Genomic DNA, 72089 nt, shown 5'->3' on the forward strand with positions numbered 1-72089 from the left:
CGTCACGGAGGACGGTCGTGCGATCAGCTACGTACTCCCTCACCATCCTTTTACAGTGCTCCCGCCGACTCAGCCTTGACTGGGGAGCGGTGACACAGTCTTGGTGGGGAGCCATAAAGCTGTCCAGGCCCTTAAAGACTGTTGCACTGCCTGGGATGTACATGCTGCTCGATCTCCGCACCTCCCCTGCTACCTTGCCCTCGGTACTGCGCCTTCTGCCACTAGCGCTGTCGGCTTGGAATTTTACCATCAGCTTGTCCGCAAGGGTCCTGTGGTATAGCAACACTCTCAAACCCCTTTCCTCTTCGGGAATGAGAGTGGGCAGGTTCTCCTTATAGCGTGGGTCGAGCAGTGTGTACACCCAGTAATCCGTTGTGGCCAGAATGCGTGCAACGCGAGGGTCACGAGAAAGGCATCCTAACATGAAGTCAGCCATGTGTGCCAGGGTACCTGTACGGAACACATGGCTGTCTTCACTAGGAAGATCACTGCCAGGATCCTCCTCCTCCTCCTCCTCAGGCCATACACGCTGAAAGGATGACAGGCAATCAGCCGGTGTACCGTCAGCAGCGGGCCAAGCTGTCTCTTCCCCCTCCTCCTCATCCTCCTCATGCTCCTCCTCCTCCTCCTGTACGCGCTGAGAAATAGACAGGACTGTGCCCTGACTATCCAGCGGCATACTGTCTTCCACCGCCCCCGTTTCCGAGCGCAAAGCAGCTGCCTTTATGGTTTGCAGGGAATTTCTCAAGATGCATAGCAGAGGAATGGTGACGCTAATGATTGTAGCATCGCCGCTCACCACCTGGGTAGACTCCTCAAAATTACCAAGGACATGGCAGATGTCTGCCAACCAGGCCCACTCTTCTGAAAGGAATTGAGGAGGCTGACTCCCACTGCGCCGCCCATGTTGGAGTTGGTATTCGACTATAGCTCTACGCTGTTCATAGAGCCTCGCCAACATGTGGAGCGTAGAGTTCCACCGTGTGGGCACGTCGCACAGCAGTCGGTGCACTGGCAGCTTAAAGTGATGTTGCAGGGTGCGCAGGGTGGCAGCGTCCGTGTGGGACTTGCGGAAATGTGCGCAGAGCCGGCGCGCCTTTACGAGCAGGTCTGACAAGCGTGAGTAGCTTTTTAGAAAGCGCTGGACCACCAAATTAAAGACGTGGGCCAGGCATGGCACGTGCGTGAGGCTGCCGAGCTGCAGAGCCGCCACCAGGTTACGGCCGTTGTCACACACGACCATGCCCGGTTGGAGGCTCAGCGGCGCAAGCCAGCGGTCGGTCTGCTGTGTCAGACCCTGCAGCAGTTCGTGGGCCGTGTGCCTCTTATCGCCTAAGCTGAGTAGTTTCAGCACGGCCTGCTGACGCTTGCCCACCGCTGTGCTGCCACACCGCGCGACACCGACTGCTGGCGACATGCTGCTGCTAACACATCTTGATTGCGAGACAGAGGAGGAGGAGGAGGAAGGTGCTTTAGTGGAGGAAGCATACACCGCCGCAGATACCACCACCGAGCTGGGGCCCGCAATTCTGGGGGTGGGTAGGACGTGAGCGGTCCCAGGCTCTGACTCTGTCCCAGCCTCCACTAAATTCACCCAATGTGCCGTCAGGGAGATGTAGTGGCCCTGCCCGCCTGTGCTTGTCCACGTGTCCGTTGTTAAGTGGACCGTGGCAGTAACCGCGTTGGTGAGGGCGCGTACAATGTTGCGGGAGACGTGGTCGTGCAGGGCTGGGACGGCACATCGGGAAAAGTAGTGGCGACTGGGAACTGAGTAGCGCGGGGCCGCCGCCTCCATGATACTTTTGAAGGACTCAGTTTCCACAACCCTATACGGCAGCATCTCAAGGCTGTTGAATTTTGCTATGCGGACGGTTAACGTTTGAGCGTGCGGGTGCGTGGCGGCGTACTTGCGCTTGCGCTCCAACAGTTGCGCAAGCGACGGCTGGACGGTGCGCTGAACTACACTGCTGGATGGGGCCGAGGACAGCGGAGATGAGGGTGTGGGTGCAGGCCATGAGGCGGTAGTGCCTGTGTCCTGAGAGGGGGGTTGCATCTCAGTGGCAGGTTGGGGCACAGGGGGAGAGGCAGGGGTGCAAACCGGAGGCGCTGAACGGCCTTCGTCCCACCTTGTGGGGTGCTTGGCCATCATATGTCTGCGCATGGTGGTGGTGGTGAGGCTGTTGGTGTTGGCTCCCCGGCTGAGCTTTGCGCGACAAAGGTTGCACACCACTGTTCGTCGGTCGTCAGGCGTCTCTGTGAAAAACTGCCAGACCTTAGAGCACCTCGGCCTCTGCAGGGTGGCATGGCGCGAGGGGGCGCTTTGGGAAACAGTTGGTGGATTATTCGGTCTGGCCCTGCCTCTACCCCTGGCCACCGCACTGCCTCTTGCAACCTGCCCTGCTGATGCCCTTGACTCCCCCTCTGAAGACCTGTCCTCCTGAGTAAGCGTTGCACACCAGGTGGGGTCAGTCACCTCATCGTCCTGCTGCTCTTCCTCCGAATCCTCTGTGCGCTGCTCCCTCGGACTTACTGCCCTTACTACTACCTCACTGCAAGACAACTGTGTCTGATCGTCATCGTCCTCCTCACCCACAGAAAGTTGTTGAGACAGTTGGCGGAAGTCCCCAGCCTCTTCCCCCGGACCCCGGGAACTTTCGAATGGTTGGGCATCAGTGACGATAAACTCCTCTGGTGGGAGTGAAACCGCTGCTGCCCAATCTAAGCAGGGGCCCGAGAACAGTTCCTGGGAGTGTTCCTGCTCCTGAGCATGTGTCATTGTAGTGGAGTGAGGAGGCTGGGAGGAAGGAGGAGCAGCAGACAGAGGATTCGGATTTGCAGCAGTGGACGGCGCAGAACTGCGTGTTGACGATAGGTTGCTCGAAGCACTTTCTGCCATCCAGGACAGGACCTGCTCACACTGCTCATTTTCTAATAACCGTCTCCCGCGTGGACCCATTAATTGGGCGATGAATGTGGGGACGCCAGAAACGTGCCTCTCTCCTAATCGCGCAGCAGTCGGCTGCGACACACCTGGATCAGGAGCTCGGCCTGTGCCCACACCCTGACTTGGCCCTCCGCGTCCTTGGCCGCGTCCACGTCCTCTAGGCCTACCCCTACCCCTCAGCATGCTGTATTACCAGTGATTTGATTTCACAGGCAGGAAATAAATTGGCGCAAGACTGCAGGCCAAATATAATTTTTTCCCTTTTTTGAAAACGAAAGGCCCCACTGCCTCTAGTGAATGAATAATCTAAGTTTAATAACTGTGCTGTGGCCCTGCTAATGTGTCACAGAACGTGAGGGTAGCAGAGTTATTATAACTCTGGCAGAGCAGGTATTTTTTTTCCCAATTAAGGAAAGCAAATGGCGAAGCCAGCAGTAAAACGTAGCTGGGTGCGTCTGATTTTTAAATGTTGCACACGCAGCCGACACGTACACACAGCCCTTAGGACGGACAGAGGCAGGACAAATAGATTTTTTTTCAGTTTTTTTCCACCAAAAGGCAGCACTGCGTATATTCAATGAACATGAGAAGTTTAATAACTGTGCTGTGTCCCTGCTAATGTGTCACAGAACGTGAGGGTAGCAGAGTTATTATAACTCTGGCAGAGCAGGTATTTTTTTCCCAATTAAGGAAAGCAAATGGCGAAGCCAGGAGTAAAACGTAGCTGGGTGCGTCTGATTTTTAAACGTTGCACACGCAGCCGACACGTGTCCACCGCCCTTAGGACGGACAGAGGCAGGACAAATAGATTTTTTTTCAGTTTTTTTCCACCAAAAGGCAGCACTGCGTATATTCAATGAACATGAGAAGTTTAATAACTGTGCTGTGTCCCTGCTAATGTGTCACAGTACGTGAGGGTAGCAGAGTTATTATAACTCTGGCAGAGCAGGTATTTTTTTCCCAATTAAGGAAAGCAAATGGCGAAGCCAGGAGTAAAACGTAGCTGGGTGCGTCTGATTTTTAAACGTTGCACACGCAGCCGACACGTGTCCACCGCCCTTAGGACGGACAGAGGCAGGACAAATACAATTTTTTTCAGTTTTTTTTCCACCAAAAGGCAGCACTGCGTATATTCAATGAACATGAGAAGTTTAATAACTGTGCTGTGGCCCTGCTAATGTGGCACAGAACTTGAGGGTAGCAGAGTTATTATAACTCTGGCAGAGCAGGTATTTTTTTCCCAATTAAGGAAAGCAAATGGCGAAGCCAGGAGTAAAACGTAGCTGGGTGCGTCTGATTTTTAAACGTTGCACATGCAGCCGACACGTGTCCACAGCCCTTAGGACGGACAGAGCCAGGTCAAATAGAATTTTTTTCACTTGTTTTACAAGCAAAAGGCCGCACTGCGTATATTCAATGAATAATAACTGTGTTGTGGCCCTGCCTACACAATTCTTTCCCTGCAGTATCAATGGAGGGTGCAATGCTCTGCAGAGGCGATTTTGAGAAGAAAAAAAATATGCAGCACAGCTAACAGCAGCCTGGACAGTACTGCACACGGTTAAATATGGCCCTAGAAAGGACCGTTGAGGTTCTTGAAGGCTACACTCACTCCTAACACTCTCCCTGCCTATGCAACACTTCTGTCCCTAATGCCGGGTGCAATGCTCTGCAGAGGCAATTTTGAGAAAAAAAAAAATTGCCACTGCTAACAGCAGCCAACACACAGCTATCAGTGGCCCTAATAAGGACCTTTGGGGGTCTTGAAGCCTACACTAACTACCAATTCTTTCCCTACAGCAGCTCCGGTACAAACAGCACTGTCCCTCATCTAACTCACCCGGCATCTGAGGCGAGCCGCGGGAGGGGCCGACTTTTATATTAGGCGAACACCTGATCTCGCCAGCCACTCACAGCAGGGGGGTGGTATAGGGCTTAAACGACGCAGGGGGAAGTTGTAATGCCTTCCCTGTCTTTCAATTGGCCAGAAAAGCGCGCAAACGTCTCAGGGAAGGAAGTGAAAGTAACCAGAACACCGCATGGTGTTCGTTACGAATAACGAACATCCTGAACACCCTAATATCCGCACGGATATCAAGTTCGGACGAACACGTTCGCTCATCTCTATTCATAAACCATTTTATTCATAATCACCCCATATGAATACCAATTCTGGATAAATACAACAACTACCATAATCAATTAATTCCCCTATACTAATACATACAGGGAGACCCAAATCAATTCTCCCATGTAATGGGCAGATCCATTAATAATCCCATAAGCATGACACCACACATATGTTTTAATGCTCAATTATTAATTTTATTAATCAATCCAGTATAGCACAAGGAATAGGAAGACTGTATCACCCAATGTGACCTGCAAAAAAAAGAAAAAAACGAAAACAATTAATAAAATACTGTGATTTAAAAACAAGCAAGTATGAGCCAAGCAACACACCAATGTATATCCTGACATACACTATTTAAGATGTAATAATGGGTTGTACTCCACATTCAACCCACTAGGGGTCAGAGAATCCAACCTGAATATCCACTTAGCCTCCAACAATTTTAATCTCTGTTCCCTATTGCCACCTCTTATATCCTTATCCACTGAGTCAATAACCATAAACCGAAATTGGCAAATGGTATGGTTATGATCCTCAAAGTGTCTAGGGATAGGGAGATCCAATTTTCTAGTCCTAATGTTACTTTTATGATTCGCCATACGTTTACGAACCTCCGTGATGGTTTGACCCACATACTGGAGGCCGCAAGGACAGCTAATCAAGTACACAACAAACGCCGACCAACAGCTATACCATCCACGTATGTGGAATCTCTTTCCGGATCTGGGATGTACGAAACTGTCCCCCTTGACCATGTTATGACAGGCCGCACATCCCAGGCACGGGAAATTACCATTCCTGACCGGTGCCAATGTTCTTTGTATGGAACCGGAGGCAGGAGAAGGAGATGTACGGACCAAGCGGTCCCTTAGATTCCGTGCCCGTTTATAGGCCATCATAGGTGGACGCGAAAACTCCACAATTTCAGAATGGCATCTCGAAAGGACATGCCAATGTTTTCTCAATACATATTGAATTTCTTTACTGTGTGTTCCATACGTAGAGACAAATGGAATCCGTTTCATGGTCTCCTTAACAGTGGTAGAAGGGCCAAGAATAGAGGCCCGTTCCATTTGTTTGACTCTACGTGTCTGTTCACACAGCAACTCATGGGGATAGCCCCTAGAGACGAATTTCTTGTACATTGTTTCCAGCCTTTCATCAAAAAACTCAGTCCAGTGCATTTTATGTACATTTTTAGTCCTCCATAGTGGATGCGGATCTTGGTCTCTTGTAGTGGTTCCCGGCAGCCGTGCGCTTGCGCGGTGGGCCGTCGGCCTGACTTGACTGTGTTACCATTTGCGGTGCGTTCTTGACATAACAGGCCTGAGCTATGGATGGATTGGATGCGCATGCGCCGGTAGCGCGACTGTGTTATCACGTGTGAGACGTTCTTGGTACAGCAGGTTTGCGCTACGGATGAGAATAGTGCGCATGCGCCGTTAATAGGCCCGAACAGCTGATTATGACGTCGTAGCAGGGAACCCTACACTAACCTCGCGGGATCTTCAGCGAGAACTCTTGAGATGACTGACGTCAGAGGGGCGCGACTATCTCGGTAACAGAGGATCCTCTACGCACAGCATGACACCTACACGCTCATCTTGATTATGTATGCTGCACCGGTGGTAGGAGACGTATACACCCAATGATAATGTACCTGTTTTAATTGTATTTTGTTACGATGTCTGTGATGGGTGGAGGTGGAGCTATGGGGGGTATTTAATGTTGGCACTTGTGTGTATGAACCAGGACTTGATAAAGACTCTCATTAGAGGGTTGAAACGTTGTTTGGGCAATAAAGAAATCTACTTGAATCAAAATCCCCGGAGTGCTGCTCTTCTATACTTTTTACTACCTGAATGATGGTCCAGGATCCAGGACCCTGAATGAGCGTGCACCACTGTGGTGAGGATTATCTTCCCTTTCATACTACAAGGTGGAAAGTGTGCTGTGATGTATCTATCATCTGTGACTGTTGTTATTATGGATCCAGGTTCGCGAGCACCTCAAGAAGATCCCTCTGTTTCTAACCGAGCAGTTGGGGAATCTGGTAAGCCCAGAGTGTTCTCATACACGGCGGATGATGCGGTTCGCATCATTGAGCGTTCAGAGAAAGATAACACTCTGTTTAGCACACCTGACGTAAAGGTTCATTTGCGCAAGTTTGAGTCCATAACCAAGCACCTTATTGCTTTAAAATTGCACTCCACGACGTTACGGGAATACTTCCTGGCACAGAGAATCCCCAGGGGTCTACGACCGCATACCCATCCTACGTTGTTTGCGGACAATGAAGCCTTTTTAGAGAAGTTTGTATGTATTGCAAACAAATTTGCATTTGACTTAATTTTACTCAACTTGGAGTTTTTGCAGGATGAGATAACGAAGACCTCAACCACTATTACAACCATGGAACAGGAAATTCGTACTATGCTGTCAGAGCAGGAATTGAACAGCTGCATGGAGAAAATTAAAACTTCTTCGCAGAGGTATAAAAATGAGGTTGAGCACACGAAACAGAACAAATGGTCCAGGGATGAGCAGGACTATTTATCTGGCAAAATCTATAACTGGCAAAGTGGCCCTAATTTACAATCAGGCAACAACCCGGTAAGAAAGAAGTTCAGACAGAGGAGACCAAGATGGGGTAAATCCCACTTTGGATGGTCCTCGGCGGGATCGGAGTCGGCCGAGGAGACGGGTCTATCTTCTTCCACAGTGGAACCTTTTTTAGGTCAACGACCCCCGAAAGGGGCCGGCACCACGTTTCGAACAAGGGAAGGAGACGGGGTGGAAGGAAGCATGACCGCTCCCGTAAGAGACCCCAGGACGATACAGACTCGGTCAGGATCCAGGACCAGGAGATAAGTGAGGTACCTGTGGTTAATATCTCTTCTAAATCTCTATCTGTAACACAGGAGCGTGCCCTGTCCAAAGGCCTCTCATTTGTTCCAGTGGGTGACACAGAGTGGTTTGATATTGATATCAGCATCAGGCAGTTCATGAGACGCCTGAGGCTATGTACACACTTTTCAACTACTGAGAGCAGCCAAACCTCAAGTGTTACAGTGGATAATGATAATGCTTGTTTCTCTTCTAAAAGTACTGGTCTACGTAACCCGAGCAAATTTCAGCCACCAGGGGGGGACTTTGCTGTCGATACATATTCGAAACTGGTCAATCATGACATTGCAAGGATGCGAGCTCGGCGAAGTATACGTAGGACACAGTCCAATATGAATAAAACAGAGTGGCAGGCAATTAAATCATTGAGCGATGATGATTCAGTAACTATCCGCCCTGCGGACAAGGAAGGAGCCATTGTTAATATGGACACCCAATATTACCATCAAGAGCTAAGTACACAATTATCGGATTCTATGGTTTATGAAGTATTGTCATCGGATCCAACCAATGAAGCCCGGCTTGGATTGAAATTGGTTTTGGATCAGGCTAAAAATGAGGGGTTAATAGACCAGCAATTACTGGACTTTATGTATCCTGATTTTCCAATCATGGCTAAAATATATACATTACCTAAAGTCCACAAGGATGCACAACGTCCTCCGGGATGGCCTATTGTGTCGGGTAGGGGGTCTCTGTTCAACAATGTCTCTCGATTTTTGGACAAAGTACTTAGACAGCATGCCATAGAGGCTATATCATATATCAAGGACACCTCAGATTTTCTCTGCAAACTAGCTTCCATTACTATCAGGGAGGAAGCCATCTTAGCGTCCTTTGACGTTTCGTCCCTATACACGATTATTAAGCATGATGTTGGTATAGCTGCTGTGGGATACTATCTGTCCAGATCCACTCTTTCTGCGGATTGTGTGAATCTGGTCCTTACATTATTGACGTTGGTTTTATCCAATAATTGTTTTTTATACCAGGACCGGTTTTACCGGCAGTTACAAGGGACTGCGATGGGGTCCAACATGGCCCCATCGTATGCCAACATCTATATGCGCCATATGGAGGAGACGCGTCTCTGTACCTCCCCATCCTGGGCCTTTGCCCAGGTATGGTGGAGGTACATTAACGACGTCTTCCTCATATGGAATGGCTCAATGGAACAATTGGATATTTTTCACAGGGAATTAAACGATTTCCTCCCTGAATTAAAATTCACGCTCTCTGTATCAGACACGTCCATACAATTTCTGGACGTTTTGGTCATAAAACAAGGGACCTGTCTAAAGACGGATTTATACACTAAGCCGACTGATCGCAACAATCTATTACATTACTCCAGCTGCCACCCGCCGGCCATGATCAGGTCTTTACCCTGGAGTCAGATGCTCAGGATCCGGCGGGTGGTTAGCGATGAGTTTTTTGATGAAAGGCTGGAAACAATGTACAAGAAATTCGTCTCTAGGGGCTATCCCCATGAGTTGCTGTGTGAACAGACACGTAGAGTCAAACAAATGGAACGGGCCTCTATTCTTGGCCCTTCTACCACTGTTAAGGAGACCATGAAACGGATTCCATTTGTCTCTACGTATGGAACACACAGTAAAGAAATTCAATATGTATTGAGAAAACATTGGCATGTCCTTTCGAGATGCCATTCTGAAATTGTGGAGTTTTCGCGTCCACCTATGATGGCCTATAAACGGGCACGGAATCTAAGGGACCGCTTGGTCCGTACATCTCCTTCTCCTGCCTCCGGTTCCATACAAAGAACATTGGCACCGGTCAGGAATGGTAATTTCCCGTGCCTGGGATGTGCGGCCTGTCATAACATGGTCAAGGGGGACAGTTTCGTACATCCCAGATCCGGAAAGAGATTCCACATACGTGGATGGTATAGCTGTTGGTCGGCGTTTGTTGTGTACTTGATTAGCTGTCCTTGCGGCCTCCAGTATGTGGGTCAAACCATCACGGAGGTTCGTAAACGTATGGCGAATCATAAAAGTAACATTAGGACTAGAAAATTGGATCTCCCTATCCCTAGACACTTTGAGGATCATAACCATACCATTTGCCAATTTCGGTTTATGGTTATTGACTCAGTGGATAAGGATATAAGAGGTGGCAATAGGGAACAGAGATTAAAATTGTTGGAGGCTAAGTGGATATTCAGGTTGGATTCTCTGACCCCTAGTGGGTTGAATGTGGAGTACAACCCATTATTACATCTTAAATAGTGTATGTCAGGATATACATTGGTGTGTTGCTTGGCTCATACTTGCTTGTTTTTAAATCACAGTATTTTATTAATTGTTTTCGTTTTTTTCTTTTTTTTGCAGGTCACATTGGGTGATACAGTCTTCCTATTCCTTGTGCTATACTGGATTGATTAATAAAATTAATAATTGAGCATTAAAACATATGTGTGGTGTCATGCTTATGGGATTATTAATGGATCTGCCCATTACATGGGAGAATTGATTTGGGTCTCCCTGTATGTATTAGTATGGGGGAATTAATTGATTATGGTAGTTGTTGTATTTATCCAGAATTGGTATTCATATGGGGTGATTATGAATAAAATGGTTTATGAAGTATCGGTAATATCCCCATTATGCAGAATAAAGGTGATGTGAATGACATATATAGTTTTTTAATCAAATGGGATAAATGGAAGCGCTGGATAGTTAGGTATACGTCCAGTGCATTTTATGTACATTTTTAGTCCTCCATAGTGGATGCGGATCTTGGTCTCTTGTAGTGGTTCCCGGCAGCCGTGCGCTTGCGCGGTGGGCCGTCGGCATGACTTGACTGTGTTACCATTTGCGGTGCGTTCTTGACATAACAGGCCTGAGCTATGGATGGATTGGATGCGCATGCGCCGGTAGCGCGACTGTGTTATCACGTGTGAGACGTTCTTGGTACAGCAGGTTTGCGCTACGGATGAGAATAGTGCGCATGCGCCGTTAATAGGCCCGAACAGCTGATTATGACGTCGTAGCAGGGAACCCTACACTAACGTCGCGGGATCTTCAGCGAGAACTTTTGAGATGACTGACGTCAGAGGGGCGCGACTATCTCGGTAACAGAGGATCCTCTACGCACAGCATGACACCTACACGCTCATCTTGATTATGTATGCTGCACCGGTGGTAGGAGACATATACACCCAATGATAATGTACCTGTTTTAATTGTATTTTGTTACGATGTCTGTGATGGGTGGAGGTGGAGCTATGGGGGGTATTTAATGTTGGCACTTGTGTGTATGAACCAGGACTTGATAAAGACTCTCATTAGAGGGTTGAAATGTTGTTTGGGCAATAAAGAAATCTACTTGAATCAAAATCCCCGGAGTGCTGCTCTTCTATACTTTTTACTTGTTATACCTATTAGGTTTCTACCTCATTAGGGTTTTTTGCCTTCCTCTGGATCAACATTGGGGGTAATAGGCTGAACTAGCTGGACATGTGTCTTTCTTCGGCGTAAAATACTATGTTACTTGTACTATATACTATAGTAAGCCCCCATAATAATTTATGCTGGTACTATGAATAAACAGAGAATTGGCCCGTGGGTTTCTGCTTTTATTATACTATCAGGTTGCATCTTATTCCCAGTATCTAATACACTTTGACATCTGCTATTGTTATGCCCTCCCTTACCGGTGATGCATCTACCTGGGTTGGCTGCACCTGAATTCCCCATTAGGGTCCAGTCATTGCATTGGGGATATTCTTTTCTCCCAACCGGAGTTTTAATTTTATGTTACCCATCTATTGTTGGGATGACTCCACTCCTTTTTTTTACCTATTACTACCTATGTCTTCTGTGAGAAAGCTGAAGCTTTGGTAACATTGGACCATCCAACAGGACAATGGGCCCAAGCATACCTCAAAGTCCACCAAGGCTTGGTTTCAGAATAAGTCCTTGTGGCCGTCATTGTCACTTGACTTGAGCCTCATAGATAATCTTTGGTGGGATGTAAAGAAGGTGGTTGCGGCCCAGAAATCCTAGAATATTAGTGAACTGGAGGACATTACCAATGAGAAATAGATAAGATTCCTCAGGAACACCTTTAGGTAGCTGGTATCGGCTGTGACATGTTTGCAGCAGGTTATAACAGTGCTAGGTGTTCTACTAAGTACTAAAGACGCTTATCCTGAAGGCGTTGAACAATTTTGAGACGTTAGTCCTCATTAAAAGTGGTGTTTATGTAGGATTTGCAGAAACCGCTTGTTATACTCCATTAGTTTTGTTGAGATATTTAAACTGTTCTTGTTTGTTTTTTTTCCCAAACAGCTGAAAGTTTGTAAATCTGGCAAAAACCCCTAATTTACAATGGAGGTGGAATCATTGTGATTGCAACTGTATGTAGGAGGTTGTATGGAGATTGACACAGAAGAAATGATCCAAGAATACAAGAACATGGAGCAGAAACACATTAGTTCCGGCCCCTCCAGTAGGAAATGTCTTTTTGATATGTCTCACTTACTTGACATGTTGGAGGAATAAAGTTATTTTTTTAATGCACCCCTTATGTTGTCTTTGGAAGTTTTTCTCGACTTTCTTGTGGATTCCAGGTTGTATTGACTGGCATGTTTTTCCACATACATTGACATAGGAGTGCTACTTGCTTCTTTCTGTATTTTATATCCCGTTGGTTCATCCAAGACCATCTTTGGATCCCCACTGATTTCCTAATAGATGGGGTCTTGATGCTCTATAGTATGTGAACCAGTGCGAACATTCAAAATCTGGCCCTATACATCAAAAAGGCCAGGGCTTCCTGCCATGTCATATATACCATCTGGCACCCTATTATACATATTTGGTGGGCATCTGAGGAAGGAGGGAGGAAATTATATAATATACTTTAATATAAAAATCGTGTTCTACCCCTTCATATGCAAAATCTGTGGACCCTCCAGAGGGAATATAAGAGAATAATATGGTCTTTATGCATACTTTCAGTGGTTCTGCCATGAAGCTGGTAGACCGCTCGGGTGTGTGTGTGTGTGTGGGGGGGGGGGGGGGACGTTGAAGAATGGACCCCGTACTTGAACATTATCCCCTATTAAATGAAGGCTATTCCTTTAATACAAGTGTGACTAAGTGGGACATACAGTGAATTCTGGAGGGTGGGTAGCTGAAGGCATACTTTTGTGGCCCACTTTTTGGGACTTATTAGTCTTTGCTGCTGCCTACAGAGCCTGGGGCTGGTGTGAACAGGATAGGATAGGTCATCAATAGTTGATCAGCTGGGGTCCCTAGCTTGGGAGCCTGAATGATCAGCTGAGCGGGTGCATGCTATCAGCATTACAAATACACAGAAGTCGAAGTAGAAGTCCCCGTGCCGAGCTCTCTATAGTGGCCGGTGCTTGTAACTGCAGGCACAGCTTGCATTGATTTCAGTGCCATCTGGCACATCATCAGACAATTCTGTGTAACTTTGTACCACCTATTAGTCGGCTCATCTTACATCAGATTCTGAGCTAGGAATTTGGTGTGAATTTTAGTACATCACATGACATCCCATTTATATCCCTCCCATTTTCTGCAAAGCCACACCTCTTTCTGAAAACACACATCCCTATTTTTCCATTGAAATGCCTAAAAGTGTCTCAAACATCATAAATGTGGTGCAAATCCTGTAAGACAATTTTATGACGCATTTTAATAGCGAATATTGTATTCAAGGGACAAACCCTTTAAATACAGACTTAACATTTGACCATAAACAGATGGATTGATAGAAGCTTGACCCAGTCTGAATGACATGGCATTGTGCTGGAGAAATTAGGGGGTGAAGAGCTGGAGTTGCCTTTATGATGGCAGGTAGGCACCAAGGCGGAGAGGCCTTTTAGCCATTTTGAGTGACAGGCAGAGGGGCAAAGGACCAATACTGCCAGCAGAACTAAGCTACAGCCTCATGGGCCAGCCAGAGGGAGGATGATGGAGCATCATTTTACATCAAATGGACATAAACCCAAAAGACAGCGCCAAGTAGAGACATCGGAGCTCCTCAGGTAGGTGTCTCTGGTGGAGATGGAAAATTTGGAATCAGAAGATGACACTCAGACAAGTAACCATCCAGCAGATGGATGGGGTTGGAAGCCGGGAAGAACACAACAATCTGCAAGCCCCAAAGTGCTCTAATAACAGACAATTATATGGAATATTAAAAAACAGTCTTTATTAACTCCTTAATGAAAACCCTATTTTGGGCCTTAATGAACAACCAATATTATTCATCATCGCAATCAGAGAGACGTGTTCTTTTTTTGGTAAATTTTTACATTTTCTGTATGTGTCTATAAATTTACTGGTGATTGTAAATGGAAAGAAAACTGCAATTCCGCCATTGTTTTTTGTTTTTAGAGCGTTCACCATGTGATATGAATTACCGGATATCCTCAGTCTCCGGGTCAGTATGATTACTGCAGTACAAAGTTCATAGAATTTTTTTTCTGATATTTTTTATGCAGAATAAAACACCATTAAAAGCATATATTGTTGTGTTGTGCATTCACACTCATAAACATTTGTATATTTTTGATGACGGAGCTCTATGGGGGCTTATTTGTTGCTCGGTGACATGCAGTCATGATTGGAATCATATTGGGATACATAAGACTTTTAAATCAGTTTTTGTATTTTGATTCCAAAAAACAGCAATTCTGGGATTGGATTTTGGCAGTGTTGACCTTAGGGGATAAATCACATGGTAATTGTATAGCTTAGGATAATATGGATGTGACACTACTAGAGATGAGCGAACGTACTCGTTCGAGCTTGATACTCGTTCGAGTATTAGCGTGTTCGAGATGCTCGTTACTCGTAACTAGTACCACGCGATGTTCGGGTTACTTTCACTTTCATCTCTGAGACGTTAGCTCGCTTTTCTGGCCAATAGAAAGACAGGGAAGGCATTACAACTTCCCCCTGCGACGTTCAAGCCCTATACCACCCCCCTGCAGTGAGTGGCTGGCGAGATCAGGTGTCACCCGAGTATAAAAATCGGCCCCTCCCGCGGCTCGCCACAGATGCATTCTGACATAGAGGAGGGAAAGTGCTGTCTTGGTGGAGCTGCTATAGGGAGAGCGTTAGGAGTATTTTAGGATTGAAGAAACCCAACGGTCCTTCTTAGGGCCACATCTAACCGTGTGCAGTACTGTGGAGGCTGCTTTTTGCAGTGTTGCACATTTTTTTTTTTTTGGTATATCGGCCGTGCAGAGCATCGCGCCCTGCAGTAATACTCCAGGGCCAAAAGTGGTGGTTAGGCAGGGACAGAAGACATATTGATTGAATATAGGCAGTGGGCCTTTGCAAAATGATTTGGGGAAAAAAATCTATTTGGGCTGCCTGTGACTGTCCTCAGTGTTCTGGGTCTCTGCTGGGTGTAGTAGTCCTCCAAATTCATACGCAGCCAGCTAAGTGTTACAGCAGGCTTGCGCAAAATTATTTCCTGGCTCTGTCTGGGCCGTTAAATCACCGCTGTATTGCAGTTCACAGTGCAACACTCTGCAGTTATTTGACATACTCCAGGGCCAGAAGTGGTGGTTAGGCAGGGACAGAAGACATATTGATTGAATATAGGCAGTGGGCCTTTGCAAAAACATTTGGGGAAAAAAATCTATTTGGGCTGCCTGTGACTGTCCTCAGTGTTCTGGGTCTCTGCTGCGTGTAGTAGTCCTCCTAATTCATACGCAGCCAGCTAAGTGTTACAGCAGGCTTGCGCAAAATTATTTCCTGGCGTTCCGTAAGCGAAGTCAGCCTCCAACCACGGGCCAATAAGCGGCACATTTAATTACAGCGTTCTGTTTCTGCATTACTGGTAATACAGCATGCTGAGGGGTAGGGGTAGGCCTAGAGGACGTGGACGCGGGCAAGGATGCGGAGGCCCAAGTCAGGGTGTGGGCACAGGACGAGCTCCTGACCAAGGGGGATCGCAGCCGACTGCTGCGGGATTAGGAGAGAGGCACGTTTCTGGCATCCCCACATTCATCGCACAATTAATGGGTCCACGCGGTAGACCTTTATTAGAAAATGAGCAGTGTGAGCAGGTCCTGTCGTGGATGGCAGAAAGTGCATCCAGCAATCTATCATCCACCCAGAGTTCTGCGCCGTCCACTGCTGCAACTCAGAATCCTCTGGCTGCTGCTCCTCCTTCCTCCCAGCCTCCTCACTCCATTACAATGACACATTCTGAGGAGCGGGCAGACTCCCAGGAACTGTTCTCTGCCCCTGCTCAGATTGGGCAGCAGTGGTTCCTCTCCCACCAGAGGAGTTTATCGTGACTGATGCCCAACCTTTGGAAAGTTCCCGGGATCTGGGGGATGAGGCTGGGGACTTCCGGCAACTGTCTCAAGACCTTTCAGTGGGTGAGGAGGCCGATGACGATGAGACACAGTTGTCTATCAGTGAGGTAGTAGTAAGGGCAGTAAGTCCGAGGGAGGAGCGCACAGAGGATTCGGAGGAAGAGCAGCAGGACAATGAGGTGACTGACCCCACCTGGTTTGCTACGCCTACTGAGGACAGGTCTTCAGAGGGGGAGGCAAGGGCAGCAGCAGGGCAGGTTGCAAGAGGCAGTGCAGTGTCCAGGGGTAGAGGCAGGGCCAGACCGAATAATCCACCAACTGTTTCCCAAAGCGCCCCCTCGCGCCATGCCACCTTGCAGAGGCCGAGGTGCTCAAAGATCTGGCAGTTTTTCACTGAGAGTGCAGACGACCGACGAACAGTGGTGTGCAACCTTTGTCGCGCCAAGATCAGCCGGGGAGCCACCACGACCAGCCTCACCACCACCAGCATGCGCAGACATATGATGGCCAAGCACCCCACAAGGTGGGACAAAGGCCGTTCACTTTGCACCGCTGCTTCTCCCCCTGTGCCCCAACCTGCCACTGAGATCCAACCCCGCTCTGAGGACACAGGCACTACCGTCTCCTGGCCTGCACCCACACCCTCACCTCCGCTGTCCTGGCCCCATCCACCAATGTGTGTCAGCGCACCGTCCAGCCGTCGCTAGTGCAAGTGTTGGAGCGCAAGCGCAGGTACGCCGCCACGCACCCGCACGCTCAAGCGTTAAACGTGTACATAGCCAAATTTATCAGCCTGGAGATGCTGCCGTATAGGGTTGTGGAAATGGAGTCTTTCAAAAGTATGATGGCGGCGGCGGCCCCGCGCTACTCAGTTCCCAGTCGCCACTACTTTTCCCGATGTGCTGTCCCAGCCCTGCACGACCACGTCTCCCGCAACATTGTACGCGCCCTCACCAACGCGGTTACTGCCAAGGTCCCACTTAACAACGGACACGTGGACAAGCACAGGCGGGCAGGGCCACTATATCTCCCTGACGGCACATTGGGTGAATTTAGTGGAGGCTGGGACAGAGTCAGAGCCTGGGACCGCTCACGTCCTACCCACCCCCAGAATTGCGGGCCCCAGCTCGGTGGTGGTATCTGCGGTGGGTTATGCTTCCTCCACTAAAGCACGCTCCTCCTCCTCCTCCAACGCAACCTCTGTCTCGCAATCAAGATGTGTCAGCAGCAGCACGTCGCCAGCAGTCAGTGTCGCGCGGCACGGCAGCACAGCGGTGGGCAAGCGTCAGCAGGCCGTGCTGAAACTACTCAGCTTAGGAGATAAGAGGCACACGGCCCACGAACTGCTGCAGGGTCTGACAGAGCAGACCGACCGCTGGCTTGCGCCGCTGAGCCTCCAACCGGGCATGGTCGTGTGTGACAACGGCCGTAACCTGGTGGCGGCTCTGCAGCTCGGCAGCCTCACGCACGTGCCATGCCTGGCCCACGTCTTTAATTTGGTGGTTCAGCGCTTTCTGAAAAGCTACCCACGCTTATCAGACCTGCTCGGAAAGGTGCGCCGGCTCTGCGCACATTTCCGCAAGTCCCACACGGACGCTGCCACCCTGCGCACCCTGCAACATCGGTTTCATCTGCCAGTGCACCGACTGCTGTGCGACGTGCCCACACCGTGGAACTCTACACTCCACATGTTGGCCAGGCTCTATGAGCAGCGTAGAGCTATTGTGGAATACCAACTCCAACATGGGCGGCGCAGTGGGAGTCAGCCTCCTCAATTCTTTACAGAAGAGTCGGCCTGGTTGGCAGACATCTGCCAGGTCCTTGGAAACTTTGAGGAGTCTACCCAGATGGTGAGCGGTGATGCTGCAATCATTAGCGTCACCATTCCTCTGCTATGCCTCTTGAGAAGTTTCCTGCAAAGCATAAAGGAAACAGAGCCGGGGGAAGACAGTATGTCGCTGGATAGTCAGAGCACCCTCCTGTCTATATCTCAGCGCGTTGGGGAGGAGCATGAGGAGGAGGGGGAAGAGACAGCTTGGCCCACTGCTGAGGGTACACATGCTGCTTGCCTGTCATCCTTTCAGCGTGTATGGCCAGAGGAGGAGGAGGAGGAGGAGGGGGAGGAGCATGAGGAGGAGGGGGAAGAGACAGCTTGGCCCACTGCTGAGGGTACAGATGCAGCTTGCCTGTCATCCTTTCAGCGTGTATGGCCAGAGGAGGAGGAGGAGGAGGAGGATCCTGAAAGTGATCTTCCTAGTGAGGACAGCCATGTGTTGCGTACAGGTACCCTGGCACACATGGCTGACATCATGTTAGGATGCCTTTCTCGTGACCCTCGCTTTACACGCATTCTGGCCACTAAGGATTACTGGGTGTACACACTGCTCGACCCACGGTCTAAGGAGAACCTTTCCACTCTCATACCCGAAGAGGAAAGGGGTTCGAGAGTGATGCTATACCACAGGACCCTGGCGGACAAACTGATGGTAAAATTCCCATCCGACAGCGCTAGTGGCCGAAGGTGCAGTTCCGAGGGCCAGGTAGCAGGGGAGGCGCGGAGATCAGGCAGCATGTACAGCACAGGCAGGGGAACACTCTCTAAGGCCCTTGACAGCTTTATGGCTCCCCAGCAAGACTGTGTCACCGCTCCCCAGTCAAGGCTGAGTCGGCGGGAGCACTGTAAAAGGATGGTGAGGGAGTACGTAGCCGATCGCACGACCGTCCTCCGTGACGCCTCTGCCCCCTACAACTACTGGGTGTCGAAGCTGGACACGTGGCCTGAACTCATGCTGTATGCCCTGGAGGTGCTTGCTTGTCCTGCGGCTAGCGTCTTGTCAGAGAGGGTGTTTAGTGCGTCTGGGGGAATCATCACAGATAAGCGTACCCGCCTGTCAACCGACAGTGCCGACAGGCTTACACTCATCAAGATGAACAAAGCCTGGATTTCCCCAGACTTCTCTTCTCCACCAGCGGACAGCAGCGATACCTAAACAATACGTACGCTGCACCCGCGGATGGAAGCATTGTTCTCTATCACCATCGAAAACGTGGACCTTTTAGCTTCATCAATCTGTGTATAATATTCCTCCTCCTCCTCCTCCTCCTCCTCCTCCTGCTCCTCCTCCTGAAACCTCACGTAATCACGCCGAACGGGCAATTTTTCTTAGGCCCACAAGGCTCAGTCATATAATTTTTGTAAACAATTTTTATACGTTTCAATGCTCATTAAAGCATTGAAACTTTCACCTCAACCAATTTTTATTTTAACTGGGCTGCCTCCAGGCCTAGTTACCAATTAAGCCACATTAACCAAAGCGATTAATGGATTTCACCTGCCCTCTTGGTTGGGCATGGGCAATTTGTCTGAGGTACATTAGTACTGTTGGTACACCAATTTTTGGGGGCCCTCGCCTACAGTGTAATCAAATTAATTTTTAGCCCACCTGCATTACAGCTGACGTTACATCAGCTGTGTTGGGCACTGCAATGGGATATATTTATGTACCGCTGGTGGGTTCCAGGGAGCCACCCATGCTGTCGGTCCACACGGAGTTGTAACTGCATGTGTCCACTTCTAAAGAACCCCAGTCTGACTGGGGCATGCAGTGTGGGCCGAAGTCCACCTGCATTAAGCATGATATTACCTCAGCTGTGATGGGCAATGCAATGGGATACATTTATGTACCGCCGGTGGCTTCCTGGCACCCACCCATGCTGTCGGTCCACACGGAGTTGTAACTCCATGTGTACACTTCTAAAGAACCCCAGTCTGACTGGGGCATGCAGTGTGGGCCGAAGCCCACCTGCATTTAATCGGACGTTACCTCAGCTGTGATGGGCACTGCAATGGGATACATTTATGTACAGCCGGTGTGTTCCAGGGAGCCACCCATGCTGTGGGTGCACACGGAATTCCCATTGTGGAGTTGTACCTGCCTGTGACTATTTATAAAAAAAATGCGGTCTGACTGGGGCATGCAGACACCTTGACAGAATGAATAGTGTGTGGCACATAGGTTCCCCATTGCTATGCCCACGTGTGCAGCTCCAGATGGAGGTGGCACAGGATTGTATTTCTCATTGCTTCTGTACAGCATTGTGGGCTATCGCCCCGCCCCTTTTAAAGAGGGTCGCTGCCTAGCCGTGCCAACCCTCTGCAGTGTGTGCCTGCGGTTCCTCTGGCAGACGCACTTATAAATAGACATGAGTGTGGCGTGGCATGCGGGCAGCTGAAGGCTGTGCAGGGACAATTTGGTGTGCGCTGTGGACACTGAGTCGTGCAGGGGGGTTTGGCCAGCATGTAACCCAGGAGAAGGGGCAGCGGAGTGTCATGCAGGCAGTGATTGTGCTTTGTTGGAGGTAGTGTGGTGCTTAGCTAAGGTATGCATTGCTAATGAGGGCTTTTCAGAAGTAAAAGTTGTTGGGGGGGCCCACTCTTGCCGCTATTGTGGCTTAATAGTGGGACCTATGAACTTGAGATGCAGCCCAACATGTAGCCCCTCGCCTGCCCTATCCGTTGCTGTGTCGTTCCCATCACTTTCTTGAATTGCCCAGATTTTCACAAATGAAAACCTTAGCGAGCATCGGCGATATACAAAAATGCTCGGGTCGCCCATTGACTTCAATGGGGTTCGTTAGTGGAAACGAACCCTTGAGCATCGCGAAAAGTTCGTCTCGAGTAACGAGCACCCGAGCATTTTGGTGCTCGCTCATCTCTAGTCCTGAAGACTGGTGTATAACACTGTCTTAGGGCGCCTACCCACTTGGGATTTTTTTTCCTTTGCGTTTTGCGTTTTTTCTGAAGAACAATTAGCATAGAATGTGTTCTTGTCCATTTGCGTTTTTTTTTCGCCCGTTGCAATTTTTAACATAGGAACTGTCAGTTGCATATGTGTCCTTATTTTTCTCTTAATGCACCCATGAATGTCAATGGAAATTAATGGAAAAGCCGCGAAAAACGCCGTGAAAAACGCACGGAAAATGCACTAAAAACGCGCGGAAAACGCTGCGTTTTTCACGCACGAAAATCGCAAACGCAATTGGGTAGGCGCCCTAAGAGCTATACAAACCCTGTATAACACTCTTAGTGTTATACACCAGTTTTAGGGGTTTTGCTGAACTTCTAGTTTGGTTTGGACTAAATCAGACCAAACAAAACTTTTTGCAAAAGTTAGGCGAACCGGCAGAACCAAACTTTTGAAAAGTTTTCTCATCTCTTATTATGATGTCTGATCTGGCTCAAGGTGTTTATTTATTATCTCGTCTGCTCTGGGGTATGTTTCAATTATGGGGTCTGATCTGGGGGTTTGTTTAAATTATGGGGTCTGATCTGCAACCCACTGCAAAATCTGCAATAGAGCCGCTCAATGTGTTATTTATAATAGTGATGTTAACTTTTGTGACAGAGCAGCTGCTGGGCCTCAATAGGCTACATGTCCAGGTGCAACTGCTAATTCTACACCCACTATAGCTTTGTTGTTGGCTAAAAATGCTATGGTAGCAAACTCTGCAGTCTTCAGAAGAAATTGCCAGGATGGTCTGGGCTGAATGGAGAAGAAAAGTGAAGTGAAATATCATATTAGATATTTATTATGCCTGTATATGTTTCATTTAGAATCTCTTTAAATCTCTGTTGTTGGACATTTGACTTTTAATTGATAATGAGAACTGTGTTGGGATAGGGTAGGCACAATTTTCCAAATCTGCTGAGAATGGCAAATCCCCTTGCTTCGGCCCTGGATGTGGTGTACACTCTACCGAGCTAGAAGTTTTATTTCAGTAATGTTTGACTGAGATGAGAATACTCCTTCAATTCTGATGAGTGGCTTTGAACATACTTGATGCATACTGAAATCCATAACTGGTATGTTCCATGCAGAACTCATCAGATTATCGAATATAGGTCAAAATAACCAAAATCTGTGCACAAATTCTTTATGGCTGCATATACTGTAGAGCCCTGAAGAACGTGTGCCATGGGCCTACAAGAAATCCTTTGGCATTCTATGGTGCTGAATGTACCGTACACAAAAGGTTATGGGCACCATATTACACATCCATACAACATGAGTCTTCAATATACTGTATGTGCATGACCCCATATAATGGGGAAAATGTTATCTCAGTAGCAAATGGTACAGTAACCTACTAACTAGAAGCATCTGAATGGAAGGAACCTTCTGAAATATTCATGTGGACAAAAACATTGCAGTTCCCCCGGCCCAGCGCCATATCGATTTCGCCGGCTTCTGTTTTGTATTTTTCTTTCGAGCTGTCCATGCGCTGCTCTGCTTACTGAAAGCAAAACCCAGAACCAGCTTCCACATAAAACATTGTTATTTATTGAGGAGGAAGACAAAATCCTGTATAAGTAAAAGTTATTTTCAGACACTGGATGTGCTTATTGATTTTCAAAGCCTCCTCTACACAGTGGTTACTTCTCACATCGCGGGAGCATGTTGAGAGGAGCTGATTATTTGTAGTAATGACTAGGAAGTTAGTGCACCGCTATCGGGTATTGTGCAGTAAAGAACTGAGTGACGCCAGATTTAAAGACATGCCACAGGCATAGATCATCTTGTAATCTTCAACGACAGCAGTTAAAGCCCAGCATCTTCTGGTTGAGCTGCGGACTGCAGGGGATGAAGCCGACCCATCTTGTTAATGAGCTGCATTTGCTGAATGTGTAATTTCTCAGATCCAGTCATTCAGCTTGCAAGAAAAAAACACAACTAAGTGGAATATGATCAAATTCTAAGAGTGGAGTGACATCCCATGTGTGTGCCTGATTGTGCTAAGAACATAAGGGTTTACTAGGAACTGTAAGTCCATAATTTGTATTGCTTTACCTGGAGTCCCCTATACTGTACTTATATGTTTAAAAAAATTGGCAGTCCTGGATGACAAATTCATAGTGGTGTCTCCCAGTCATAAGACTAAATCGGGGTGTTAGGGTCATCAAACTAGTCTCCACTGTGGGTATCCGGGCAAGGGGTGACATTACACACCTCCATACTGACTCAGTTGATGGGATGGCAGTAACTGGCTGGTACTGGAGGCGTCTTGGGCTGCTTTAAAGGATGATCCTCACATCCTGAAATACACCACTCAACCATATGATGTATTTAACAGAACTTCACTTGGCAATTAACTGTGGTATAGCAACACCAGTGCTTTGTTGGACAGCTTGTATATACCTCTAAGAGGGGCCAAGCATGCAGAGTTCCATGCTGGTTCTAATGGAGATCCCCCAAGAAAACATAGCCTGACCGCTTACACTCCGGAGGAGCTGCATCCTTACACCAAAGACTTCCAACGTCATTGACGTCAGCAGCCTCACGCAAACCACTCATAAACCCAATTCAGCCAGTATTAATACCTGCAATCCAGATTAGTCTCCACCCCCATAATTTGACTTTTCTTACAAGTGAGTTTTAAAGAAACATCACACAGTTTCATTAAACTTTCAATAAAACACATTTACTTTCCTGTTAAATAAGTAAAAGTGAAGAAATGGGCCTCTACCTGAATTTAAAGAAGAATAACTGCAAAATAATAGCCAAATTCAAGTCAAAATCGACAATAAGATCATAGAATGCATGCGAGACTTTATCTTCCTTGGCTCAAAAATTGACCAGGCTGGAGAATCTATGCCAGAGATAATATGTAGGATAGCATTGAGTGAAGTGCGATGCTAAAAATGGACAAAATCTGGAAAAGTAGGGATATCGGTATGGCAACTAAACGCAGGATCGTGCAAACCACCGTTTCCCCATAGCCATGTATGAAGGATTGTTGCGTTTGAGCTGTGGTGCTGGAGAAAGCTGCTGTGAATGTCCTGGATGGTGAGATTAACAAACCAAGAAGTCCTGAATCTTAGAAAAGCCGATACATCACTGGAGGGGAAGACGACTAGGCTCAGGCTCACGGATTTTGGCCAGGTAATGTGAGCAGAGTCTCTAGAAAAACCTATAATGCTTGGACAGATCAGCAGCAAAAGAAGACCCGGCCGCCAAAGAACACGATGGCTGATACTGTCAGAGCTGATACTGGCATGGATATCACACAAAGATGTGCAAAACTGAAAAACATGGAGAGTGGGAGGTCTTTAGGGTCACCGAGGGTCGTGAATGACTAAACGACTAACAATAATGATCATAAATAAACATGATATAGGGTAGGAAAGTAACCCGGGTTACCTTATGCTCACTATAAGACCACAGTGTCGAAATGCTCTAGGACTGTGCACAATGACTAGTTCACATGATTATAAGAGGTGACATCACTTCGCATGACACGTCACCTGCAGACTTCCAGTACGACCTGGACTAGACTTTTAATAGAATTTAATAGTTACTTTGTTGTTGGATCTTTACATAGCCTTAAAGGGACCCTTTCATCAGCTTGGAGCCCGATAGCATGTAGGGGACACTAAATCATAAACTATGCCAACTGTTCTTTTTAATTAAAGCCCATAATGCCTATACCTGGTAAAATTGAGTTTTAAGGCTGATTCAGACAAAATGATTTTCACTCAAAAATCACTCCAAGCCATCTTTTGAGCGATAATCGTTGCGTCTAACTGCACTGACATCGTGCACGTTTTTGTTAAGGCGTCGCTGATTGCTGATCTTTCAGTAGAAAAGATCAGAGATCAGTTATCAGGAATTCACAGCGGAATACAGCTGATACTATTGTTTCAGCTGTATCCCGCTCTCTGATGACAGGTGGGGTATAAAAAACAGAGCGGTCCAGCTCTGTTCTTCATACCCTGCTCGAAGCGCTCAGATGTATAACAGCCGGGCGCTCCAAGCAGGGAACAGCTGGATGTAGAAGAAAAGAGGCCCCGCTTGTCTTCTGCATCCCCCGCTCGGAGCGTCCGGCTGTATAACAGCCGGGCACTCCAAGCAGAGAATAGCTGGATGCAGAAGACAAGTGGCCTCACTTGTCTTCTGCATCCCCCACTTGGAAAAAACCACACAATGATTAACGCTGAACATTCGCTCAAAAGATTTTTTGAGCGATAATCGTTGTGTCTAAACTAGGCTTTAGTCTTTCCCATGTTGCATGTAAATGAATGTCAAACAGTCCAGTAGGTGGCTGGACTGCCTCTACTGTCCACATGGCCCTCCATTCCCCGATCACACTCTCTTTGATTGATGGATGACGTGTCCTACATCATCCAGACCTGTCCACGGACCTCTGCAAGTGTAGATGGTCTGGCCCTATTGTTATCTGACTTCACTGACTCTTCTGTACAGGCATTAGTCTTTAGCTAGATTTGGATGGGAATATGGATGATGTAGAAGATGCTATCCATGTCACCCTTCAATCAGAGAGGACAGCTGAGGATTGGAGCGCACTGCAGGCAGCAGAGACAGTCCGGATCCGCCTGCAGGACCATTCAGCATTAATTTACATACAGCGTGGGGAAGATTAAACCTCATTTTTACCAGGCATTTTGGGCTATTATTATTATAGTTGACTTCAATGGGAGCCCTATAAATTTGTCTTCAGTGAGCTTCCACTAAGCACTATTACCTTGTTCCCTATACACCCTGGAAATAAAATAGTTAAAACCATATTAATGAGGCTTAGAGGAGTTATTAAGGCAGCGGGATACACAGGGGTCGGAGGGAAAGCACCGCTCCGACCCCTGTGTAGTGATAGGCACTGGTAATTGCAGACACAGTTCTCATTAAAATCAATGGGAGCTGTGCTTGTAATTGCAGCCGCAACTCCTATTGATTTCAATGAGAGCTGCACTTGCAATCACAAGCGTTGCTGCGACCCTGATTATCCTGGCTGCTGCTATCTGGAAAACCCCTTTAATGAGCTAAAGAACAGCTCTACGTGTCTACAGATTTTGGAACTTGGCCATGTTAATACGGGGCCGATTTTCCGTACGGCCCCTCTAGAGAATCCGTGGTGTTTACAGTAGTAGCAAAGTGGATGAGATCTTCTAAATCCTGTTCACACACTGCGGAAACAATCCACATAGAACCCATGCGGAAATTGAAATGCGGAGCAGAATTTAAACCCGCAGCATGTTAATTTTAGTGCTGTTAATGCTGCAGAATCCACCTCTTCTCAATGGGGGGGTGATTACACACCGAAATTCATGTTAGATATTGTGTCATAATCTGCGCCAAATCCAGACTTTCAGCTGTAGATCTGCTGTAGAATGTCCACTGCAGACATTCCGCAGCAAGTCTGCCCCATGTGAACATGCCCTAAGGGTGCCTTCACAGAAGAGGATTCACTGCTAAGGTTCCACAGTGGAAAATCGGTAACTGAAGATCGTTGTCAAAATCCGCAGTATAAATTGACACAATATACATTTAGAATCAACAGCGTATTTCAAACCTGCATACGATTTCATATGGAATTTTCCCGCTCCATGTGAATGAGATTTTTTTAAATCACATCCACATGGCTTGTATAGTAAATGCTGCAGAATTTTCGCTAGGCAGCATTCACACCCTGTAGGAGGCACCCTACAGATACTCTCATCCACGTGGCCTGCGGGGGAGATGTAATCCCAGACGAGCTCTGCCAGCGACTATTGTCACTGTAGAGGATGTCTTGCCCTGTAACTGTGGCTCCAATGGATGTGGCTACTATGGATGCCGCAGCTAAAGTGGAAAAGTGTGTAATTAAAAAAAATGTGAATGCCCCCCCAGAGGTCTTATATGATGTCATGGGGGTCATAGATGGTGAGAAAAATATAGTTACAAAAATAAATGGAAAAAAATTACCAAATAAAATAAAATATATCCATAAAAAAAGAAAATGACCCAAAGGCAACGCCAACCAAAACAGTCACCACATGGGCCCTGTAATCAAAAACTATACAAATTACATCTCTGGGGTAGATGTGGGGGTGGATGGTGGTTCGGGAGGGCAGGATGAGCAGGTAGCTAGCTGGGTGACAATTAGAAAGAGGGTTAGAGAGAAGAGATCCAGGGAGGCTAGTCCTGAATTGGCACACCCCAACAAGTTTGCAAAGTTGGCAGATGAGGGAGATGCCATTACAGGATTAGCACCTCTGCAGCACGACATGGCTCTGACAGCTAGGGGGAGGTCTGCTCCAGTAAGAAGGGGACGGGGAGCGCAGGGCAGACTAGACAGGTCCTAGTTGTGGGGGACTGAATTATGAGAGGGACAGATAGGGCAATCTGCCACAAAGACTGGGATTGTCAAATGGTGTGTTGTCTTCCTGGCACTCGAGTTTGACACATCATGGATCGGGTTGACAGATTACTGGGAGGGGCTGGTGAGGATGTAGCAGTCATTGTACACAATGGCACTAATGACAAAGTTAGTGGTCAATGGAGGGCCCTCAAAAATGATTTCAGGGAGCTAGGATCTAAGCTGAGGGTGAGGACCTCCAGGGTAGTTTTCTCCGAAATACTGCCCGTACCACGTGCCACACAAGAAAGGCAGTGGGAAATTAGGGAGGTAAACAAGTTGCTCCAGAGTTGGTGTAGGAAAGAGGGGTTTGGGTTCCTGTAGAACCGGGCTGACTATGCTGTCGGCTACAGGCTCTACCACAGGGACGGGCTACATCAAAATGGGGAGGGTGCAGCTGTGCTGGGGGAGAAGATGGCTAGAAGGTTGTAGAAGTGTTTAAACTAGGGACTGGGTGGGAGCGCAACAAAAGCAATATGGGGAAGACAGTGTAGACAGTGACCTGAAACCAAGTAATGGGAATGGGTGTCCAGCGGGGGAAGGGGGAAGTACAGTTAGAACTGACAGAAAAGCTAATAGGACTATAAGTAGAATAGTGAATATAAATAATAAAACCAGCTGTATAAATTGTATGGCAACAAGTGCCTGAAGTCTGATCAGTAAAGTGGGTGAGCTTGAAACGTGAATGTCAGAAGAAAATTACGATATAGTGGGAATAACGGAAACTTGGTTTGATGATAAGTGTGATTGGTCAGTGAATTCACAGGGTTACAACATCTTCAGAAGAGACCGTGGGAACCAGAAAGGGGGAGGGGTATGTCTGTATATTAAATCCTATTTAATATCAAAGCTACAAGAAGATATAGGTGTATGAGATGAACATGTGGAATCTCTGTGGGTAGAAATACAGGGAGGGAAAAATAACAAAATTGTCATAGGAGTTTTCTATAAGCCACCAAAAATAAGAGAAAGGAGGGTTTTCTGAGAGACGCCATCTTAGAATGCCTCAAGGAGAACAACGGCATAGCTCCTCACCAGCATGGGTTCATGAAGGGTCGATCATGTCAGACCGATTTGATCAGCTTCTACGATGAAGTAAGGTCTAGTCTGGACCTGGGAGAGTCTATTGATCTCATATATTTGGACTTCTCTAAAGCATTTGACACCGTGCCACATAATAGGCTGATATATAAAATGAGACAGCTTGGATTGGGTGAAAACATGAGTATCTGGGTAAAGAATTGGCTCAGAGATAGAAAGTAGAGGGTGGTGATAAATGGTTCATACTCTGATTGTGCCACAGGGTTCAGTATTCGGCCCCATTCTGTTCAATATATTTATCAATGACCTGATAGAGGGACTGCACAGTAAAATATCAATATTTGCAGATGACACAAAATTATACAATATTATCAATGCAACGGAGGACAATGTGCGGCTACAAACGGACCTAAATAAACTGGGGGCGTGGGCAGAAAAATGGAAAATGAAGTTCAATATTGATAAATGTAAGGTTATGCACATGGGCAGGAGAAAAGGATGTCACCAATATACACTAAACGGGGTACTGCTAGGGAAAAGTGATATGGAAAAGGACCCGGGGGTACAAGTGGACTGTAGACTAAACTGGAGTAACCAATGCCAATCAGTGGCTGCAAAAGCTAATAAGGTCTTGGGGTGCATTAAAAGAGGTGTAGGGGCGAAGGACGAGAACATTATCCTTCCACTATATAAGGCACTTGTCAGGCCTCACATGGAATACTGCGCACAGTTCTGGACACCGGTGCTCAGGAAAGATGTTGCAGTGCTTGAGGGGGTTCAAAGAAGGGCAAATAATAACCGGAATGAGAGGACTGGAATACCCAGAGAGGCTATCCAAATTGGGATTATTTACCCTGGAAAAAAGATGGTTAAGGGGTGATCAAATATAAATACATGAGGGGACAATACAAGGATCTCTCCCAGGATCTGTTTATACCCAGAACTGCGACTGTAACAAGAGGACATCCACTATGTCTAGAGGAAAGCAGGTTTCATCACCAACACAGAAGAGAGTTCTTTACAGTAAGAGCAGTGAGACTGTGGAACTCTCTGCCTGAGGACATGGTGATGGCAAAATCCATAGAGGAGTTTAAGAGGGGACTAGATGTCTTCCTAGAGTGGAAGGATATTACAGGATGTAGACATTAAATAATCAGCGGGGTTGTTGATCTGGGTCTTACAGTCAGGTAGGAACTTTCAAATGTTGATCCAGGAATTATTCTGACTGCCATTATGGAGTTGGGAAGGAATTTTTTTCCCCAAATGGCCTAAATTGGTTTCTGCTTCATTGGGTTTCTTTTACATCCATTGGATCAACAAGGGGGTGGGGGAGATGGGGTGAAAACAGGCTGAACTAGATGGACATTGTTTTCTTTCAGCCTAACATACTATGTTACAATATATTAAATGTCCGAAACAAAATGAGGAAACCATTCCTCTAATTTATTTTCTACAAATACAAAAAAACAACTATAAGACTAACTTCACATGGACAGGATTTAGAGCTCCATATCGCTTGTAAAGGCCCCTCTATTACATAAGGAGGCCCCTCTAATACTAGAAAGTATCTAGTATTATAAATGGTGCATGGATGGTTGAGGGGCCATGTTATGGATTTTGCATAGGGGCTCCATACATTTAGCTTCTACCTATAGCTGCTAGTGTTTCACTGATGGGCTTTTTAAGAGATCTAACGATGCAGAGGAAAGTTGTGGCTGCGCCTCAATTGTGAACTTTTGCATCCGGGCCCCTTAGCCTTTAGCTACGCCTGTGATTCTACCTCATCTAATGAGGGGATGAAAACTACACCAAAATCTGTCAAAATCTATGCATCACATGCAAATGTTGATACAGATCCACATGGAAAATACACTATGTGTGCGCATTGCCTCGAGAGGTTTACCGGGACTGAGATATCTATCACCCATCCTCAACATAGGTCATAAATATCATATCAGTCGTGGTCTGCTGCTCTGGACCACCGCTAATAAGCTGTTTGAAGAGGCCGTGGTGCTTGGATGATGTCCCATTTAATGGTCACATGGTCAAAAAACAATGCATTCAAGTGAATTAGATGGAGCTGCTATGCCAGGCACAGCCACTATGTAATGTATGGTGCTATTTGCGGTCACTTCAAACATCTGAACACTCAGGCCCCAATCAGCAGACCCCCACCAATCTGATATTGATGACCTATCATGAGGATAAAGCCGGCTTCACGTGGGCGTAAGCACATTTCCGCACTCGTTTGCGTATTTACATAATGGGTGTTGCATTTTTGTCCGCACCTGTACATGCTTTGCTGTATCTGCACATGCAAAAATGCTTCCATTGATTTCAACGGGCAATTATGTTAAATTAGATTAATATGTACTATGTTTGGGTTTCACATTTGCAGGGGAACCAGTAGTATAACTCGTTTTTCACAGACTAAGCTCCTTATTATTTAAAATGTAACTTTTATTTGTAACCACTTAAAAAGAAAAGCTTTTGTTGGTTTGGGAAGGCCTCATAAGAACACATTTTTATTAACTCTTTAATAGTTCGATACAGACGATCTTGTTTCGTTAGGCACATGGAGTCTCATTTCACCCGTATATCTGAGGTTCATAGAATACCTGGGGCCATATGTATCATGCCCTCTTTAACCAGGTGACTGGTATATAATCTAAGAGCAGAAACCCCTCATAACGATATTCCCAGTTTTCGTGTTCTGCTCCAATATGTAATAGTGCGTAACTAAACCGATTCTTTGTTAATTCACAATTCCTTTGTGTTTATCATATAGATATTTTAAACTCATTAATAGGCCCTATAGGCTCAACAGACTCAGTAGGCTCAACAGACTCAGTAGGCTCAACAGGCTCGGTAGGCTTAACAGGCTCGACGCGTTTCTGTCGCGCCAGCGACTCACCAGGAGCCCTACAGTTATATTAATGTAGAACCTCAATAACAAAGGTTTGCGTGTCATATGTGCCCAAAGTGTACATCTGAGCTCTTAAAATGTACAACAACGTGGGCTAACCATAATACAGGTCATCTGTAAAGGTCACAACAATGAACCACATCTGCAGGATTGATAACTGCAATAGTCTGCAGATGCGGACGAAGGTACGATTATAGCTAGGTGATTGATTCCTCAGAGGTAGCCCCTCAGGATAACGGACTTCAAATATAGCGTGTCAGAATGTCACTCAGTTTAAATGACCCTATTCTCCCTGAGGTGTGTACCACAAGCTTCTGCATAGATATGCTAAATAAGCTAAATAACCCTAATCTACTAGCCTGGGCCTGAGATTTAATGCTAATTCCTAGTAACTCAGCTCAGGTAGATAGGTATAGAAACAAAATAAAGTAAGAGGAAATCAAATCAAAAACCAACCTAGCAGCAGCTCCAGCCCTGAAGGTAGGCTGGAGGCATATGAGTGAGAGTGGAAGAGATGCCTCCTTATAAGGCCCATTTTGGCACTCCCCCATAGAGGGTGTGTGTCTCCTCAGCCAATAAGAATGTTTCCATTGGCTTCAATAGATGGTAGTTAGATCATTATTAAATGAGCAATCCCAGCATTCATACGGCAATCAAAATACACAATATGAATCTAACACTTAGGCCGCCTGCAGACGGGCGGGTCGGATCCGGTGGCGAGAATTCTCGCCGCGGGACCCGACCCGAGCGCCTGCAGGGACGAGCGCGTACTCACCCGCGCTTGGCGGCCCGGCTCTTTCATGTGCCGGCTGCGGCGCAGCCGGCGCATGCGCAGACCGGAGCCAGCGGCCAGGTGAGTGACGTTTCTGTGCGAGGCTCTGCGAGCCCCGCACAGAAATAGGACATGCCACGGTTTGTTTGCCGTGCGCCATTTCGTGCGGCCAAACCGCGGCCGTCTGCATAGGAGTGCGTATTGTAATGCACTCCTATGCAGGCTTTCAGTGGCGGAAATCCCGCTGAAAATTTTCCGCGGGATTTCCGCCCGTGTGCAGGCGGCCTTACCCTCATGCACTTGCATAGTCATGGATCGCTTTCGTTAACAATAGATTGCCTGTTCAGGGATGTATTTGGAAATACCTCTCAGTGGGGGGGGGGGTCATGTGACCTCGATCACATGACCTGCCGTGCGATCACTGCAGGGTCATGTGATCGGCTATGTCATCAAAGGTCCTGTGTTCTGCTTTGGAAGGCTACAATTTCCATAGCTCCTCCCGCTGTGACATAGGTCCTATACCTGATCATGTGACTTAGCGCGTCTGCAGAGCACGATCACATGAAGTGACACGTCATCAATAGACTATCATGTGATCGGGAGGTATTTTTAGTGCATGGAGCGCTCTCCCCATTGATTTAATGGCATAGATGACAGCGCCTTGAAGAATAGACAATGCCTGATAACATTGTATGTCGGTTATTTCAATGCTATATTTAAAGTGTAAGAGGGTAAGTATATCAATATATTGTGTATATATATTAATGAATGATGTAATCCCAAATAAAGTGATGCATCGCTTCTTTGATTGGATGGTCCTTTTATTCATTTCAATTTGTTATAATCAGGGATCACCCCCACGAAATATTCTGTTATTTATAAAGGGGGTAGCATCTGGAGACACTTATTTATCATGAGGGCTACGTATTATAAGACACAGAGTCAACGATGTAGACCAGCAGCACCTGGCAAATGACTTGATGTGAAGAGGATATCCACCACGAGAAGATTTAGAAGAAAGACAACGTATCTTTATTATGTATCCCAGACAAAATAAACACGGACAGCAACGTTTCGGCTGGAGGAACAGCCTTTGTCAAGCTCGACAATTGTTACGCACTATTACATATTGGAGCAGAACACGAAAACTGGGAATAGCGTTATGAGGGGTTTCTGCTCTTAGATTATATACCAGTCACCTGGTTAAAGAGGGCGTGATACATATGGCCCCAGGTATTCTATGAACCTCAGATATACGGGTGAAATGAGACTCCATGTGCCTAACGAAGCAAGATCGTCTGTATCGAACTATTAAAGGGTTAATAAAAATGTGTTCTTATGAGGCCTTCCCAAACCAACAAAAGCTTTTCTTTTTAAGTGGTTACAAATAAAAGTTACATTTTAAATAATAAGGAGCTTAGTCTGTGAAATATGTAGGATGTTTGGGTGCAATCCAAGTGAAAATACAACTTGTGTATTTATTTAGGCAAAATATGTGCGCAAAATACGCTCATGTGAATGAACCCATTGAAATCAAGTTTTGTGCATGCAATACGCTGTGCAAATGTGGTGGCTGCAGCAGGAAAAAATATACTAACTAAGGGCGCCCACCCACTGGCGTTTGCGATTTTCGTGCGTGAAAAACGCTGCGTTTTCCGAGCGTTTTTGGTGCGTTTTCCGCAGCATTTTTCGCGCCTTTTCCGTTAATTTCCATTGACATTCATGGGTGCATTAAGAGAAAAATAAGGACACATATGCAACTGACAGTTCCTATGTTAAAAATTGCAACGGACCGAAAAAAAAAAACGCAAATGGACAAGAACATTCTATCCTAATTGCTCTTCAGAAAAAACGCAAAACGCAAAGGAAAAAAAATCGCAAGTGGGTAGGCGCCCTTATGGTCCAGTTTGTGTCTACACAACTTCACACGCCTGAGCCTCGCTGTCTGCAGTGCCTATGTAGTATCTCCATACAGGATAACACTTTATGATAGGACATGTTATAGATCTCGCTGATCTCATGGGGAATTGAATTTTAAAAATTGCTAAATGAGATGTTTTTTTTCTCTCTAGATCTCATCCATATAGATCTAGGCCCTACAGGACATCCACAAGTGGCCGCAGGGTCTGTAAATGGATACCCAGAGCATCTCTCACACTAGACGACTCAGCGTGCCGATACGTTGCATGGTCAACCCATTGATTTTAATTCACAATGGGGTTTGCTAGTCTTCCTTTCCTTCAGCATACGGTGTGCTTAATTCATGAAGAGGCCTCTTCCTCTTTTTACGGGCATTCTGGCATCTTCTTTTCAGGAATCTACAACAGGGCCGACCTGGCAAACACTACTGGCAAAATGTATGCCAGTTTCTAAGGAGCATTCTGGAGCGTTCCTATGAATGTTGAGGCACGCTCTCCCGACATGAGTCCAGTAGACTATTTATGGGATGTGGTGGAGAGATCCATTCACACCAGAGATCCTGCACTTACCATTACCACGGAGCTGTGGGTGACCATCCAGACGGCTCAACATCCCTCCAGATGTCTTCTGTCCACTTGTGGAATCAATGCCACACAGAGTTGCTGCACTTCACCCAGCTAGAGGAGGTCCTATACTATTAGTTCCGGTCCCAGGAGTATTTGCACATCAGTGTACCTGCATGGTTACTCTTTCTGTGATGCCACAGTGTATATAGTGGCTCTTTGTATGTACATTATCTCTACTGTGATATAACTGGTTGTAATTTTGCAATGCTGTAACTTCACTGCGTGCATTATCCCACTATTATCATATCACTGCGTGCATTATCCCACTATTGTGATATCACTGCATGCATTATCCCACTATTGTGATACCACTGTGTGCATTATCCCACTATTGTGATATCACTGTGTGCATTATCCCACTATTGTGATACCACTGTGTGCATTATCCCACTATTGTGATATCACTGCATGCATTATCCCACTATTGTGATACCACTGTGTGCATTATCCCACTATTGTGATACCACTGTGTGCATTATCCCACTATTGTGATATCACGGTGTGCATTATATCACTACTGAGATATCACTGTGTGCATTATCTCACTATTGCGATATCACGGTGTGCATTATCTCACTATTGTGATATCACTGTGTGTATTATCTCACTATTGTGATATCAGTGTGTGTGATATTGAATATTTAAGATGCAGACCAGGAAGAGGGGCTAGGTCTATCAAATTCTGAGTGATTGAGATAGTACATGCCTGTGTAATCTATTTAGTACTGAATTAAATGGCTTCGGACTATTGGCAATAAGACCCCCTGTCCACAGCCAAGGCAGAATATCACTAGCGATATTCCACCGAAGGGGGGGGGGGCGCTGACAGGTCTCTGCAGTGAGCCTATCTAATAGATAGGCTCATCGCGGAGAATCACGGCAATTGCAGTATGCCGTGATTTAAATCCCATGAGTGGAGAATCGCTATGATTCTCCTCTCATGGACACCGGAGCTGCGCTTTCCATAGTAATCCTATGCAAAGCTTTACAGAGCATGATCTGCGGGCGATTCATTGAATCAAATCATCGCCCGTGGACAGGCAGCCTAAATTTTGCCTTCCATTCTTCGCATTGGACCGTTGAGTTCTTTTTGTATCAGTTTTTATTATATTATTGCTACTCTTACATGTAGACTATAAACTGATATTATGGGGATTTTATTTCCTGGCAGCTTTTGTGTTTTGTTGTGATAGGTGATTGGCTGATGACTCTAATTTCTTGATTAACAAGAATACTAGAGATGAGCGAACGTACTCATCCGAGCTTGATGCTCGGGCGAATATTAGGGTGTTCGAGATGCTCGTTACTCTTAACGAGCACCACGTGATGTTCCGGTTACTTTCACTATCATCTCTGAGAAATTTGCGCGCTTTTCTGGCCAATAGAAAGACAGGGAAGGCATTACAACTTCCCCCTGCAACGTTCAAGCCCTATACCACCCCCCTGCAGTGAGTGGCTGGGGAGATTAGGTGTCACCCGAGTATTGTAATCTGCCCCTCCCACGGCTCGCTACGGATGCATTCTGACATTAGTTCAGGGAAAGTGCTATCGTGTTGGAGCTGCTATAGGGAGAGTGTTAGGTGTATTGTAGGCTTCAAGAACCCCAACGGTCCTTCTTAAGGCCATAAATCTTCTCTATATGCGCTCAATGGGGCCGGCGGCAGCAGCGCCGACCCCATTGAGAACATATAGAAGACAAATCCTTCTTTTCTGCCACAGCTGTAACAGCTGTGGCAGAGAAGAACGATGTTTGCTCATTGAATTCAATGGAACCAGCAATACAGCAGGTTCCACTGAATGCAATGGGCTGCCGGCGATCGCGGGATGAATTGTCGGGAAGGGGTTAAATATATAACCCCTTCCCTGCAATTCATCCAGAAATGTGTTACAATAAAAATATATACCGGTGTATAAGGCGACGGGGCGTATAAGACGACCCCCCAACTGTCACCTTATACGCCGGCAATACAGTGGAGCAAAGAATAAAAAGCATTACTTACTTCTTCAGACGATCTGCGGCGCTCCTGCAGGCTGTTGCTCCCTCCTGGTGTTTGCAGGCTCTTGCTCCCTCCTGGTCCACGGCAGACTATTGCTTTCTCTACGAAAGGCTTTAAATCCCTGCCTCCAGAAACACAGCCAATCACAGCCAATGACAATGGCTGCATTCTCTCACCTGTCTTGTTTAACCTATATGCGGAAGTGATCATGCAGAAAATGGGTCTAGACTAGAGATGAGCGACCGTACTCGGTAAGGACCCCCGTCGACACCCGAATCTTTGCAGGCAAGCAGGCAGGTACCCGGTAAGGACAATACTCGCTCGAGTATCTGTCATTAGCAAGTACGCTCGCTCATCTTTAGTCTAGACAAATTAGAAATCAGGGTAAAAATAGGTGGAAGAAACATCAACAATCTCCATTATGCGGAAGACACAACTCTGCTTGCAGAAACAGCAGCCGGTCTGAAGTGGCTGATATGGAAGATTAAAACTGAAAGTGAAAAAAATGGGCCTCTACCTGAATTTAAAGAATATTTAATTATGACAACTGCAAAAAATGGCCAAATTCGAATCAAAATCGACAACGATGCGTTTAGGCTGTGGTGCTGGTGAAAGCTGCTGTGTATGCTCTGCACGGCGAGAGTAACAAACAGAGAAGTCCTGAATCGTATAAGAACCGATATATCACTGGAGGGGAAGATGGCCGGACTCAGACTCACGGATTTTGGCCATGTAATGCGAGCAGAGTAGCTAGAAAAACCTATAGTGCTTGGACAGATCAGCGGCAAAAGAAGACCCGGCCACCAAAGAACATGATGGCTGATACTGTCAGATCTGATACTGGCGTGGATATCCCACAACTGAAGGAAGCAGTGCAAAACTGAAAAACATGGAGGAAGCTCACCTTTAGGGTCGTCAACGACTAAACAGCTAACAACAGCAACATCTGTAGATACGTATAATAGAACACTAATGTGGTTTGTATGCAACATCTCTTTATTGTGGTTATCACTAGTGTTGCTCGTCGTGAGCAAGGGGTTCCTCTATGAGTGTGTTAGCACTGTTGACTTCCTAGGTTCATGTTCCATCAGGGTCTTTAGAAAAACTCCACCCAGATGTCATCTTTGGACAGATTAGAACCTTCAACTCCAGCACTGCAGGACAGCAGCACTAACAACTGAGCCACCATGCTTGGTCTTTTTTCTCTGGTGGAGACTAAAATACAAAAAGACATCATACAAAGTCCATCCAGATGTTGTCCTTATACAGATTTGATCCTGGGACCCCGGCACTGCAAGACAACAGTTTTAGTTGTTTTGTTTTTTTTATGAACATATGGTTTTATTTTACATAAGGAAGGTTTTGCATTTGATTTAAAAAAAACAAAAAAACAACTAATTAACAAATACTTTTATGTTTACAATAACTGATATTCTGGGTTCTGCTGCACATAGTATAATCACTCATCATACAATTATATGTGACTTAGATGGACATATGTTCACACTGGTGGCTGTTTATCTGTAATCGCGGTATCTAATGGGTGCGGCCGCCGCCGTACAGGGGCGTCTGCCTTTGATGTATATGCTGTACTGCCTCGCTATGAGCTCATTATACATGGGGACAGGATTAAGGCCGCCTTCACACGGGCGTACATACGCAAGTAAAATTTAGGCATGCAGTATGCAGAGCATAATGGCGGCTTCACGTGAACATGACATGTCGCTCTGTTGACTTCAATGGGTTAATTTGCACACCTTTTTTTGGCCCTGCAGTTTTTGCGGGTGAAAAAAAAAATCAGGGTGGGGGTGATTCCCCCGTCCATGTGAACGAGCAGTGCCTGCGCAAATATGCTCTGATTTTGTACAGGCATGACGCAAAAACACTTGTTCGCTGTGTAAAAAAAATTGCGCAGGAGCAAGCATGTTGTGTAAAACACTAGTCTGGAACCTCCCTTAAACCCATTGATTTCAATGGCTTTGTTCATATTTCCATAATTAGTGGGTATATTTCAGCAGCGCAAAAAAATGCAGCATGCTCTACTTTTCTACGCATTGCACACCAAAGGTCCCAATAACAGTCAATGGGGCGTGTACAAATACACGTGCAATATGCAATGAGATGCATAATATGCTGCGTAATTTTGCTGGACAAGAAATCATCTGGAACTCATTAGACTAATTAGCCATATCAATCGAATAGAATAGAATATTCAATTGAACAGGTCCTATTTTATGGCGTCTGCATGTGCCCAACGCGCTTGTGCGAACAAACCCATCCAAATCAATGGGTTCCATTCTCGATGTTTTGTGCATGCAGATTTTGTATGCACAAAAATGTGCGCAAACTTGTCCGTCTATAAGAGCCCTCAGTGCGCAAAAAATGGCGCTGTGGCGTGCACAAATGCGCTTTTCGTCATGTGAAGTTGGCTAGAAGGATGCTATGTTCTCATGTACACTTGCATTGGTTTCAGCAAGGTAATGACTGCTTCTTGTTATGATAAATGTGAATATTGCAACAATTGTTCCCATGGTAACGGTGGAGACATTGTATCATAGTTGGGACTTGTACACACCTGCCGGCTAGTAAGCTGACTGTATGGACCACAGCACAGTTACTGGCTGCGTCTTACTGGTTACCGGTCACACATATGTTACAGAGCAAAACCAGACGGCCGTATGCGCAACTACACTGGCCGCTACGGAGCATAGTCGTGCATAAATGTAGTGCGCAAGTTTGGAAAAAAAACTGCGGTAAGTTAGTTGCTGCCCTATCGTTCCCTATATAGTATTAGCTACATACGAGAACTATTAGTCCTGCCCCATCGTTCCCTATATAGTATTAGCTACATACGAGAACTATTAGTCCTGCCCCATCGTTCCCTACATAGTATTAGCTACATACGAGAACTATTAGTCCTGCCCCATCGTTCCCTACATAGTATTAGCTACATACGAGAACTATTAGTCCTGCCCTATCGTTCCCTACATAGTATTAGCTGCATACGAGAACTATTAGTCCTGCCCCATCGTTCCCTACATAGTATTAGCTACATACGAGAACTATTAGTCCTGCCCCATCGTTCCCTACATAGTATTAGCTACATACGAGAACTATTAGTCCTGCCCCATCGTTCCCTACATGGTATAAGCTATATACGAGAACTATTAATCCTGCCCTATCGTTCCCTACATAGTATTAGCTACATACGAGAACTATTAGTCCTGCCCCATCCTTCCCTACATAGTATTAGCTACATACGAGAACTATTAGTCCTGCCCCATCGTTCCCTACATAGTATTAGCTACATACGAGAACTATTAGTCCTGCCCCATCCTTCCCTACATAGTATTAGCTACATACGAGAACTATTAGTCCTGCCCCATCGTTCCCTACATAGTATTAGCTACATACAAGAACCATTAGTCCTGCCCCATCTTTCCTGTACATAGTATTAGCTGCATACGAGAACTATTAATCCTGCCCCATCGTTGCCTACATGGTATTAGCTATATACGAGAACTATTAGTCCTGCCCTATCGTTCCCTACATAGTATTAGCTACATACGAGAACTATTAGTCCTGCCCCATCGTTCCCTACATAGTATTAGCTATATACAAGAACTATTAGTCCTGCCCCATCTTTCCGGTACATAGTATTAGCTGCATACGAGAACTATTAATCCTGCCCCATCGTTGCCTACATAGTATTAGCTGCATACGAGAACTATTAGTCCTGCCCCATCGTTCCCTACATAGTATTAGCTGCATACGAGAACTATTAGTCCTGCCCCATCGTTCCCTACATAGTATTAGCTACATACGAGAACTATTAGTCCTGCCCCATCGTTCCCTACATGGTATTAGCTATATACGAGAACTATTAGTCCTGCCCTATCTTTCCTGTACATAGTATTAGCTACGTACAAGAACTATTAGTCCTGCCCCATCGTTCCCTACATAGTATTAGCTGCATACGAGAACTATTAGTCCTGCCCCATCGTTCCCTACATAGTATTAGCTGCATACGAGAACTATTAGTCCTGCCCCATCGTTCCCTACATAGTATTAGCTACATACGAGAACTATTAGTCCTGCCCCATCGTTCCCTACATGGTATTAGCTATATACGAGAACTATTAGTCCTGCCCTATCTTTCCTGTACATAGTATTAGCTACGTACAAGAACTATTAGTCCTGCCCCATCGTTGCCTACATAGTATTAGCTACATACGAGAACCATTAGTCCTGCCCCATCGTTCCCTACATAGTATTAGCTGCATACGAGAACTATTAGTCCTGCCCCATCGTTCCCTACATGGTATTAGCTATATACCAGAACTATTAGTCCTGCCCCATCATTCCTGTACATAGTATTAGCTACCTACGAGAACCATTAGTCCTGCCCCATAGTTCCTGTACATAGTATTAGCTACCTATTATTATTTTGGCGACTATGGGGTTATTATTATTACTGGGGCTACTGTGGGGTCACTATTACTACAGAGGGTCACTGCAGGGGTCACTATTGTTACTAGGGCCACTTGGGAGTCACTATTACTACTGAGACCATTGTGGGTGTCATTGTTACTACTGGGGGGGTCATTCATACTACTAGGGCCAATATGGGCGACATACTACTACTGATGCCACTGTAGGGGTCACTATTACTACTGAGGCCACAATATGGGGTCACTATTATTACTGGGGCCACAATAGGGGTCACTATTACTTCTGGGGACAGTATAGGGGTCAATACTTCTACTGGGGCACAATGGTGGGTCACTATTACTACTGGTGGGCATGGAGGCTCTAGTACCCTGTTGGGCTGCCTCTAATTTGAATGCAAGATGTGATACGAGTGGGCATGGAGGCTCTAGTACCCTGTTGGGCTGCCTCTGGCTTTGATGCAAGATATGGTACAGGCGGGCATGGAGGCACACAGGCTCGGTATGGTATCCTCCACATATCGCACCCATTTGCTGTAACTGAGCCTCTAGATTGTGTAAACTCGTAGGCTGTGGAAGCTGGTGTTCCAGATGGTCCCAGACATGTTCTTTTCGTAATAAAGCTGATGACCGTGCAGCCACACAAGTACAACAATGTTGTGGGGGCTCCAGTGACCCCTATTGTGTGCGCGGCCGAGCATTATCCTGCTGGAAAATATACAGGAGATGTATAACTTATACCAGCTGTAGATATATAATCGTATACAGGAGATATGTGGTCTCTGCAGCCCGATCTTTTTGCATGTTCTCGCATCGCATCTCCCACTGTTTTCAATGGGGCGGTAGCAATACACCACTATGCTAGGTATAAGTGATGCAATGCAAGGTTTCCCCATTGCCAGACGTGTTGCTGGATCACCGTTTTCCTGGAGAGTATTTCCATCCGCTGCAAAATCTCAGACTGGGAGTGTGATATCAGGCTGCGACTATCGAACTCATCCGTGAAATTAGCCTAAGGGGACAAATTTTTATTTTAGTCCAGGAAATGAGTCATGCTTGAAAAGCTTACACCAAGCTGCTGGATCATGTATGTAAATTTGTTTTGCAGGTGTAGGCAGCACAATTTGGGTATGGGTTCCAGTACAGGGAGGGGGGGGGGGGGGGGAGACCAGAGCTAAACTTTTGCACCCGGGCCGCTGAAACTTTAATTACGCCCCTGGTTGCAAATGTGATTTTCTAGTCTATTTACTTAACATTGTGCGCATAAACACTGAAAGCCGTTGTCTCCTATCTTTGTTCTCTTCAAATTTTGAAATGGCATCATCAAAATGAGGCCTTATACTAACAAGTTCTCCAACCGAATGCTGTAAATTGGCACACTGATAGTGCGCGCTTTATGACCCAACCCCCAGAGCCCTTACACCTGCAGCTTATTTTAGCACTTTTTCTACATTCCCTAAGTCACCTGCCACCCTATTGGTTGACTAGAGCGTCCCCTTCATCTGACCGCTCGTGTGTGATGGCAGAAGCACTTGTACCCGGCGGTGCGGGGGACTTCTCTCTGATCCTACAAGAGTAACATAGTATATTAGGTTTAAAGAAGACAATGTTCTGCCTGTTTCCACCACCCTTGTTGATCCAGAGGAAGGCAAAAAAGACCAATGAAGCAGAAGCCATTTTAGCCCATTTGGGGGGAAAAAATCCTTCCCGACTCCATAATGGCAGTCAGAATAATCCCTGGATCGACATTTTGAAGGTTCCTACCTGACTCCAAGCCTGGGAACAACAACCCGCTGATTATTTAATGTCTATATCCTCTAATATCATAGTGCTCTAGAAAAGCAACTAGTCCCCTTTCAAATTCCTCTATGGAGTTTGCTATCACCATGTCCTCAGGGAAAGAGTTCCACAGTCTCACTGCTCTTACAGTAAAGAACCCTCTTCTATGTTGGTGATGAAACCTTCGTTCCTCTAATCGTAGAGGATGTCCTCTTCTTACTGTCGCAGTCCTGGGTATAAACAGATCATGGGAGAGATCCTTGTATTGTCCCCTCATGTATTTATACAGAGTTATTTAATGGCCCCTTAACCATGTTTTTCCAGGGTAAATAATCCCAGGTTTGATAGCCTCTCTGGGTATTCCAGTCCTCATGTTCCATTTATTAATTAAGTTGCCCTTCTTTGAACCCCCTCAAGCACTGTGGGGCCTGACAAGTGCCTTATATAGTGGAAGAATAATGTTCTCGTCCCTCGCCCCTATACCTCTACAAATTTACTTACAGAAGTTACAAAAATCAATTAGATTTCACTCCTCACATACCTCTGCTCGTTCGCAACCACTCACGTGCCTCCATCCTTCGTGTCTTCAATTTTTTTTTTATTAATTTGTTTATTTTTTAATCGCTCACATGCTCTCACTGACTGCTCACTCTCAATCATAACTGATTCACCTCACTTACACACAGACTTACTCTTACACCTCCTGACTTACACCCGCTCACTTGCTATTACACTCTCTTACTTATACCCCCTCCCTTACACACTCACCTACTCTCTTACACCCTCTCACACCCCCTCACCTACTCTCTTACACCCCCTTACTTACACCCCCCTCACTTACACCCTTTCACTTACTGTCTTTCACGCTCTCACTTACTAATGGTCTGGTTACCAACAGCTGTGGCGTGCATTGCTCTCTGCACACCAGTTCCAGTCCAGAATCCGGGACGGTTGGGAGGCATGGGTATGTTTGTGACCTATAGCTGTTCCTGGTATCGGCCATTGGATAAAAGGCCCCACCACTGTCCTTCTGAAGTAATGGGCTACCTATGACTCTACAAAGTCAATGAGATCTGTAGCCAGCAGCACCATATAATGGAGAAATGAAATGACGGAGACCTTTTACAGGTGAACAGAAAGCAGTTTATTTACTTAGCAATAATACAACTAATTCTGGGTGATTGTTTTACCAGGAGATCCTCCGACAGGTCCCCAAGAGGCAGGCTGTGCCCAAAGTGAATGTGCCGCCATGGTTGCCTGTGGCCACTATCTTTCGCTGGCTATCCATGGCTGTGCCGTCCACGTTACACACTGCTCTGTGTTCCAGTCCAGAATCCGTTACAGATAAGGGGAACCGTCACTTTATAGAACCGTCCAGCTTCTGTAACAGCAGTAACTTCACACGGACCAACGTTGGCCTCCAGTTTACAGAAAAACTGTTTAACCTTCAGTTTCCGCAGGAGGAGGGATCACTGAATATATGATATGAACGGCCTTCCTGCTGGACTTACTATACATACAAATGGGAGGTTCTTAGCCCACAATTTTATCATTGTGAGAGCCCATCTGCCAGCGACAAGGCGACCTCTTTAGATGGGACCCTACACTACACTGACCGACTTACCTCTGTGTGCGCCTAGGCTTATTAGCTGAGAGTATGTAGCATCTGTGTCACTAACCTATATCTATCCTGATGATTATACACATACAGTCCCTGGTGGGAAAGTGTCGCTCCTTGCCCTTCATATATTTCCTGGTCTTGTGCTTCTGTGGCTACTAAATAATGGAGGGGAGGCTTTTACTAGTGATTCGGGAACTGCTAAAGTTACTGGGAGGGTTAAGGGGCTGTTTGACTACTGGGGAAGCAGAGGGGCTACTTAGGAGTGAAAAACGTTTACGTTATTAAGGAAGGTGAGATCCTATGGGCACAATTGTTTAAAGTATGGGACCTATTTTGAGAATGTGAGGAATGAAGGGGGATGAGTAACTGTACTGTAAGTATCATTAAGGGGTCACTGCACTTCGAAATGACTTGTGTTAGCATGATAACTAATGTGATAACTAGTAAAACTGCAAATCCCTTTATTTAGCTGAAATAAAGATTTTGTGCATAAAAATCCCTGTAAAGCGCTGGCCACTAGGGGGACTCCCATCTTTCTAATTTGCTGTCCACTGCCTGTTGTTAAGTTAAATCCAATTATAGTAAGAGGGACACCAAGATAGAACGTAGGAAGTGAAGAAGGAGTAGAAATGCTGACATGCATGTTGTTTTTACTGCTCTGTGGCTTCAACAAAAAATTGAAAGCCTTGACTCTAAAAAAAAAAAAAAAAAAATCCGGCCTCCTCCTTCCCCTTAATAGCCGGCCATCACACACCTTTTTCCCCTCACCCATGACAGCGCTGTCATAAGTGTGAGGAAATCCAACTACCGGTAATGGTAAAATGATCATGGGCATGTGCAGGGATGTTGATTAAAAAAAAATCCGGCCTCCTCCGTACCCCTTCATAGCCGGCCATCACACACCTTACTATTTCCTCTGTGCCCAGGACAGCACCAAAAGCTGGAGCTATCATGGGCACGAGGAAATCCAATTACCGGCAGTGAAAAATGTTCTGCACATGCCTGTGATTATAATGAAGCGCAGATATTATGGCGCATATCATTATAATGAGGCGCAGATGTTTTTGTGCTTATACTTACCAACGTGTGATGGTATCTGCTGGCCTCTCCATCTTCTGGGTCATCCTTTGGGGTCTCTTAACGTCTCCTTGGTCTCAGCGGTGTTTGCTGGTCGATCAATGCACTGAGGTCCGGTCATCCTGAAGCTCAGGTGGTCCGCTCACTCTGATGACTGTAAAAAAAAAAAAAAAAAAATCCGGCCTCCTCCTTCCCCTTAATAGCCGGCCATCACACACCTTATTCCCCTCACCCATGACAGCACTGTCATAAGTGGGAGGAAATCCAACTACTGGTAATGGTAAAATGATCATGGGCATGTGCAGGGATGTTGATTAAAAAAAAATCCGGCCTCCTCCATACCCCTTCATAGCCGGCCATCACACACCTTACTATTTCCTCGGTGCCCAGGACAGCGCCAAAAGCTGGAGCTATCATGGGCATGGGGAAATCCAATTACCAGTAGTGAAAAATGTTCAGCACATGCCTGTGATTATAATGAAGCGCAGATATTATGGCGCGTATCATTATAATGAGGCGCAGATGTTTTGCGCTTCTACTTACCACCAGCATGTGCTGGTATCTGCTAGTCTCTCCATCTTCTGGGTTATCCTTCGGGGTCCCTCGACGTCTGATGCCTGATGTGGGGTCCGGTCTTCCCGAGGCTCAGGTGGTCAGCTCGTTCCGATGTCGTTAGAGCTTCATGTCTCTTCAAGGGTTATCTAGATGACAAAAAGAGAATCCCTCAAACAAGGCCTGGTCTTTGTCCGATACTTCTCTTACCTCTCTTGCCTCCAGCCTGGCCAGATTGAACGCCTTCGGGTTGTGACGGATTTCAGTTGGCTCAGGTGTGAACGGTGGGGGCACTTCAAGGGCTTCCACAGCGGCCCAATCCAGACATTGGAAGAACTGGTGCGTCCTGATGGTCCCGTTGACTCCTAAGCGACGGGCGGGATTTTTCTTAAGGAGCTAAAAAATTATAAAGCAGAAGACACAAATGTAGTAGAAAATCACAAATCAGTAGAGAAAACATAACATGTTCACAGCCATCACTATACTGGAATATACGAGGAAGACTACAGCAGCCTTCAGTCCCTCTACTGTCACAGTCTTAAAGGGGTTGTGCCAAGATGCAAAACTCCTTTAAGGATGCAGGGTTCACCTCAGTTCCCATTTTTGGCACCCCCAGCAAGTAGCTGATTTTTCCCAAGGAAGCCCCAGTGTCTGCTGCAGAACAAATGTACTTTTCAGGATGGACATCCACATGAATGGTTGTCCTGTAATAACAGCCATTCATGAAGAGTCAGGACGGGAGCCATTCTTACTGAACAGCTCTCCATCCTTGGACATACAGGGGGTCACAAGCAGGGGACCCGCTCTGTGTAGTTCCTCATCCCCTAATAGAGCATATGAACTGGGGATGCCGTCTTGGCATAACCCTTCCAACTACTAAAACTCTGTATAATCCACAGTTCTGGTTGCATATAAGACTACTGGCCTGCTTGATGATGTTGGTAATCCCTGTGGATGCATCGAGCGTCGGGTCGTCTTCATCTTCACTGGTAACCATCTTCCTCAGGATGACACCGAATGAGTACCAGTCCACTCCAGCGTTGTAAGTCTTCCTATCCAGAACCTGTCATGAAGAAGAGAGCAGATATTGAGTTGGTTGAAACCTTCTACAATTTTCTATGTCACCTACTGTTCCTACAATAGCAATTCTGTGTGACCATGTAATACACTGAGATGTGACGCTCCTCTCCTTGTGGCTACACTGAGGCAGACTTTAAAGATTTAAATGTTTTTTTGCATTTACCCATTGATGATCTGTCCTTAGGATAGGTCATCAATATCAATTGGTGGGGGTCCAACGCCTGGTACCCTTGCTGATCAGCTTAAAAAAACAGGTGTGGCGCTTCAGCAAGTGCTCAAGCCTCTACTTTGTATAGCAGGCACAGTGCTGTACATAATGTAGTGGCTGTACCTGGTATTGCAGCTCAGAAAGACCAATAGATGTGACATCACAGGCTGAGGAGGACACAGCACAGCTCACCTGAGCGCTGCATCTCCCTCAAACAGCTGATCAGATGGGGTGTCAGGAGTTGGACCCCACAATCCTACATTGATAACCTATCAGAAGGATAGCTCACCAATTGTAAGTTTCAGATGTGATACAAAGTAACTAATGCAATTACTTTATGGAAAAACTAGGAAACCCCTCTTCCTCTCACCTCAGGAGCCATGTAACCTGCTGTTCCACAGCGGCCGGTGGTCGTTCGATCTCCATGCATGTTGACTACCGCGAGGCCGAAATCCGATATCTTCACGTGTCCAGTCGCCGTCACCAAGATGTTCCCGGGCTTCAGGTCTCTGTGTATGACGCCATTGGTGTGCAAGAATTGGATTCCACAGACGAGTTCTGCCGCGTAGAATCTTGCGCTGGGGATGTCCAGTTGTCCTCTCTTGTGTAGGAAGTTCTTGAAGTCTCCTCCGCTGACGTACTCCAGTCCCAGCAGAACATGCAGCTGTTACACACAACAGATACATTGTAAGGAAAGATTGCAACAAAGTCCAAACTGCTGACCAGGTAAGACGCTTGTAATGAGACGCTGCGGAGAGCGTGCGGCGTTAGATAAAAGGGGAACATTGGGAAGAAAGAGTCAGAAATCAGGATACTTTTAGATGTAAATGTTTATTTGGCTCAGTCCTCGCACTGACACTTGCAACCCTCAAACAATCCTCTCTTTGCTGTATGACGGCCTTCTACACTCTCGCATGCAATGGATAAATTTTATTTTTTGGCACACGGATAGCTGAAGATGCACCTAATATATTAAGAGTTGTGCGCATCTTCCAACGATGGAGCAACATATTAAGAGCGGCGTATGAAGCGCTGGACTTAATAGATCCACCCTACAGTTTTTCAAAATGATGTGTGTATTTTATATCAACAGTTAATGGCAGAAAGGGGTTCCGCAGCAGCTGGGGCTGAATATTACAGAGAATATTGGGCCTCAGGTGTAATGGGTGATGTGATGTCAGGGGTCTGTGAGACTGTGCAGTGTGCGGTGCATGCAATGACATCTGCTAATATGATGTAGACAATATCTTACCTTGGTCTGTAAAGCAAAGTCTGCATGGACGAGGAAGGGGCTGCCGGATGCCATCTGTAGGACGCGTCGCTCCACCGTCGCACAGTCTCCACCTTGGGTCAGCAGGGCTCTCTTGCCGATGAACTTCACAGCGAAGTGCTTGCTGGTAGATGGGTCCTCCGCCAGCAGGACCATTCCGAAGGCTCCTCGGCCCAGCAAGCGATGGAACCACAGTCTCCTTCTGATGCTATCAGAGACTGCGCTGCTGGATCCGGTTGGCTGAACACAGCTGGTGCCTAGGAGGAGAAGAAATAGAGAAACTGCAGCATTAAAGGGAACCTGCCGCCCCCTACGAGCACCATAAACTATGTTACGCCGCTCACAGGCCAGATTCCGAGGAGTCCGGGGATGTAGTTCTTATATTCACCCAGCTGTGTGTTCCTGCGGTGTCACCCATGGAGGTCGGCGCCAGTGGACTCAGCTCCGCAGCTAGCCGCACACACTCCCATAGAGAACAGTATGTGTGTGCGCACCCAATGGGGCTTATTCACTATTCAAGATACAACAGTTTTCTGAAACAAATTACTATGGAAAACTGTTTTCCACCTGAACCCAAAAGGGGCGTGGCCTAAATTACACCTAAAAATTGCACCAATGTGCCGGGAGTTGTGGCAAAAACTAAGCCAACTAGTAGGTAGTCTAAACTAAGACTAGATATTCTTAAAATTCAACAAATTTACCATTCAGTGATAAATGTGGCACATTTTAAGACTGCCTAAAAGTCCGTTTACTGACAGTTTTGAGAGATCATTTTGCATTAGCTACTATTGGGCTAATCAGCCTTTTAGTAGCTAACTAGCTTCATTTGCATGTATTTAGAGAACAGCGGGTGGTCTGTTCTCTAAATACACCACTTTTCTTCTCCCATGGGCAGCCAGCTGCATATAATGCTATCAGCGTTGCCCACAGAGAACACAGCATGCCGTTCCTGTTATCAGGACGATGGCTTTTACGCTGAGCTCAACTCAATGATGGGCAAAGAGTGCACAATAAATGCATGATCACATTTACACGCAACGCCTATCGGTCAGAAGCCATCGTTTGGATGAATTTTGAGTGAAAATCGTTGTGTGTAAATCAGCCTTTATTTTTCACTGCCTAACCTTTAGACAGTATTAGTAAAAAAAACCCCTATTGCTTTTAATTGGGGGAGGCACTGGGAGGAAAGTGCTATCCGGTAATCTGTGGTTTAGGGACAACTGTGTGAATGTCCTTGGGTGGCCCGGCCAGAGCACTGACTTGTATTCAGTCGAATACTCTGGAGAGACCTGAAAATGTCTGACCACAGCAATCCCATCCAACCTGGCAGAGCTTGAGAGGATCTCCAGAGAAGAATGGCAGAAAATCCCCAAAGCCAGGTGTGAAAAACCTTGTGGCATAAAAAATGTGCAGAAAATAACAGCCCTACAGTGCAGATCATAAATACATAAAGAAGAAAAGACAATGTGACATCTAATCCATAAGGTCAGATTATCAATACCCGTATAAGTGAGTGTAATTTCCATCTATACATCCAGTAATTGTTACACCTGAGTGTAATTTCCATCTATACACCCAGTAATTGTTACACCTGAGTGTAATTTACATCTATACATCAGTAATTGTTACCCCTGAGTGTAATTTCCATCTATACATCCAGTAATTGTTACACCTGAGTGTAATTTCCATCTATACATCCAGTAATTGTTACACCTGAGTGTAATTTCCATCTATACATCCAGTACTTGTTACACCTGAGTGTAATTTCCATCTATACATCCAGTAATTGTTACACCTGAGTGTAATTTCCATCTATACATCCAGTAATTGTTACACCTGAGTGTAATTTACATCTATACATCCAGTAATTGTTACACCTGAGTGTAATTTACATCTATACATCCAGTAATTGTTACACCTGAGTGTAATTTCCATCTATACATCCAGTAATTGTTACACCTGAGTGTAATTTCCATCTATACATCCAGTAATTGTTACACCTGAGTGTAATTTCCATCTATACATCCAGTAATTGTTACACCTGAGTGTAAGTTCCATCTATACATCCAGTAATTGTTACACCTGAGTGTAATTTACATCTATACATCCAGTAATTGTTACACCTGAGTGTAATTTCCATCTATACATCCAGTAATTGTTACATTGGGCATTTACTTTAATAAACACAACATGACATTTCTATTACTGGTTTGTCCGTTTGCCATGATTTACAGTTGGTGGTCGTGTGAGACGTGACATGTACACTGTGTACCATCAGACAGTTGGCCATGCTAATCATGTACACATCTCTTACCTGGGACTTCAGGCTTGTTGGCCCCCATAGATTTCTGTCCAGATGACGTCCGCGGTCTTTTCTTCTCTCTGCTCTCAGATGAGTTGGAGATGGCTCCTCTCTTCTTGGATCCAATCTTCTCCTCCTCTTCTTTCTCCTTGCCCGATATTTTGGGTCTTTTGACGGAAGACGGCCTCTCATCCGAAGATGAGTCACTGGCATGTCTCCGTTTCCTCTCTTCTTCCTCCTTGCCCGATGTTTTGGGTCTTTTGACGGAAGACTTCCTCGCATCCGAAGATGAGTCACTGGCATGTCTCCGTTTCCTCTCTTCTTCCTCCTTGCCCGATGTTTTGGGTCTTTTGATGGAAGACTGCCTCGCATCCGAAGATGAGTCACTGGCATGTCTCCGTTTTTTCTCTTTTGCCTTCTTTGGCTCCATAAAATCGCTCTGCTTGCGCTCTGCAGACATCTTCTCAACTGTCACCAGTCAATCCAACTGTCACTCTGCCGTTGCTATGGCATTATGACACTTAACTTGGCAACACTGGTCATGTGACCAGCCACCGACCAATCATATTGAAGGACAAGTACTTTGAAACTCAGATTGACTTTACAGATATTTAAGGTCCTGTAAGATGCTCTGTAGGATACAAGGATCCACCATTACTGATCTCAGTGGAGCCACACAAAGTGGCCATTTTTGTGTGTTACTATAGATCATCTTATGTGGGTACTTCACCAAATCTCAGCAAGATGAGTGTTTCCCCTCACTCTATGTATTATAGACATATGGATTACCATTTCTATATGGATTATGACTATAATGAGTTATCTGCTATGACCCATTTTTCTTGTAGTTCTTGTTGGTTTGGTAAAGTGGTTTGGCCCACAGATAGCATTTATCACCTTTCCATAGGATAGCTGATAAATGTAATGTATCATTACTGGGACCTCCACTGATCACTAGAAAGGGGGTTTTGACTCCCGTATATGAATGGAGTGATGGTCACACATGCGCACGACCACTTCATTCACTGTCTATAAGATTAATGAAGGTAACGGAGTATAGCAAAGTGCCATGTAATGGGTAGTGTCACCTCCATAATAACCTAAGCTATACAATTACCATGTGATTTATCCCCTAAGGTCAACACCACCAAAAACGAATCTTATATTTTGAATCTCCGCTCTGGTTCACACACTATAGAGCACCAAGACCCCTTCTACTAAGGAATCAGTGGGAATCACCAACGGGACATAAAATACAGAAAGCAGCAAGTAGCACTCCTATGTGAATGTATGTGGGAAAACATGCCAGTCAATACAACCTGGAATCCACAAGAAAGTCGAGAAAAATCTCCAAAGACGACATAATGGGTGCATTAAAAAAATAACTTTATTCCTCCAACATGTCAAGTAACTGAGACATATCAAAAGATCATTTCCTACTGGAGGGTCGGCACTAATGTGTTTCTGCTCCATGTTCTAGTATTCTTGAATCATTTCTTCTGTGTCAACCTCCATACAACCTCCTACATACAGTTACAATCACAATTATTCCACCTCCATTGTAAATTAGGGTTTTTTGCCAGATTTACAAACTTTCAGCTATTTGGGAAAAAAATCAAACAAGAACAGTTTAAATATCTCAACAAAACTAATACAGTCTAACAAGCGGTTTCAGCAAATCCTACATAAATGACATTTTGAGGCCTCATTCACAAGAGCGTGTGCTGCTGTGTACGTAGGTGTGCACAAAACCAGCGCACCCATGTACGTGCACAAACACGCATGAATGCAGGTCCGTGCAGCATTGCTTCCAATGGGGCCGCAGCTGCTGCCAGAGGCCCCACTGAAAGCAATGGAATGCTGACAACCGCTGCAATGATTTTCAGGGAAGGGCTTTAAATATAAGCCCTTCCCTGAAAATCATCCCTGGCTTGTGTAAAAAAATAAATAAATAAAATACTCACCTCTCCGGCACTTTCGGGGCTCGGCGCGTCTTCTCTGCTCTGTCCCCGGCAGTGTAATGAAGTTCTTTCAGCAGGCTGCGATTTAAAATCCCCGCCTGCTTCATTGAATGACAGCTGAGCACTGCCTGTTATTGGTCACAGCGCGCAGCCAATCACAGGCAGCGCTCGGCCATTCATTGAAAAAAGTTAGGTGGGTCAGAATATGGTGATGGTAATGGCCAGGGCTACTAGGCTACCATGGCACTTCAGTGAAGATGAACCACAATGACCATCACAGCCACAGAGATCAGCAGTTCAAAATTCTTACAAAAGATCTTTTGGCATCTTTCTCGACTTATCTCCCATTAGTGTGCTCAGTATATTGCTTGTCTGTGCTGCTCTGTTATGTTATTACATCTATATAGTGGGATTGGGACTGTCTAGCTATGGATTTATAATTAGTGATTCCATCATACTTTGGATTACTACATCTGGGTGCTGACCTATTATACCCCAATGTTCTAGGGGTTAAGGTGTCTCTTGTTTATGTTTTTATTAGATTTTAAAGGGGTTGTCCCGCGCCGAAACGGGTTTTTTTTTTTTTTTACCCCCCCCCCCTCCCCCCGTTCGGCGCGAGACAACCCCGATGCAGGGGTTAAAAAAACAACCCGCACAGCGCTTACCTGAATCCCGGCGGTCCGGCGTCTTCATACTCACCTGCTGAAGATGGCCGCCGGGATCCTCTGTCTCCGTGGACCGCAGGGCTTCTGTGCGGTCCATTGCCGATTCCAGCCTCCTGATTGGCTGGAATCGGCACGTGACGGGGCGGAGCTACACGGAGCCAGCATTCTGCACGAGCGGCCCCATAGAAGACTGCAGAAGACCCGGACTGCGCAAGCGCGGCTAATTTGGCCATCGGAGGGCGAAAATTAGTCGGCTCCATGGGAACGAGGACGCTAGCAACGGGGCAGGTAAGTATAAAACTTTTGATAACTTCTGTATGGCTCATAATTAATGCACAATGTACATTACAAAGTGCATTAATATGGCCATATAGAAGTGTATAGACCCACTTGCTGCCGCGGGACAACCCCTTTAATCATATAAAATGACACATCAGCATACAAAGCATTGAATCTATGCATATAAACAGCAGTACCCCTTTAACCTCTTTTCTATATGTGGTCTGTGTCTTTTTTGGATTAATAAAGCTGTTAATTCTTCTTACTTGGAAGTGTTTGTCTACAATAGTATCATATGGGCTTGCCATATCTCACACTTAGTTGTTATACATGCGAGAGACCATCGGTCCGTCCCTATCTTTCTGATTTTCTTTCACGCGCCATAGTGTGAATTTTGAATTTCAGAAAAAAAAACCCTTTTGACTGGTACATGTGCAAATACGCTCCAAAGTGGTGACCGTATTTGCGCAATGCAGATGTCTGAGGAAGCCCTCAGTGCACAAAAAAGGTGCGCTGAGACGTGCCCAAATGTGAAGGGGGCTTAAGAGGATTGTGTTCTTATGCACGATTGCTGTAGTTTGAGCAAGGCAATGACTGTTTTCAGTTCTGGCATCTGCATGTGAACATTGCAACAATTGTTTGCCTTGTTGACACAAGGCAAACAATTGTTGCAATGTTCACATGGAGATGCCACAACTGAAAACAGCTGTAGCTGTGGAGACATTGTATCATAGTTGGGACTTGTACACACCTGCCTGACTGTCTCTTCTAGTTACTAAGCACACATATGTCTGAAGGCAATTAATTTAATGCTGTTTGTGAACACTGACTGCTGAAAGTGCTGCTCATTAGAGCTCCTTTAGACGAGTGTATTTTAGTGTGTCTTTGGGTGTGGAAAAATCCTGCATGCAAAACGCAAAGAATAGAACCCATTGATTTCAATGAGTTCATTCTTCTTTTTTTCTGTCCGCACGGTTTTTGTGCACTAAAGAGGCAAACTGTGGGAGGTGCACAAATGTGCACATATGTACGAGTGGGTATGTGTATACCCCCAAACACGGGCAGCTTGTCTGGCTTAGGGCTTATTTAGACAACCGTATATCGGCTGGGTTTTCACGCTGAGCTGATATACGGTGTCCTCATCTGCAGGGTGGGGGGATGGAAGAGCCAGGAGCAGGAACTGAGCTCCCGCCCCCTCTCCACCCCTTGTCACTATTTGCAATAGGAGGGGGTGAGATGGGGCGGGGCTAAGTCCAGACACTTAGCTCCGCCCCCTGCTCCGCCCTCCCACTGCAAATAGTGGTGAGGGGCGGGGAAGGGGCGGGAGCTCAGTTCCTGCTCCTTGCTCTTCCATCCTCCCCCCCCCCCCCTGCAGACAAGGACACCGTATATCAGCTCGGCGTGAAAACCGAGCCGATATATGGTTGTCTAAATAAGCCCTTAGGGTGGTTTCAAATGGCCATATGTGCAACTACGTTTACCGGTATGGAGCGCACTTGCGCATGAACATGCTTTTTTTCCCCGCGCTGGCCATTCAAACTCTGTGCCACAGCGCAGGAGTTTGAAAAATATAATTGGAAGGTTAAGACCACCTGCGGGAAAAATAGGGCAAGTCCTATCTTTTCTTGCCCCTACTAATAATGAGCGAGAATACTGCTATCCTGCTGTGGTTTCGATCTGTCCCGTCATGTGGCCGTCAGTGACAAGACCGCATAACGAGACTAAAACATGTCATGTGTTTAAGCCCTTAAAGGAGTTCTGTCATTATAAAAAAAAAAAATCAATACTTGCCTATTCTCCCCGATCTACTCCTGGCTCCTGCAGGCCGGATCCTTTTCTTCATGTGACGTAACATACATTCGCAGGTTTTCTGCTTCCTGCAGGTCAATGTATGCCATGTCACTAGTAGCCTAGTGGGAAATGTAGAATCCTACGTCGGGCTATTGAAGAGACTACACATGCACGCTGTCTCACTGCGGGTATTCATATACTATTGCCGCAAGACACCATGCATGCTCAGTCTCTGCATTAGCCCAGCATAGGATTTGGGGTTCCCTGCTAGGCATAGAATGTTATGTCACTTTATGACCTAGCGTACACTGACCTGCAGGAAGAAGAAAACTGCGAATGTACATTACACAACAGGAAGAGGATCCAGCCGACTTGCGGTGAGGTGACCCGGGACTGCATGAGCCAGTAGAAGATCGGGGAGGAGAAGATGTGGTAAGAAGACTGACGGGGTGGAATAGGTAAGTATTGATTTTTTTTTTTTCTAATGACAAAACCGATTTCATAGCCATTTTAATCAGACCATGTGAACTAGCAGTGCCTGCATTGGAGTACCATTGGTGCGGAGTTTGACCAGAAAGCAGCTGCATACCCGCAGCTGATTTGATGCTATGCAGCGCTCCCCCTCCTTTTCTCCAAAGGCTTCCTATGGTGCAGATTTTGACTTTATTGACCCCAGTAGAAACAGTATGCAAAAAGAAAAAAAGATCCAGCGCTCCAAAGCAAAGGAAGCCTTATTAACTAGTGAAACTAGAAGGCTCCTTAGGTATCAAAACATAAAATGACTTTTTATTGATGATTTATCATCAATAAAATACCTAAGGAGCCTTCTAGTTTCACTAGTTAATAAGGCTTCCTTTGCTTTGGAGCGCTGGATCTTTTTTTCTTTTTGCATACTGTTTTATCAGTCGCATCCCTGTTTAGGGGATGTGACAGATCCCTGCTTGCTCTTTTGCATCATCACCTTATTTCCGGACGGGAGAAAGGAGAGTGTACCTTATATACAACGCCTACCAGGATGTGGAGGTGTTAGGTGGTGGGTCCCTTTGCAGAGGCCCATCCACCTTCACCGGGTAAGTCCCCAGCTTTCCGTTTCATTTCATTGTGATTGAAATATTGTATTCCAGTGGGTGGAGCGCCGTCTCTCATCAGTATTTTATTTTACTTTTCCAGTAGAAACAGTGACCCCCCTCTGTAGCTCCAGTAGTAATAGTGATCCCTATATTGACCCCAGTAGTAATAGCAACCCCCACAGAAGCCTCAGTAGTAATAGTGACCCCCACAGTAGCCCCAGTAATAATAGTGTCCCCTATTTCGCTCCAGTGGTAATAGTGTTGTCTGTATTGGCCCAAGTTTTAATAGTGACCCCTATTTCAGCCCCAGTAGCAATAGTCTCCTGTATCTCGGCCCCAGTAGTAATACAGTCCTTTTTATTGGCCCTAGTAGTAATAGTGAACTCCCATAGTAGCCACAGTAGTAATAGTGACCTCTATATTGACCCCAGTGGTAATAGTGATCCCCACAGTTTCTCCAGTAGTTATAATTACCCACCCTCAGTAGCCCCAGTAGTAATAATGACCCCTATATTGACCCAAGCAGTAATAATGACCCCTACAGTAGCCCCAGTAGTCATAGTGACCCCCACAGAAGCCCCAGTAGTAATAGTGTCACCTATATTAGTCACAGTAGTAATAGTGCCCCATATAATGGCCTCAGTAGTAATAGTAACCCGTATATTAGCCACAGTAGTAATAGTGACCCCCACAGTGGTCTCAGTAGTAATAGTGTAATCTATATTGGCCCCAATAGTAATTTTGACCCCCATTGAAGCCCCAGTAGTAATAGTGACCCCCACAGTAGCCCCAGTAGTAAGTGTCACCTATATCAGCCACAGTACTAACAGTGTCCCCTTTAATGGCCCCAGTAGTAATAGTGACCCCTATATTTGCCACAGTAGTAATAGTGACCCCCCACAGTAGCCTCGGTAGTAACAGTGAACTTTATATTGGCCCCAGTAGTAATAGTGATCCCACAGTGGCTTCAGTAGTAATAATGTCACCGATATTGGCCTTTGTAGTAATAGTGAACCCCGCAGTAGCACCAGGAGTTATAGTGTTCCCTATATTGGCTTCAGTAATAATAGTGTCCCCTATTTCGGCCCCAGTAGTAATAGTGTTGTCTATTTTGTCCCTAGTAGTAATAGTGACCCTCACATTGGCCCCAGTTATAATAGTGGCTGCTATATCGGCCCCAGTAGTAATAGTGACCCCTATTTCGGCCTCAGTAATAATAGTGACCCCTATATTGGCCCCAGTCGTAATACTGTCCCTCATGTTGGCCCCAGTAGTAATAGTGAGCCCCCACAGTAGCCCCAATAGTAATAGTGATCCCTGTATAGACCCCAGTAGTAATAGTGAGCTCCATTGTAGCCCCAGTAGTAATAGTGACCCCAACAGTAGATCGAGTAGTAATAGTGATCCCTATATTGAGGAGAGGTCAGGGGAGAAAAATCCCCAGTGCACATATTGCCAAAAGGTATGTGCACCTGTAGCAACGCCGCTGAATGATTACCAGCGGGGGAGCCGCGGCACCCCCGGCTGATAATCAGTATCATACTCAGCAGCACGCATGCCATAGGTTTGCCACCACTGACGTAGACTGTCGATGTAAGGGGATATGATAATAATTTTTAACATAGTCAAAAATGTTTCATTCCCATTACGCACTTTGCAGATCATAGTATAGAGTGTATATATTTATAATCCATTTTTGCAGCTACGTGTTATTGGGGGATTAGTATTAATGGATCCTTCTTTTTGCAATCACGTTTGAAGGATTAATGTATCGGTGATTTGTGGATTTATTTCACACTCTTACCTGAAGCTGATCACTGTGATAATATCATGCATCCATGGGAACCACAATATTCATTATTATTCATTTTCTCCTCCATGGTAACAACTTCATCTAATCATATGTTGGGTTCTCCCTATTGGGAAGATCGAACAATACCTCTACAGTGCCACTTATTAGAATACAGCATTTCTGCAAGTCAATGTCAGACCATTTTAAAAACCATGTAACAATGACTGGAAATTATGAGCCAAAGCCAAAGTCATCTCCGGCAGGAAAAAGTAACCACGTAGCGACTGACTGTTTTGGGGTGATTGCCCCTCATCAGTGATGTTTCTTCTTAGGGAGAGCTTTGGAGATATTGTTCTATCTTTCCATTTGCATATTTCCCAGAGAAGCGTGGATGGCCTTATAGGTGCTCTCCCAAAGGAGAAACTATACCCTTATCCTGAGTTTTTCTTAAAAAGAAATGCCATTTAATAAACCTTTTTTAAAATATTGTTTTAATTGCAGAATGTGGCCATATTATAAAATAGTACTGTATTACCCTTTTTTGGTCATTATTTTAAAAATCAATTTGTACTTTCTTTTTTAGAATGAATCAAAAAACTTATTTTTTCGGTAAACATCCAAAGGAGCGCGTCGGAGCAGAGATGCTACATGGGGTAAGTTTGTTTTTTAACGGGAGAGAGAGGGGTTGAACAACTTACCACTTCAATCTGCTTTTTGTGTTAGCTCCTCCACTGCTAGTGTCTCTCTGTACAACACAACACTGGACTTCTAAAAAATGATTGTTTATGACACAACAAGGGGTCATACAAATGCTGTAGCAATCACATAGTTAAGGTGACCAGATTTTCTTAAGGTCAAAGTGGGACAAGGCGGTGTGGTCAGGGGCGAGGCGTATCACGACATGTGATTTTACCTCTGTCATTATAAAAAATACAGGGCCATTTCAAAAAAGACAGGGAGAAAAATTCTGCATCATTTCTGTATCCAAAAAACAGTTAAAATACTTCCCATTGCTGCAGATTTTGACTGGAAATCAGCAGCATATCCGCAGCTGATTTCATACTATGTGGCACTCCCCCTCACCTCCTTCGATTGCTTCCCGCTGTCAGCGATCCCCGTCTTCCGATTCCCTAGCAAGATTGACTTGCAGGAATGCTGCCTTCCAATAGGTGGCACTGTAGAGGCATTGTTCCATCTTCCTATTTACATATTTCCCAGAGGAGCATGCATGGCCTTATAGGTCTCCTCAAACTTTCTAGGTGCTCTCCCTAAGGAGAAACGATACCGTTACTAACCCACTTGGGTTTTCCCTGACACATTGTTTATCACGTTTATTTGACTAAACCTATATCTGCTTTCTTTATATCGTTGGGCTGATCTTTTTTAACTATAATTAGGTTATAGCACATACCATGTTATTATCCAATCATGTGAGGATGTGTCATGTGACTATGAGGACACTGCTATGCGCCAACAGCCAAGGTGGAGATATGAATACCTTGCAAAAGTATCATGCTGTCCTTCAACAAATGTGTTTATTATTGTGTTATGTAGTAGCTATATAAATGTCTAGTGCCATTCGATGACAGCTAGAACTAAGGACACTACATCCGAAATGCGTCAGAGGACACTATGTGGCAGTATTTATGGCTTGGTGTTTTTTAACTACTTTTTAAAACTAGGATTTGTAACTTGTAATTGCTTGATATCACGCTGGATACTTGTTTTGGTACATAAACTGTTCTAATAACTCAGGCCCCATGCTTGATCCTTCTTCTTTTTCGTACATCCTCCTCCAGTGCAGAAGGAGAAAAAGAAGAAAGTGGTGGAGGAGGAGAATAAGGAGAAGGTCAAAAGGGGGATGAGGCATAGGAGGAGAAGGAGGAAGAGACATGGAAAAAGATGAAAGAGAATAAGATCTTCTCATTCTTCTGCTTTTTCTCCTTCTCCTCAGGAGAAGAAGAAATAGGGGAAAGAAGAAGGAAGAAGCTTGGTGTCGTAGTGGCTAGTACAGTTGCCTGGTAGTGCTGGGGTTCTAGGTTCATAACTGGTGTTTTTTATTCTTGTTCTTCGCCGTCTTCTCCTCCTCTGGAGTAGGACGAAGAAAGAAATGTGGTGGCTCAGTTGTTAGTGCTACTGCCTTGCAGTACTGGATTTGTAGGTTCAAATCTGTCCATGGGCAACATCTGGATGTTGTGTTTATGTTCTCCTTGTGTTTATTCTTCCTGTACTTCCCCTCCTCTGGAGCAGAAACAAGTGTGGTGGCTCAATTGTTCACATTGCTGCCTTGCAGTGCTGGAGATATAGGTTCAAATCTGACCATGAGCAAAATCTAGATGGATTTTTTCAACGTTCATGCATATACTATTCCTGATGGGACTTGAACCTAGGACCCCAGCACTGTAAGGCAACAATGCTAACAGCTGACCCACATTAAGAAAAGACAACACACACCTCAAGAGGTCAACTTGATGATGCCGATTTTTATTCCCATTGATTGGCTGTTCCAATTCACGATTAGTTTTTGAAAATCTGCTCACGTACCGGTCAACATTAGTTATCACTGCACAGTGTTGTAGCTTTATCCCTTTTTGTCAGTGCGGCATTCGCTGGTTAGTTAACTAATACCAGACAACCCCTTTAACCCTTTCCAATCCACTGTCTGACCTCTGAAGACATTATGATTTAAGGCTGTACAGCTCCGAGGTTGGAAGACATCCGTCGGGGTTCTCTTACTGTATATCACCAGCCTCTCTGCTGTCGGAGCCTATCCAACATGTCACCTCATGCAGTACTGGCTTCAGCCAGCATATAGTGCTGTTGTATAACGGCAGAAAAAGAGTAAGCCCCTAGGAAAACCAGGATACAAATTGGATTGGAAAGGGTTAAAGCAAGTGTATACTTTTGCAACAATTTTTTTTCCATCTCACTGCATCTCATATTGAAAAGGCACCAAAGATCATCTTGGTTTAAAAATCCCCAACTTTATTGTAAATGCAGCTCCTATGCAGACTTATGTATCTCCATGGTTATAGACTACAAACCTGTCATCTTATCCTGCAGTCATACTTGCATCAGCATGTTTTCCTGTACCTGTTGAGTCTTGCTCAGGTGTCCAATCACTTTTGGTTGTATAGTGTTTAGAGGACTCAGAAGATTTGGTTGCCCTTGTGCCTTGGAGCCATAGGGGCCCTCTGTTACCTATATAAGGAGACCTGTACTATAATGAAGAATTAGAGTTGGGAGTCCTGTTACAGATTTTCATTAGGGCCAGCAGTTACTAGTTATGCTTCTTTATGCTTCTCCATTGTGTTATGCCTAGTCCTTACCCTAGAGGCGGGAACATGAATCAGAGATTGGCGCACCTCTTTGGTTTTCCTTAAATCCCAGTGTCATGACCCCCTCAATATATAACTTTTGTGTGGCATGTTCCTTTAACAGAAGTCTAAGAAAATTATGCCTTCCATATTTCACAGCAAGCTGATGGCCATCCGGCAAACATGGCTACCGCAGTGACGGCGCCTCTGGGGGAATAACTGAAATAATCACAATTCGTAAAGACTTTGGAAATCTTAAAGAAAAGCCTATTCTGCATCTATCGGCACAAAATGCAGCCCGGCTCTGTACAGCGAGGGCTGAGTACTTCAGGACACCCTCCATCAGAAATGGTCTCTGCGGAGAGAGCGCGCACATAAGCCGGTGTTGGAAGTTTTCCATTTAATTACTATAGCACAATGGCAATTTCTTGCTCCATAATACGAGGAGGCATAATTCCAACGCACTATTTGAGTTTGACAAATTAATTAACTTGTCACCAGTTATCTTGCAATCTCTACCACACGGGGAGGAGATGTGCCTTTGGCTTTCACTGATTTACAACCGCAAGGCACCACAATTAATGATCAAGCAGTTTGTTGTAATATACTGTGACGGTGAGAGGATTAACAAAAAATATCATGTTCAAGGCTGAAAAAAATCTCAGACATTGTTACTGGTAAGGAATAGAGATGAGCGAACGCGTTCGTCCGAGCTTGATATTCGTGCGAATATTAGGGTGTTCGGGATGTTCGTTATTCGTGACGAACACCATGCGGTGTTCTGGTTACTTTCACTTCCTTCCCTGAGACGTTAGCGCGCTTTTCTGGCCAATTGAAAGACAGGGAAGGCATTACAACTTCCCCCTGCAACGTTTAAGCCCTATACCACCCCCCTGCTGTGAGTGGCTGGCGAGATCAGGTGTTCGCCTAATATAAAAGTCGGCCCCTCCCGCGGTTCGCCTCAGATGCGGTGTGAGTTAGATGAGGGACAGTGCTGTTTATACCGGAGCTGCTGTAGGGAAAGAATTGGTAGTTAGTGTAGGCTTCAAGACCCCCCAAAGGTCCTTATTAGGGCCACTGATAGCTGTGTGTTGGCTGCTGTTAGCAGTGGGATTTTTTTTTTTTTCTCAAAATCGCCTCTGCAGACCGTTGCACCTGGCATTAGGGACAGAAGTGCTGCATAGGCAGGGAGAGTGTTAGGAGTGAGTGTAGCCTTCAAGAACCTCAACGGTCCTTTCTAGGGCCATATTTATCCGTGTGCAGTACTGTCCAGGCTGCTGTTGGCTGTGCTGCATTTTTTTTGGGCTTCTCAAAATCGCCTCTGCAGAGCATTGCACCCTCCATTGATACTGCAGGGAAAGAATTGTATAGGCAGGGCCACAACACAGTTATTATTCATAGAATATACGCAGTGCTGCCTGTTGGTGGGAAAAAACTGAAAACAAATCTATTTGTCCAGCCTGTGTCCGTCCTTACGCCTGTGGACACGTGTGAGCTGCGTGAAAAACATTGCTAAATCATACGCAGCCAGCTACGCTTTACTGCTGGGTTCGCCATTTGCTTTCCTTAATTGGGAAAAAAAAATACCTGCTCTCCAAGAGTTATAATAACTCTGCTACCCTCACGTTCTGTGACACATAAGCAGGGACACAGCGCAGTTATTAAACTTCGCAGGTTCATTGAATATACGCAGTGCTGCCTGTTGGTGGGAAAAAACTGAAAACAAATCTATTTGTCCAGCCTGTGTCCGTCCTTACGCCTGTGGAGACGTGTGAGCTGCGTGAAAAACATTGCTAAATCATACGCAGCCAGCTACGCTTTACTGCTGGGTTCGCCATTTGCTTTCCTTAATTGGGAAAAAAAAATACCTGCTCTCCAAGAGTTATAATAACTCTGCTACCCTCACGTTCTGTGACACATAAGCAGGGACACAGCGCAGTTATTAAACTTCGCAGGTTCATTGAATATACGCAGTGCTGCCTGTTGGTGGGAAAAAACTGAAAACAAATCTATTTGTCCAGCCTGTGTCCGTCCTTACGCCTGTGTAGACGTGTGAGCTGCGTGAAAAACATTGCTAAATCATACGCACCCAGCTACGCTTTACTGCTGGGTTCGCCATTTGCTTTCCTTAATTGGGAAAAAAAATACCTGCTCTCCAAGAGTTATAATAACTCTGCTACCCTCACGTTCTGTGACACATAAGCAGGGACACAGCGCAGTTATTAAACTTCGCAGGTTCATTGAATATACGCAGTGCTGCCTGTTGGTGGGAAAAAACTGAAAACAAATCTATTTGTCCAGCCTGTGTCCGTCCTTACGCCTGTGTAGACGTGTGAGCTGCGTGAAAAACATTGCTAAATCATACGCAGCCAGCTACGCTTTACTGCTGGGTTCGCCATTTGCTTTCCTTAATTGGGAAAAAAAATTCCTGCTCTGCCAGAGTTATAATAACTCTGCTACCCTCACGTTCTGTGACACATAAGCAGGGACACAGCGCAGTTATTAAACTTCGCAGGTTCATTGAATATACGCAGTGCTGCCTGTTGGTGGGAAAAAACTGAAAACAAATCTATTTGTCCAGCCTGTGTCCGTCCTTACGCCTGTGTAGACGTGTGAGCTGCGTGAAAAACATTGCTAAATCATACGCAGCCAGCTACGCTTTACTGCTGGGTTCGCCATTTGCTTTCCTTAATTGGGAAAAAAAATACCTGCTCTCCAAGAGTTATAATAACTCTGCTACCCTCACGTTCTGTGACACATAAGCAGGGACACAGCGCAGTTATTAAACTTCGCAGGTTCATTGAATATACGCAGTGCTGCCTGTTGGTGGGAAAAAACTGAAAACAAATCTATTTGTCCAGCCTGTGTCCGTCCTTACGCCTGTGTAGACGTGTGAGCTGCGTGAAAAACATTGCTAAATCATACGCACCCAGCTACGCTTTACTGCTGGGTTCGCCATTTGCTTTCCTTAATTGGGAAAAAAAATACCTGCTCTCCAAGAGTTATAATAACTCTGCTACCCTCACGTTCTGTGACACATAAGCAGGGACACAGCGCAGTTATTAAACTTCGCAGGTTCATTGAATATACGCAGTGCTGCCTGTTGGTGGGAAAAAACTGAAAACAAATCTATTTGTCCAGCCTGTGTCCGTCCTTACGCCTGTGTAGACGTGTGAGCTGCGTGAAAAACATTGCTAAATCATACGCACCCAGCTACGCTTTACTGCTGGGTTCGCCATTTGCTTTCCTTAATTGGGAAAAAAAATACCTGCTCTCCAAGAGTTATAATAACTCTGCTACCCTCACGTTCTGTGACACATAAGCAGGGACACAGCGCAGTTATTAAACTTCGCAGGTTCATTGAATATACGCAGTGCTGCCTGTTGGTGGGAAAAAACTGAAAACAAATCTATTTGTCCAGCCTGTGTCCGTCCTTACGCCTGTGTAGACGTGTGAGCTGCGTGAAAAACATTGCTAAATCATACGCAGCCAGCTACGCTTTACTGCTGGGTTCGCCATTTGCTTTCCTTAATTGGGAAAAAAAAATACCTGCTCTCCAAGAGTTATAATAACTCTGCTACCCTCACGTTCTGTGACACATAAGCAGGGACACAGCGCAGTTATTAAACTTCGCAGGTTCATTGAATATACGCAGTGCTGCCTGTTGGTGGGAAAAAACTGAAAACAAATCTATTTGTCCAGCCTGTGTCCGTCCTTACGCCTGTGTAGACGTGTGAGCTGCGTGAAAAACATTGCTAAATCATACGCACCCAGCTACGCTTTACTGCTGGGTTCGCCATTTGCTTTCCTTAATTGGGAAAAAAAATACCTGCTCTCCAAGAGTTATAATAACTCTGCTACCCTCACGTTCTGTGACACATAAGCAGGGACACAGCACAGTTATTAAACTTAGATAATTCATTCACTAGAGGCAGTGGGGCCTTTCGTTTTCCAAAAAGGGCAAAAATTATATTTGGCCTGCAGTCTTGCGCCAATTTATTTCCTGCCTGGGAAATCTAATCACTGGTAATACAGCATGCTGAGGGGTAGGGGTAAGCCTAGAGGACGTGGACGTGGACGTGGCCGAGGACGCGGAGGGCCAAGTGAGGGTGTGGGCACAGGCCAAGCTCCTGATCCAGGTGTGTCGCAGCTGTCTGCTGCGCGATTAGGAGAGAGGCACGTTTCTGGCGTCCCCACATTCATCGCCCAATTAATGGGTCCACGCGGGAGACGGTTATTAGAAAATGAGCAGTGTGAGCAGGTCCTGTCCTGGATGGCAGAAAGTGCTTCGAGCAACCTATCGTCTACCCGCAGTTCTGCGCCGTCCACTGCTGCCAATCCGAATCCTCTGTCTGCTGCTCCTCCTTCCTCCCAGCCTCCTCAGTCCACTACAATGACACCTGCTCAGGAGCGGGAACACTCCCAGGAACTGTTCTCGGGCCCCTGCTTAGATTGGGCAGCAGCGGTTCCTCTCCCACCAGAGGAGTTTATCGTCACTGATGCCCAACCATTCGAAAGTTCCCGGGGTCCGGGGGAAGAGGCTGGGGACTTCCGCCAACTGTCTCAACAATTTTCTGTGGGTGAGGAGGACGATGACGATCAGACACAGTTGTCTTGCAGTGAGGTAGTAGTAAGGGCAGTAAGTCCCAGGGAGCAGCGCACAGAGGATTCGGAGGAAGAGCAGCAGGACGATGAGGTGACTGACCCCACCTGGTGTGCAACGCTTACTCAGGAGGACAGGTCTTCAGAGGGGGAGTCAAGGGCATCAGCAGGGCAGGTTGCAAGAGGCAGTGCGGTGGCCAGGGGTAGAGGCAGGGCCAGACCGAATAATCCACCAAGTGTTTCCCAAAGCGCCCCCTCGCGCCATGCCACCCTGCGTAGGCCGAGGTGCTCTAAGGTCTGGCAGTTTTTCACAGAGACGCCTGACGACCGACGAACAGTGGTGTGCAACCTTTGTCGCGCAAAGCTCAGCCGGGGAGCCAACACCAACAGCCTCACCACCACCACCATGCGCAGACATATGATGGCCAAGCACCCCGCAAGGTGGGACAAAGGCCGTTCACCGTCTCCGGTTTGCACCCCTGCCTCTCCCCCTGTGCCCCAACCTGCCACTGAGATGCAACCCCCCTCTCAGGACACAGGCACTACCGCCTCATGGCCTGCACCCACACCCTCATCTCCGCTGTCCTCGGCCCCATCCAGCAGTGTAGTTCAGCGCACCGTTCAGCCGTCGCTTGCGCAAGTGTTCGAGCGCAAGCGCAAGTACGCCGCCACGCACCCGCACGCTCAAACGTTAACCGTCCGCATCGCAAAATTCATCAGCCTTGAGATGCTGCCGTATAGGGTTGTGGAAACGGAGTCCTTCAAAAGTATCATGGAGGCGGCGGCCCCGCGCTACTCAGTTCCCAGTCGCCACTACTTTTCCCGATGTGCCGTCCCAGCCCTGCACGACCACGTCTCCCGCAACATTGTGCGCGCCCTCACCAACGCGGTTACTGCCACGGTCCACTTAACTACGGACACGTGGACAAGCACAGGCGGGCAGGGCCACTACATCTCCCTGACGGCACATTGGGTGAATTTAGTGGAGGCTGGGACAGAGTCAGAGCCTGGGACCGCTCACGTCCTACCCACCCCCAGAATTGCGGGCCCCAGCTCGGTGCTGGTATCTGCGGAGGTGTATGCTTCCTCCACTAAAGCACCCTCCTCCTCCTCCTCCTCCTCTGTCTCACAATCAAGATGTGTTAGCAGCAGCATGTCGCCAGCAGTCGGTGTCGCGCGGTGTGGCAGCACAGCGGTGGGCAAGCGTCAGCAGGCCGTGCTGAAACTACTCAGCTTAGGCGATAAGAGGCACACGGCCCACGAACTGCTGCAGGGTCTGACACAGCAGACCGACCGCTGGCTTGCGCCGCTGAGCCTCCAACCGGGCATGGTCGTGTGTGACAACGGCCGTAACCTGGTGGCGGCTCTGCAGCTTGGCAGCCTCACGCACGTGCCATGCCTGGCCCACGTCTTTAATTTGGTGGTTCAGCGGTTTCTGAAAAGCTACCCACGCTTGTCAGACCTGCTCGTAAAGGCGCGCCGGCTCTGCGCACATTTCCGCAAGTCCCACACGGACGCTGCCACCCTGCGCACCCTGCAACATCACTTTAAGCTGCCAGTGCACCGACTGCTGTGCGACGTGCCCACACGGTGGAACTCTACGCTCCACATGTTGGCCAGGCTCTATGAACAACGGAGAGCTATAGTCGAATACCAACTCCAACATGGGCGGCGCAGTGGGAGTCAGCCTCCTCAATTCCTTTCAGAAGAGTGGGCCTGGTTGGCAGACATCTGCCATGTCCTTGGTAATTTTGAGGAGTCTACCCAGGTGGTGAGCGGCGATGCTACAATCATTAGCGTCACCATTCCTCTGCTATGCATCTTGAGAAATTCCCTGCAAACCATAAAGGCAGCTGCTTTGCGCTCGGAAACGGGGGCGGGGGAAGACAGTATGCCGCTGGATAGTCAGGGCACCCTCCTGTCTATTTCTCAGCGCGTACAGGAGGAGGAGGAGGAGCATGAGGAGGATGAGGAGGAGGGGGAAGAGACAGCTTGGCCCGCTGCTGACGGTACACCGGCTGATTGCCTGTCATCCTTTCAGCGTGTATGGCCTGAGGAGGAGGAGGAGGAGGAGGAGGATCCTGAAAGTGATCTTCCTAGTGAAGACAGCCATGTGTTGCGTACAGGTACCCTGGCACACATGGCTGACTTCATGTTAGGATGCCTTTCTCGTGACCCTCGCGTTGCACGCATTCTGGCCACGACGGATTACTGGGTGTACACACTGCTCGATCCACGGTATAAGGAGAACCTGCCCACTCTGATTCCCGAAGAGGAAAGGGGTTCGAGAGTGTTGCTATACCACAGGACCCTTGCGGACAAGCTGATGGTAAAATTCCCAGCCGACAGCGCTAGTGGCAGAAGGCGCAGTTCCGAGGGCCATGTTGCAGGGGATGTGCGTAGATCGAGCAGCATGTACATCCCAGGCAGTGCAACAGTCTTTAAGGGCCTGGCCAGCTTTATGGCTCCCCACCAAGACTGTGTCACCGCTCCCCAGTCACGGCTGAGTCGGCGGGAGCACTGCAAAAGGATGGTGAGGGAGTACGTAGCGGATCGCACGACCATCCTTGGTGACGCCTCTGCCCCCTACAACTACTGGGTGTCGAAGCTGGACACGTGGCCTGAACTAGCCCTGTATGCCCTTGAGGTGCTTGCTTGTCCTGCGGCTAGCGTGTTGTCGGAGAGGGTGTTTAGTGCGGCTGGGGGAATCATCACAGATAAGCGTAGCCGCTTGTCAACCGACAGTGCCGACAGGCTAACACTCATCAAGATGAACAAAGGCTGGATTTCCCCAGACTTCTGTTCTCCACCAGCGGACAGCAGCGATACGTAAGCAATACGTAGGCTGCACCCGCGGATGGAAGCTACGTTCTCTCTCACCATCCAAAACGGGGACATTTCTGCTTCATCAATCTGTGTCTAATATTCCTCCTCCTCCTCCTCCTGCTCCACCTCCTGAAACCTCACGTAATCACGCTGAACGGGCAATTTTTCTTAGGGCCACAAGGCTCACTCAAATAATTTTTCAGAACAATTTTTATAAGTTTCAATGCGCTTAAAAGCATTGGAACTTTAACTTGAACCAATTTTTCGTTACACTGGGCTGCCTCCAGGCCTAGTTACCACTTAAGCCACATTAACCAAAGCGATTAATGGGTTTCACCTGCCCTCTTGGCTGGCCATGGCCAATTTTTGGGATGTACATTAGTACTGTTGATACAGCAATTTGTGTGGGCCCTCGCCTACAGTGTAATCAAATTAATTTTTAGCCCACCTGCATTACAGCTGACGTTACCTCAGCTGTGTTGGGCAATGCAATGGGATATTTTTGTGTACCGCCGGTGGGTTCCAGGGAGCCACCCATGCTGTAGGTGCACACTGAGTTTTTAATACATCTGTACACTTCTAAAGAACCCGTCTGACCGGGGCATGCAGTGTGGGCCGAAGCCCACCTGTATTACGCACGACATTACTACCTCAGCTGTGTTGGGCAATGCAATGGGATATTTCTATGTACCGCCGGTGGCTTCCTGGCACCCACCCAGGCAGTGGGTCCACAGGGAGTTAAACCTACATGTGTCCACTTGTAAAGAATCCCAGTCTGACTGGGGCATGCAGTGTGGGCCGAAGCACACCTGTATTACGCACGACATTACTACCTCAGCTGTGTTGGGCAATGCAATGGGATATTTCTATGTACCGCCGGTGGCTTCCTGGCACCCACCCAGGCAGTGGGTCCACAGGGAGTTAAACCTACATGTGTCCACTTGTAAAGAATCCCAGTCTGACTGGGGCATGCAGTGTGGGCCGAAGCCCACCTGTATTACGCACGACATTACTACCTCAGCTGTGTTGGGCAATGCAATGGGATATTTTTGTGTACCGCCGGTGGGTTCCAGGGAGCCACCCATGCTGTGGGTCGACAGGGACTTCACAATAGGGAGTTGTACCTGCCTGTGTCTATGAATTAAAAAGCCCGGTCTGACTGGGGCATGCAGACACCTTGACAGAATGAATAGTGTGTGGCACATAGGTTCCCCATTGCTATGCCCACGTGTGCAGCTCCAGATGGCGGTGGCACAGGATTCTATTTCTCATTGCTTCTGTACAGCATTGTGGGCTATCGCTCCGCCACTTTTAAAGAGGGTCGCTGCCTAGCCGTGCCAACCTCTGCAGTGTATGCCTGCGGTCCCTCGTCATGGCAGACGCAATTCTAAATAGACATGAGCGTGGTGTGGCATGAGGGCAGCTGAAGGCTGCGCAGGGACACTTTGGTGTGCGCTGTGGGGGGGAGGGGGTGCGGTTGGGCAGCATGTAACTCAGGAGAAGTGGCAGTGGAGTGTCATGCAGGCAGTGATTGTGCTTTGTTGGAGGTAGTGTGGTGCTTAGCAAAGGTATGCCATGCTAATGAGCGCTTTTCAGAAGTAAAAGTTGTTGGGAGGGGGGGGGGGCCCACTCTTGCCGCTATTGTGGCTTAATAGTGGGACCTGTGAACTTAGGATGCAGCCCAACATGTAGCCCCTCGCCTGCCCTATCCGTCACTGTGTCATTCCCATCACTTTCCTGAATTGCCCAGATTTTCACACATGAAAACCTTAGCGAGCATCGGCAAAATACAAAAATGTTCTGGTCGCCCATTGACTTCAATGGGGTTCGTTGTTCGAAACGAACCCTCGAGCATCACGGGAAGTTCGTTACGAATAACGAACACCCGAACATTTTGGTGTTCGCTCATCTCTAGTAAGGAACAATAAAGGAAAATACCACAGTAGGAGCGCAGAATTGCAGGCAACAAGCCCCATTTTTCGCCAAGGAAACGAACCCATATTGAATGCCTTCAAGAGACATTTTTAGTTTAGGTGTCCTGAAGCGTTCCATTAGACTTTCTGTTTCACTTTCTCAGCATTTGCTTGCTGTCAGTGAATAACAATATTCCATTTAGAAGCCAAATTCTGGTCCTGATCACATGCTCGCCGCTCACGTCTCATTAAAATGTTGTTCGAGATTAGACAAACATGACTGTATTCTTCCAGTGCCACTATTGTCCCAGGGCTGTGCCTGGTACTGCAGGTAAGTCCCATTCATATACATACCACAATACTAGACATGGCCATGGACAAGCATGGCGCTGCTTCTGGAAGATGGCAGTCAGTTTTCACTAAACTCGCACAACCCTAAGGCTATGTTCACATGGGGGGGATTTGTGGTGGATTTTCCATGCGGACTGTCTGTACAGGAAATCCATAGCTTTTACAGGAGCAGAAAAAGTTGGTGAGATTTTCAAAATGTTGTCCACATGCTGCATTAAAAAATCTGCTGTGGGGTAAATTTTGTATCCCCAGCATGTCATGATTAGAAGAATATGGCTATTGTTTTACAAAACCAGCACCACATCAATCCACAGGTCGTCTGCTATTGCAACTCGGTCCTATTGAAGTACATGGGCCTGAGTTGCAATACCACACACAAGTTAGCCAGTTAGATCA

Source organism: Eleutherodactylus coqui, chromosome 8 (assembly GCF_035609145.1).
Source record: "Eleutherodactylus coqui strain aEleCoq1 chromosome 8, aEleCoq1.hap1, whole genome shotgun sequence".
Classification (NCBI taxonomy): Eukaryota; Metazoa; Chordata; class Amphibia; order Anura; family Eleutherodactylidae; genus Eleutherodactylus; species Eleutherodactylus coqui.